The sequence below is a fragment of the Notamacropus eugenii genome, chromosome 1 (genome assembly GCF_028372415.1).
Source record: "Notamacropus eugenii isolate mMacEug1 chromosome 1, mMacEug1.pri_v2, whole genome shotgun sequence".
Classification (NCBI taxonomy): domain Eukaryota; kingdom Metazoa; phylum Chordata; class Mammalia; order Diprotodontia; family Macropodidae; genus Notamacropus; species Notamacropus eugenii.
The window spans coordinates 99,420,867-99,492,955 of record NC_092872.1 but is presented as its reverse complement, the minus strand read 5'-3'; the positions used below and the strand labels follow the sequence as shown (position 1 = coordinate 99,492,955).

The 72,089-nt window shown below is 37.7% G+C and overlaps 1 pseudogene; it reads right to left on the bottom strand.

The window, feature by feature from the left end:
• Positions 1-49,687: 49,687 nt before the first annotated feature.
• On the bottom strand, positions 49,688-50,193 carry LOC140505122 (large ribosomal subunit protein uL11 pseudogene; annotated as a pseudogene).
• Positions 50,194-72,089: the final 21,896 nt, after the last annotated feature.

Genomic DNA, 72,089 nt, shown 5'->3' with positions numbered 1-72,089 from the left:
ATATATGTGGTCAGACTGCTCTGTAGGAGTCCTACTGGATAGCCACTAATAGGCTCAAACAACCATTATTTCAGCCACCATTTAAATGATTTCGAGATTAAATTCCAAAGGGAACAGCACTGAAATGCATAATCCTCACCTGCATAATATTACTCGGGAAATCACTGTCTCCATTTAAGAACTGTTCCTATTTAACAAAGATAAAAAAATGTGCCAGTTTTTAATTCTCCAGACAGGCATTGTTTAATGTATATGCATGTCCCCCCAAAAGAGGGAGACTTCACTGAAAGCAGTTTTTCAGCTTGTATAAAGTTTATAATGGAATGCTAATTCCCTTGACATTAATGCATGTTTATTTATAAGCAACCAAAATGATTGAAAATAAAAAGTGTCAAGTAATAAATTATGTGAAACAGACATATTGAAAAAGTGAAATGATATAAAACTGCATACAAAAATAATCACTGCTTTTTTTTTCTAAATGGATGCCTGATTGCTTTTATATTCTCCCTGAAGGTTTTCCTTCAGCCTTGAAAGATAAATTACACAAAAAGGACAAGGTTTCATTAATCTGAAGCCTGACATTTTTATAATAAAGTTTAAAAAAGTGTTTAAATAATGCTAAGGGCCAAGCAATGTGGTCAAAGTTAAAAGACAATGGAAAGTGAAGGCTGATATTCTGTCCTTAATTTTGCCAGGTGGAAGATAGGTTGGGCTCAGGAATTTTTAAAGATCATAAGGAAATTATTTATTATTCATTAATGTCAAAAAGTTTTAGAAAAAATAATTAGCCTAAATCATTCTCTACTGGAGAACAAACAACCTAATACGCTGAATTTAAAGGGAGAGATGGCCAATATAAAATACAAAGGACTTCTCTATAGGACATAATTTCTTGTAATGTTGAGATCAGTAACATTACCATATAAATATGCTGATGGCTGAGGTGGACCTATAAGGAAGGAATTTTTAAAACTGGGTCTTTCAGAGCTATAGGGGTGAGAAGTTAGGAGCATCAGAGCGGTGCCACCAGCCCTCTGTCAGATCATCTCCTTATGCCTGGACTGTGTATTTGCCTTTTGCTTTGTCTTCCTGCCTCAGGTCTTTCCCTACTCCAGTCCAACTTCCACTCAGCTACCAGTGATCTTCCTAAAGCACAAGTCTACCCATGTCACACCCCTATTCATAAACTGCAGGCAGTCTCAATCTCCTCTAGCATCAACTATAAAATCCTCGGCTTGCATTTCATAGCACAGCCCTCTCATTCCTTTACAATCTTCTTAGACCTTATTCCCTTCCATGTACCTCGTAATCCAATGATACCAGCTTGCTTGCTGTTTCTCACACAAGACACTCTATCTCTTGACTGTAGGAATTTTCATTGACTATCCCCGCATTCCTGGAATATTTTCCCTCCTCATCTCCATCTCCTGGATTGTCTGGTATCTTTCAAATCTCAGCTAAAATTCCTCCTAGGAGAATCCTTTCCTGATGTCCCTTATTTTCTTCTATTAACATCTCCAATTTGTCATACATACACATACATGTCTATATATGTATATGTACACATGCATATATGTGTATAGACACACACATGTATTTGTATGCATAGGCTGACCACATGAGAAAGCAATGTGTCATTCAAAACCCCAGCATCTTATCACTACCATGATGAGAACTAGTGAATTAAAGTGAGAAATAATAATCAAAGTGAGAAAAAAAGGTGTTCTTTATCTTCTCCTGAGGAATTCTCAGGGAAGACTCCAAAATGCAGACAACGCTATACAGCAAGCATCCATTCCTTGGATTAGGAGTACAAAGCAACTACTCTCTTGCTATTTCAGAGCTCGAAGAACTGAAGGAGAACGAGATGATGCAAGAAATGTATTTAAAAAAAAAGAAAATTACCTAATTCACTTCCTTTACACTGTTTAAATGTTTGATATAAGTAGATATGTGTTACTGGCATGTCTAGCAATGGTTACACATAAAAGAAGGGATCCAGGTAATGATTTGAAGGTAATACTTATTACCTCCTAGAAGCCATGCTGAACCAAGAAATAGCTAAGGAAGAGAAGTTAAGGATATTATAAATGACTTTTTAAAATTTTCTTCATTTAGAATGTAATAACCACAGGCTTTTTTATTCTATCTTCTTACCTCCAATGAAAAATTCAACACTACAAATCAAATGATCGCAGAAGAATTACATTGGCTTGCTAGTACATGCTTGACTTTGAGGGATACTAATTAATTTCTCCTCTAACAACATTAAGACTTTTTTATGAATGAATGAAAAAAGTATGTAAGTGTTTACTATGTGCAGAGCATACAAATATGTAAAGTGATACAAAGAGAAAAACAAAGCAGTTCATGCTCTGAATGAGCTCCCATTCCAATAGGGGTAGACACCATATATAGGAAGTTGCATCTACTAGTCATCTGGAAAGGCCCAATGGTTCTTGGAAACCAGCATCAAAGCAAATGCATTTTCTTTTATTTTTTTAAAAATTATTTTGAATTTAAATAAACGTAGACCAAAAAACAAAGAAACAAAAAAACCCTAACATTTCCATGTACACAGCACAACATAAAAAGAGGATTCAGTATAAAACCATGAATTTCCATTTCACACTGTAATGTTTTTACAAACCATGTCATACATACTACACATTATTTTTGAAGACACTGGGCTTTTCTGTGTTTCCTTCAGTTTTCTTTTGTTCTCTTCTGTGAACTTCTTTTTTCTCCCACCTTCCCCATTATTAGCCCCACCAAGGCTGCCATTAGACAAAACAAACACACATGCATATGCAAACATACACATGCACACACGTGTGCATGTATGTGTGTGCAAGTCTATGTGTGTGTAAAACTATATTATACATGCTTCTATTTATCAATTCTTTCTCTGAATGTGGATAGCATCTCCCTTCATAAGTCGTTTGTAGTTGGTTTGAGTATTTATAGTACTCAAAATGACTTTGTAAAAGTTGTTCTTAGAACAATATTGGTTAGTCTGCACAATGTTTTCTTGTCCTACTTATTTCACTCTTCATTATTTCTTGCAAGTCTTTCCATATTTTTTCTCTAAAATCAACCAGTTCATCATTTCTCATAGCACAATAAAAAGTATTCCATCACAATCATGTACTACAACTTGTTTAACCATTCCCAAACTGATAAGCATCTCCTCAATTTCCAGTTCTTGCCACCACAATGAGAGCTGTTATAAATGTTTTAGGACTTCTAAGTTCTTTTCCTTTTCCTCCAATCAGTTTGGGAAACAAACTTAATAGTGGTATGTCAGGGTCAGAGGGTATATACAGTTTTATAACTCTTTGCACATAATTCTGGATTGCTCTCCAAAATAGTTGGACCAGTTCATGGTTCCACATCCCCTCCAACATTTGTCCCTTTCACTTTCTAACGTTTTAGCTAATCTGATAATGGGAAGACAATATTTCAAAGTTGTTTTAATTCGTATTTCTCTAATCAATAGCAACATATATATATTTGATTTATTCATAGAAAAATGCCTATTCAAAATCTTTAATCATTTATCAGTTGAGGAATGACTTGTATTCTTATAAATTTGACAAAGTTCTTTATATATTTGAAATATAAATATAAAACCTTTGAGTAACTGTACATATTTTCTCCCAATTTTCTATTTTCCTTCTGATCTTGTCTGCATTGGTTTTATTTGTACAAAATCTCTTTAATTTAGTGTAATAAATATCCATTTTACACTTCACAGTGCTCTCTATCTCTAGTTTGTTCATAATTGTCCTCCTGTACATGTCTGATAGGTAATGTTTCATTTTCTTCTAATTTTCTTATATCTCCATTTATATCTAGGTCTTGTATCTATTTTAACCTTCACTTGGTAAATGGTGTAAGATACTGGTGTATGTCCAATTTCTGCCAGACTGCTTTCCAGCTTTCCCAACAACTTTTTACAAAATGAGGAATCCTTATCCCAAAAGTGTAAAACTTTACATTCGTCAAACACAAGATTATTATAATCATTTGCTTTGGTGCATTATGTTTACTCTGTTCTACTGACCTATATTTCTATTTCTTAGTCAGTATGAGATAGTTTTAATAACTACTGACTTATAGCATAATTAAAATCTGATACTGCTAAATCTCCTTCCATTACATTTTTTTTTCACAAATTCCTTTGATGTTCTTGACCTTTTGTTCTTCCAGATTAATTTTGTTGTTATTTCTTCCTAGCTCAATAAAATATTTCTTTTGGTAATGTAATTGGAATGACATTGGATAAATAGATCAGTTTAGGTAAAATTGTCATTTTTATTATATTGGCTCTACTTACCCATGAACAATTAATATTTCTCTAATTATTTAAATCTGACTTCATTTGTATAGAAAGTGTTTTATAATTATGTTCATATACCTGGGTTTGTTTTCATAGGTGTGTTCCCAGGTATTTTATCCTGTCTACAATTGTTTTAAATTGGGTATCTTTTACTATCTTTTTTTGTAGAGTTTTGTTAATGATAAATAGAAATGCTGATGACTTATGTGGGCTTATTTTATATCCTGCTACTTTGCTAGAATTACTGTTTCCACTAACTTTTTAGTTGAATCTTGAGGATTTTCCAAATATGTTATCATATCATCTACAAAAAGAAAGAGTATTATTACCTCATTGCTCATTCTGATTCTTTCAATTTCTTTTTCTTTCCTTATTGTTATTGCTAGCCTTTGTTATATGGTTTATAATATTGGTGAAAATGGACATCCTTGTTTCACTCCTGACTTTTTTGGAAAGGATTCTAATTTATCTCCATTACAAACAATATTTGATGAGGGTTTTAGGTAGATGCTTTTTGTCATTTTAAAGAATGATCCATTTATACATATACTTTTAAGTATTTTTCAGAGGAATGAGTATTATATTTTATCAAAAACTTTTTCTGCATCTTTTCACATATGCATTTTTATACTTTTGTTATTGACATCATCAATTATGTTAATAGTTTTCTTCATGTCCAACCATACTTGCATTCCTGGTATAAATTTCACTTGATTAGAATGTATAATCTTTGTATTATATTTTGATAGTCTCCTAGCTAGTAGTATATTTAGGATTTTTGCATCCATATTGATTAATGAAATTGGTCTTAAATTTTCTTTTTCAGTTTTTCACTTCCTGGTTTTGGTATTTGTATATTTGGTTCACAAAAGTAATTTTGCCTTCTTTGCCTATTATTTCAAATAATTTATTTGGTATTGAAATTAGTTGATCTTTAAATGTTTGGTAATTTTTTTCTCCCTTAGGAAGGGCATTTATGGCCTGTTCAATTTCTTATTCTACAATATGTTTATTTTGATATTCTATTTCCTCTTCTGTTAATCTAGGCAGTGTATATTTTTGTAAATATTTTTTCCATTTCACTTAAATTATTAAATTTCTTGGCATATAATTGGGTGAAGTAACTCCTTATAATTACTTTGATTTCATCTCCATTGCTGGTATATTCACCCTTTTCATTTATTTGTGTTGTGAATGGAATTTGGTAGGATTTCTTCTTTGTTTTTCCAAATAGTTTACATAGTATAGGAATTAGTTGTTATTTAAATGTTTGGTAGAATTTTCTCTGATCATAGGGATTTTTTCTTAGGAACATTATCAATGAATTGTTCAATTTCTCTTTCCAGGATGAGATTTTTTAAAAACTCTATCTCATCTGTTAATTTGATTAATTTATATTTTGTAAATATTTATTCATTTCATTTAGTTTGTCAGGCTTATTGGCATATAATCGGGCAAAATAGCTTCTAATAACTCCTTTAATTTCCCCTTTATTGATGGTGAAATCATCCTTCTTATTTTTGATATTGTACTTTGATTTTCTTCTTTTTCTTCTTTTCTTTAAATTAAATAATTTATTTTTAGTTTACAACATGCTGTTAAACTTTTGAGTTTTAAATTTTCTCCCCTTCTCTTCTCTCCTCCCTGTCCAAGACAGTGTGCAATACGATATAGGTTCTACATATACAATTATATTAAACGTATTTTGATGCTAGTCATGTTTTTTTTAAATCAAATTAACCAATGGTTTAACCACTTTATTGTACTTTTTTTTTCATAAAACCAGCCCCAGTTTTGTTTAATAGTTCAATGGTTTTCCTGCTTTCAGTTTTGTTAATATCTCTTTTGATTTTCAGGATTTCCAATTAGGTGCTTAACTTGCTATTTTTAACTTGTACCTTTTCTCATTCTTTTAGTTGCATGATCAATTCATTGATCTGCACTTTCTTTATTATAATGATATAAGATTTTTTATATGTAAATTTTCCCCTATGTACTGCTTTGGCTGCATCCCATAAATTTTGGCATGTTGTCCTATTAATGTCATTCTCATTAATGAAATTATTTATTGTTTCTATGATTTGTTCTTTGACTCACTCATTATTTAGTATTAGATTATTTAGTTTCTAACTAAATTCATTTTTCCCCTTTTTATTAATTAATTTAGTTTTAGTTTTCAACATTCACTTCCACAAGATTTTGAGTTCCAAATTTTTTCCCCTCCTCCTACCTCCTCCCACTCCAAGATGGCATGCATGCTGATTACTTCTTTCCCCAATCTGTCCTCCCTTCTATCAGTACCTCTCCTTCACTTATTCCCATCCCTTCTATTTTCTTGTAGGGAAAGATAGATTTCTATACTCTATTGCCTGTGTATCTTCCTTTCCAGAAAAACTACTTTTAACATTCATTTTTAAAACTTTGAGTTCCAAATCCTCTCCCTTCCTCCCTCCCCACCCACCCTCATTGAGAAGTCAAGCAATTCAATAAAGGTTATACATGTATAACATGCAAAACACTACCATAATATTCATGTTATGAAAGACTGTATTTCCCTCCATTCTAATTCCCCCTTCTAGTTTATTCTGTTCTCTCCTTGATCCTATCTCACCTCAAAAGTGTTTGCATTTGATTACCCCCTCCCAAAAATTACCCTCCTTTCTATCATCACACATTCACATATCTCCTTCCCCCTACTTTCCTGTAGTGTAAGATAGATTTCCATATCCACTTGAATGTGTGTTATTTCCTCCTTAAGCCAAATCCAATTAAAATAAGGTTCACTCATTCCCTCTCACCTCCCCCCTCTTCCCCTCCACTGTAAAAGCCTTTTCTTGCCTGTTTTATGTGAGATAATTTACTTCATTCTACATTTTTCTCCTTTTCCAAGTACATTCCTCTCTCACCCCAAATGTTTCATGAGTTACAAATATCATCTTTCCATGTAGGAATGTAAACAGTTCCACTTTAATAAGTCCTTTATGACTTCTCTTTCCTGTTTATCTTTTCATGCTTCTCTTGATTCTTATATTTCAAAGTCACATTTTCTATTCAGCTTTGTTCTTTTTATCAAGAATGCTTGAAAATTCTATTTCATTGAATAACCATTTTTTCCCCTGAAGGATTATACTCAGTTTTGCTGGATAGATGATTCTTGATTTTAATTCTAGCTCCTTTGACCTCTGAAATATCATATTCCAAGCACTCTGACATCAATTAATGTAGAAGCTGCTAAATCTTATGTTATCCTGATTGTGTTTCCACAATACTTGAATTGTCTTTTTTTTTTTGGCTACTTGTAATAGTTTCTCTTTGACCTGGGAACTCTGCAATTTGGCTACAGTATTCCTAAAAGTTTTCTTTTTGGGATCTCTTTCAGGAGGTAATTGGTAGATTCTTCCTTTTTTATAAAAATAAATTATTTTAGTTTTCAACATTCAGTTCCACAAAATTTTGAGTTCCAATTTTTCTCCCCATCTCTCCCCTCCACCCACTCCAAGGGATCATACATTCTGATTACCCCTTTCCCCAATCTTTTCTGCCATCTATTGCACCCTTCCCTTCTCTAGTCCCTCTATTTTCCCCTCTATTTTCTGATAGGACAAAATAGATTTTTATAGCCCATTGCTTGTATGTCTTATTTCCCACTTGCATGTTAAAACAATTTTTAGCATTCAATTTTTAAAACTTTGAGTTCCAAATTATGTCCCTTCCTCCCTCCCTTCCCTTCCCCACTGAGAAGACATGCAATTCAATATAGGTTATACATTTGTAGTACTGTGAAACATTTTCATAACAGTCATGATGCAAAAGACTAACTATATTTCTCTCCATCCTATCCTGCCCCCCATTATTCTATTCTCTCGTTTGATCCTGTCTTTCCTCAAAAGTATTTACTTCTAATTACCACCTCCTCCCATTTACACTCCCTTCTACCACTCCCTTGCTTATCTTCCCTACTTTCTTGTAGTGTAAGATGGATTTTCATACCAAATTGAGTGTGCATGCTATTCACTCCTTAAGCCAAATCTCATGAGAGTAAGGTTCACTCTTTCCCTCCCACCTCCTGTCTCTTCCCCTCCATTGAAAAAACTTTTTCTTGCCTCTTTTTTTGTGGGAGATAATTTACCCCATTATATTTCTCCCTTTCTCCTTCTACAAATGTATTTGTCTTTCATCCCTTAATTTTATTTTTTTTAGATATGATCATTTCATATTCAACTCTTCCTGTGCCTTCTTTCTCTATGTATATTATCCCTCTAACTCCCTAATACTGAGAAAAGTCTCAAGGGTTACAAATATTATCTTTCTATGTAGGAATGTAAACAATTCAACTTTAGAAAGTCCCTTATGATTTTTCTTTCCTGTTTACCTTTTCATGCTTCTCTTGATTCTTGTGTTTGAAGGTCAAATTTATTATTCAGTTCTGGTCTTTTCATCATGAATGCTTGAAAGTCTTCTATTTAGTTGAATGACCATTTTTCCCCTGAAGTATTATACTCAGTTTTGCTGGGTAGGTGATTTTTGGTTTTAATCTTAGTTCCTTTGACTTCTGGAATATCATATTCCAAGCACTCTGATCCCTTAATGTAGAACCAGCTATATCTTCTGTTATCCTGATTGTGTTTCCACAACATTTGAATTGTTTCTTTCTGGCTTCTTACAACATTTTCTCCCTTGATCTGGGAACTTTGGAATTTGGCTACAGTATTCCTGGGAATTTCTCTTTTGGGAACTCTTTCATGAGGTGATCAATGGATTCTTTCAATATCTGTTTTATCTTCTGGTTCTAGAATATCAAGACAATTTTCCTTGATGATTTCTTAAAAGATGATGTCTAAGCTCTTTTTTTATCATGGCTTTCATGTAGTCCAATAATTTTAAAATTGTCTCTCCTAGATCTATTTTTAGGTCACTTGTTTTTTCATTGAAATATTTCATGTTGTCTGCTTTTTTTTTCATTCCTTTGGTTTTGATTTCTAATTTCTTGATTTTTCATAAAGTAGTTAGCTTCCATACTCTCCATTCTAATTTTTAAGGAATTACTTTCTTCAGTGAGCTTTTGGACCTCCTTTTCTGTTTGAATAATTCTGCTTTTTAAGGCATTCTTCTCCTCATTCCCTTTTTGGATGTCTTTTGCCATGTGAGTTAGTCTTCTTTTTAAGTTGTTTTCTTCAGCATTTTTGGGTCCTCTTTAGCAAGGAGGTAACTTATTTTGCATGATTTTCTTCCATCACGCTCATTTCTCTTTCCAATTTTTGCTCTACTTCTCTTACTTGATTTTCAGAATCTTTTTTGAGTTCTTCCATGGTCTGAGACCAATTCATATTTTTCTTGCAGGTTTTGGATGTAGGAACTCTGACTTTGTTATTTCCTTCTGTTTGTATATTTTGGTCTTCCTTATCACCATAGTAAGATTCTATAGTCTGATTCTTTTTCCAATTTTGGTTCATTTCCCCAGCCATTTACTTGATTTTTGAACTTTATGTCAGGGTAGTTCTCTGCTTCCAGTAGGTATAGGGAGTATACTATCAGGCTCTCAATCCCTCCCAATATGTGAGCCTTGAGTTCCAGAAACAGTGACTGCCTCTACTCCTGCTGCAACTATCACAGGTCCCTCCATCCCCTCCACCACCTCAGGGCAGGGCTGGACCACTCTATTCTCTCACACAGATCCTAGAGGTTTTTTATACTGACCTTTCAATTTGTCTTCAGTGTTTTGGAGTTGTGAAGTCTGGAAACTGCCAAAGATGCCAGAGATACAGTTCCCTCTGAGGCCTGCTTAAGACCTGTGTGTGCCAGCACAGGCCATGCTGGGACTGTGTTCTGCTTTCAGCAAGGCACAACAGATGCTTCCCATCAACCTTCCAGGCTGTCTTGTGCTGGAGATTTGTTTCACTTCATCATTTCATAATTTATTTAGAGTCATTTTTTGCAGATACTTGGCTGGGCTTGGAGAGAGAGCTCTAGCAAGTCTCTGCTTCTACTCTGCCATCTTGGCTCTGCCTACTGGATTCTTCCAGTTTCCACTTTACCTCTGGTTCTAACATAACAGGGCTTTTAAAAAATATAATTTCTTGAAAGGAGATGTCTAGGTTCTGTTTTTGATCATGACGTTCAGGTAGTCCAATGATATTTAAATTGTCTTTCTTGCATCTATTTTTCCACATCAGTTGTTTTTTTTCCAATAAGATATTTTACACTGTGTTCTATTCTTTCATTCTTTTTATTCTGTTTTATAGTTATTTGATTTCTTATAAAGTCTTTAGCTTCCATTTGTTCCATTCTCATTTCTAAGGAATTATTTTCTTCAGTGAAGCTTTCGGACTTCCTTTTCAATTTGGCTCCACTTTTTAAGGCATTCTTTTCTTCATTAGCTTTTTGGACTTCTTTAACCATTTGGGTTAGTCTATTTTTTAAGGTATTATTTTCTTCAGTATTTTTTTGCATCTCCTTTACCAAACTACTGACTCATTTTTCATCATTTTCTTGCATCAATTTCATTTCTCTTTACAATTTTACTTCTACTTCTATTACTTGATTTTCAAAATCCTTTTTGAGATTTTCCATGATCTGAAGCCAAAAATCATTTTTTTCTCAGAGACTTTGGATGTAGCAACTTTGATTTTGTTTTCTTCTTCTCATTGTATGTTTTGATCTTCCTTGTCACCAAATCAAGGTACTAATGTCAGAGTTTTGTCTAGCTGTTTGCCAATTACTTTACTTTTTAACACTTTGTAATGGTAGGGCTTTATTTCCAGTGTGGGGGGTGTACTACACCAAGTTTCAGGGGTTTTGTGCAGCTCTTTTCAAAGGTAGTTCTAGGAATCTGTAAGTTTTCAGTTCTTCCAAGGTGGTATTTTCTTAACATAAGTGTTTACTCCTCTCCTGACTTGTGCTCTGCTTAGTGAGCAACCACAACCATTCTTTTCTACCCTGGAACTGTGAGGAGAGTTCCCTCTCCACTGCTATCATGAATCTGCTACTCTTGTGCTCCTCCTCACCCTGAGAGTGCTACCCAGGACTGTGACACAGATCCAAATATGGGCAAAGCAAGAGAATCCTGCCTCAGTGCCAGTGAAGATCAATTTTATCTCTTTCTGGTCATTTGTTCTATTTTTTCTATGGGCTGAGAGCTCTGGAAGGAACCACTTGAACCACCACTGCCACCCTAGGGCTGTGCTCAGGCCAGGCTATTCTATACTCCTCTCTCACCCAGACAGACCTTTCCAACTGACCTTCTAAGTTGTCTTTGGTATTTGGGGGTTAAGAAGTCTGGAAACCATCTCAGCTACAAGTGATTCAGTACCCTGAGACCTGCTCCAAGTTTGCTTAGTCTGGTCTGCACTCTTCTCCCCATATAGCACAACAGACCTTTTTACTCCACCATCCAGGTTGTCTTGGGCTGGAAATTTGTTTCACTCTGTCTCTTTATGGATTCTGTTGCTCTAGAATTTGTTTAGCATCATTTCTACTGTTATTTGGAAGGGTTTGAGGGAGAGCTCAAACAAGTCTCTGTTTTTACTCTGCCATCTTGGCTCCACCCCTTAACCCACTCATTCTTTAAGATTAGATTATTTAGTCTCCAATTAGTTTTTAATCTGTTTTCATGGTCCCTTATTGAATATAGTTTTATTGCATTGTTTTCTGAAAAAGATGCATTTAATATTTCTGCTTTCCTGCATTTAACTATAAAGTTTTTGTGCCCTAACATGTAGTCAATTTTTCTAAAGGTGCCACATAGCACTAAAAAATAAGTATATTCCTTTTTATTCCCATTCATTTCTTCCCAGATATTTATCATATTGAATTTATCTAAGATTCTATTCACTTCCTTAACCTCTTTCTTTTTTTGGTTACATATATCTAATTCCAAGAAGGAAAATTAAACTATTCCACTAATATAATACACTATCTTTTCCACCTGTAATTCATTTAACTTTTCCTGTAAAAATTTAGATGCTATAGCATTTGGTGTCCATAGGCTTTGTATTGATATTGTTTTATTTTCTGTGGTACCTTTTATCATAACATAGTTTCCTGTTTATACCTTCTAATTAAATCTTTTTTAGCTTTAACTTTGTCCAAGATCATGATTGCTATTCCAGGATTTTGTTTTTTTAACTTCAGCTGAAGCATAATAAACTCATATCTAATCATTTTTAAAATCTTTTTTGTATCTCTTATTTTAAATGTGTTTCTTATAAACAACATATTGTTGAATTCTGATTTTTAATCCATTCTGCTATCCATTTTCACATTTTATGGGTGAGTTCATCCCATTTACATTAAAAATCATAATTATTGTGTATTTCTCTCCATCTTATTTTTCCTAATTATTCCATCTCACTCTCTCTTTTTACTCTATCCCTTAAAAGGGTGGGTAGATTAAGGAGTAAGAGGGTAAAGGGAAAGAATAAAGGAGGAATTCTGAAAAAAGGTGCAAATTGGGGAGGTAGTGATTAGAAGTGAATCAGACATGTGAACCTCTCCGTTATCCTTTCCCCCACCCTCCCACTTTTTGATCTATACACCATTATAAAAGACCCTCCCTTTACCCTCCTATTTCTTTATAGCTTTAGATGATTTTATATCCTTCTAGATATATATGCTATTCCTCTTTTGACTCAGTGAGAATAAGCTTCTACCAGTATCAGTCCTCTACCTCTACCTGCTTCCACATTTCTTTCATTCATGCCTCATTTTGTATGAGATAATTATTCCATTTTACTTCTCCCTATTCAATTTTCTTAGAATCATCTCATCATGCTCAACTCAACTCCAAACGCTCTATGTATGCCCTTTCAAACTACCCAAGTAATGATAGCATTCTTAAGAGTACGGAAACATTTTCCCATATAAGGGGTAAATAATTTGATCTTATTGAATTCCTTATAATTGGTCTTTAATGTTTGCTTTTGTTTCTCCTTGAACTCACATGTGAAATTTTCCATTGAGTTCTGGAAGTCTTTCAATTCCCTAAATATCCATTTTTCTTCATTCAGGATTATACTAGGCTTTGATAGGTAAGCTATTCTTGGTTGTAAACCTTACTTGTTGGCTCTTTGAAATATAATTTCCAAGACCTTTGACCTTTTAATGCAGAAGCTGCTAGGTCTTGTGTTATGTTGACTGTAGCTCCACAGAATTTAATTGTTTTTTTTTTCTTATCTGTTGTTTGTAGCATTTTCTCCTTATCATGGGATCTTCAAAACTTGACTATAATGTTCCTGTGAGTTTTCATCTTGGGATCTCTTTCACATGGTGATCCATGGGATTTTTTTCTATTTCTGTATCATACTCATTCTAAAACTTCAGGACAATTTTTCCTAATGATTTCTTTAAAAAAAAAAACCATACCATTCAGGTAGTCCAACAATTCTTGTATTTTCTCTCCTCTATTTGTTCTCTTAATCACTGGTTTTATTAATGAGATATTTCACATTCTCTTATTTTTTTCATCCTTTTGATTTTGTTGTATTATTTCTTGGTGTGTTATAACATCAATGGCTTTCCCCTGCCCTACTCCAGTTTTTAAGGAGCTATTTTTTTCTTTAAGTTTTTGGATCTCTTTTTTCAATGAGTTGATTTTCTTTTCTTAATTTTCTTGATTTTCTTACATTGCTCTTAATTTTTTTCCTAATTTTCCCTCAGCCTTTCTTATTTCATTTTTAAAGTACTTTTTAAGCTTTTCCAAGAACTCTTTTTGGGCAATGATTAGACATTTTTCTTTGAAGTAGAAATTTTTTTTTTTTTTTTTACCTTAGCTATCTTCTTCTGAGTATGGATTCAGATCTTCTCTATCCCTGTAGTAACTATCTGTGGTCAGCTTCTTTCTCCTTTGCTTACTCAACATTTTGTTATATTTTTATCAGCTTGTTATTTTAGTCAGGTTCTAGTCCTGAGGGATGGGCGATGATGCCTCAGGTCTCAAGTTTTTTGTACTATTGTTTTCTGAGCTCTATTTGGAGGTCTGCCTTTGTTCATTCTTCTCTACTGAGCTATGGCTAGGGTCCCCAGCCACACTGTCACCACAAATGTTCTTTGTCCCTGCAGTTCCTTCTGTGGCTGCAAACTTCAACTCTCCCCTATGCCCTGGAAATGAAACTAGGAACCAATTTCCTACAAGTGTCCACAACCAGCAGTCCTATCTCTCTGCTACTGCACTCACCAGGCATGTGCTCACTCCTCCTCACCCTAAGCCTCAGCCTGGGACCACCTCTGGTCATTACACCTGGACCTGGCATCCCATACCAGAAGAAGCTTCTTCAGTCTTCCCTACTCAGCCATCCAACCCCCACACTATCTGTGAGAGGAAAGTTTCTGAGGCCAAGGCTACCTCCAGATCCATCTGCTCCCCAGGCCTGGTTGTTTGTGGATTCCATCAGAGTCTATCTGCATGAGTTTGCACTTCAATAGGGCCAAATCTCTGCCCCCGGAAGTCTTATCTTTCCTAAGGTCCATTCAAGTAGTCTTAGGAAAGCAATTGCTTTACCCCAAGCTTTAATTATTTCTTCTGCTTAAAGTTCATTTTCAGCTGAAGATATTTTATCTTCCTTGTGGGAAAATTTTGGAGAGCCTGGTGTTTCCTTTCTTATTCTGCCATCTTCCCAGACTACTCTGCAGATGCATTTTCTTCAAGGATATTTCCATAAATAAAAAATCATTCTGACTTCTGACAATGAACCACTTGACTATGCTAAGGACTTTGGTGATAAGAATTCTCTTTTTCGGGTGGGAGCTTCCACATCTGAATACACGTCTCCAATGGCCAGGCTGCAAGTAGGGCCTCAGCAATTGAGACTGTATAACTGCAAATAAACTAATTGGTCAGATATGAGGACTTTATTCATCTTATACCAAAGAAATATGCCATAAGATAGCACATCTGCATTGCCTAAGCATGTGGAGAGAACAGCTTATATGAGATTCTTTACTTCTTCACAGGAATATCCCCTCCATAAAATGCCACATTAACAGCTTTTCTTTTTCTAACCCATTAAAAAGAAACATAGAGTTACTGAACAGGCAGGCATTCATTCTGTATCTTCAGCTTATTCCTAAGTTCTGTAAATATATAACCTTTCCCCTTTGTAGAAATGGAGAGCTGATTTCTCTGTTATTGTACACATGGTTCTTCCTCTGGCTAGAAATGCTGCTGCTTTCATGACTGCAGGAAATAAATGGAATAAAATCAAAGCTTTTATGGACAAGGTATCCTGGACACCAAGAATGAACTGTTTTGAGTTCTGGAATTTCTTTCTGACCCTTGAGAAACCGAGGATTTTCAGAGACCAATTATTATGGACTGCAATGACACAAGAGAACAAAGCTTTGTTCTCTGAGAAACTGAAGCCAAGGTGTTTTGTCTATTCTCCCCCTTCTTGCTACGATTCTCCACATTCCAAAGTAAAAATCCAAGGGAGAAAATTATAATCTTCCATTAGAAAAACAATCTTTTAATAAAAAGGAAATGCCTTTTAAAAATATGCAAACATAAAAAAACTAAAACAAAGCAAGACTCCTTCCCTTAAGAATAATTAATGGTGATCATCTATCTTTGGAAATTCATATGGAGGGAAAAGGGAGTACATATTCACAAAAAAAAAAAAAAGCCTGCACTCATCATCATTTGGAGAATTTGCAGCTGCTTAATTTTTCCTTTCCCAAAATGCAAACAGATATGCTAAGAAGCACTTTCTCACCTTGAATTCTGTGAAAATCTTATATCTAAATATTTAAAGCAAAATTCCCCACAGTCATAGTGTTTGTATCCATTAGTTTATTTCTCCTCAATTACGTTTTCTCTTTATATCCTCTTGGAAAATGATACTGGTACTGGGAGAGTAGAGAAGGGGTTAGCTATAGCTAGTTAGGATCTGATGGCCTGGCATTTTCAGAAACCTGGTAGAGACAGCCCCAGAGGAATCAAAATATAAGTGATTTTTGCTAAATGAAGCCCTTTGAAAAAAGCTTAGATTGAAAAATGAAGAGAACAAAAGTGGCTCTTCCTATTCCCACACCTCCATCCCTTATCTCATCCTCAAAGGCCATTGTAGCCCTATTGTAATCGCCTCACTTTTTTGGCCAAGCTTGACTAATGGCATTCATTTAAAGAAGCTAAGAATAGGACCTCCCTCAGCTTCCTAACTTTCCCATGAGGAAAATTGATTTTTTGACTTGTAATAATAATCACCTGTGACATTTATTGAGCACTTTGAGATTTGTATAGGTAATCTCGTTTTATCAAATCAACAACACTGTATTGGTAGGTGCTATTACCCCATTTTATAGAACAGAAAAATCAGATAAAAGAGTGGATAAGTGATTAGTCCAGGGTCACAAGGCAAGTAAGTGTCTAAGGCAAGATTCAAATCCAGATGTAACTAATTCCAAATCCAACATTAATTCACTACATTATGCTGTCTCCTCTGTCTGATAACACATGGTTATATACATGTACATATGTACACATGTAATACACATGGACATATGTGTATGTTTATAACTATCTATATATCTATATCCATGTTTATATCCATATATTTATGTCATGGTGACATAGATATATAGAGAGTCATAAAGGCCTGTAGGCGGCATGGTGGATAGAGCCCTGGACCTGGAAGAAAGAACTTAGATATGAGTTTGAATCTAGCTTCATTGTCTTACTAGCAGCACAACTTTGACCAAGTCATTTAACCATTGTAGGTGTCCATTGTCTTATCTGTAAACTGAGGAAAATAACCACACTTACCTCCCTCCCAAAGTTGCTGTGTAGATCAAATGAGATAATATTTTTAAAATACTTTGGGAAACTTGAAGTGAGTGCTATAAAGTGCTGGCTATCATCATCGTCATCATCAGTTCATACATATAAGGGCTATTAATGAAAGACTTTAAAAACTTGTGTCAAAAGTTCTACAAAGAAAATAACTAATAAATGACATATGCACCGACACCTACTAAGGGAAAATGAATATTTTCTTTTTCATTCTACTAGGCATCTTAATTTGAGAATCACTGTTACTACCTTAGAGACTCATGTGATATGAACAAAACCTAAAACTCAGTGCTTCTGTACATCTTTCCTAGTCTGTCTAGAGTTTCACAGAGCCAGATTGCCCTGTTGAGTATTTCTTTTATCAGTCCAAAGCATAAAAAGAGTGGACAAGAGAAATAGATCCATATAATTCAATCAACTTTAATAAGAGCTCCGCATGTGCTGACAAATAGAGGAATACAAATCATATCCTGAAGTGGTCAGAATTTCCAGTCTAATTATCTGTTTAGATCATAAATACCATCTCCCTCAAATCTAGATTAAAAACAAAAAAAAGTCAATATTTACTTCCCAGTAACTGTATGGCATTGTAGAATCCAAAATGGAGGTGACACAAGGAGGAAAAAAGTGAATTTGTTAGTAAACTGCTACCAATGTTTTGTATTATAAGTATTTAAACCCCGTAAGCCATCTCTCTTTTTTACCTCTTACATCTGTTCTGATTTTTCAGTTTTCTCACAAATGTATACATTCTTACCAATCCATTTATCCTTGACAGAAGAAAATTAGCCGAAACAGTTTATTAAACTAGTTGGATTTACCTTATATTTGTATAAAGTGAATATGAAGGAAATGGATTATTTTTATCTTATTTGTCTTAGTATGGAGCATAAGTTCTAGCATATCATGGAATTTACTGACTAAAATCAAAATTCCCATCTTCCTCCCCTCCCCCATGGAAAGAAAAGAAAAACATTTATAAACCAGGTAAAAAATGGAAATTTTCTAATTAGAGCTATCCCTCAACAAATGGCAATCAAATATAATACCATCTTGGCATTCAAATCTCTCAAATTCTGAAATTACTATCTTTAAATTTCAGTCTCTCTTTTTCTACCCTCTGTTTCCCCACATATTTGTTCCCCATTGTGATGACCTTCTCTCTCTTAATCCCCATATAAGACCATAGCATTATAGATATGGGTCTGGAATGGACTTCAAAGGTTATCTAGCCTAAGCCCCTCATATTACAAACTGGAGCCCAGAGAGGAAAGGTGACTTGCTTAGCAGCGCACAATACTGAGATTTGAACCTAAATTCCAAAACTAGTCTTCTTGCCACAGAATCACACTGCATTCCTATTCTGCCAGGGTACAGAGGTAATAATAGCCTCATTTCCACAACTAACCAGGCTTAATCTTGTCATAAGCTATTGCAGTAATGGCTTCTCCTCTATCCCTGACACTCTTGTGTTCCTGGGGCAGGTAGGTGGTTCAGTGAAGAGAGTTTTGGTCTTGAGTCAGAAAGATCTGAATTCAAACAAATTCTTAGATGCTTACTAGCTATGTGACCTTGGGCAGATCACTTCACCTCTGTCTGACTTAGTTATTTCATCTTTAAAATGGGAAAAATAATAACACCTACCCACCTACAGGATTGGTATAAGAATATAATGAGATCATATTTGTAAAGCTCTTTGCAAAACTTAAAGCACCATACAAATGCTAGATATAATCATGAACTTTCACCATTCTAACCCACAACCACAAGTAACTACTATCATTTGTTTATTACTATTCCCAAAGTAGTACGCTACTCTGAGAAATCATGAATTCTGTATTGGCTAAGAACATTCAAATTTTAGACTATTAAACTTGAATTGAACTCTCATTGCTGCAGAATACAGTTTTGTTGTTCAGTCATTTTTCAGTCAGATCTGACTTTCTGCCACTCCATTTGGGGTTTCCTTGGCAAAGATACTGGAGTAGTTCCCCAGCTCATTTTACAAATATGGAAACCGAGGAAAACAGGGTTAAATGGCTTGCCCAGGGTCACCCAGTTAGTAAGTGAATGAGGCTAGATTTGAACTCTAGGAGATGAGTCTTCCTGATTCCAGGCCCCACATCCTACTCACTATGCCACTTAGCTGCCCAATGAATACTTTTACAGATATCTTATTAACTCCCTATCCAATTGTCCAAAAAGGTCATTCCAAACCTTCTCTGATCTTATCAGATCTTTAGTCTTTTCTCCCAACTCCAGCCTAAGCTTCTCCTTCTTTACTTTCACTAAACAACATCACTAGTTACTTCAAAGCAAAGATCAATGCCATCCACTATAAACTTTCTCTGTTCTCCCCCCTCCATTCTTGTACACAGATGTGTTCATTAATTTTTTTCTCCTCCAGTCTTAAGGGAAGAAATAAGCTCTGTACCTTGCCAATACTAACCCTTCATTTTATGTCTTTAATTCCTGTTTCTGTCATTTTACTCTTACTATTGGTTTTGGAATCAGAAAACTAGTGTTCAGCTTTCAGCTATGAATGTTGATCATTTATTTAGCTTCTTTGTCTCAAGTTACTCATCTAAAATGGAAATGATATTGTTTCTCTTCTTCCTTTCACTGCCAAAGCTCTAGAAAGAGCAGTCTATACTCATTGCCACCATTTCCTCACTAGCCATTCACAACTCAACTCTTATAAATAGGCTTCTATCCCCACCTCTCTGCTGAAATAGCATTCTCCAAATTCACTAATGACCTATTAATTGCGAGATCTGATGGTATTATTTCCCCTGCCTTTTCTGCACAATTTTTAATTGAACTTGCCCCCTCCTTTGAGATTATCTCTTTTTACTTGGATCCCTTTACTTTGCTTTCCTTCTTTTTGAAATTTTTTTTGTGGGTTGGAGCCAAGATGGCAAAGTAACAGCAGACACTTTCTAGACCACTACCCCCAAGACCAGCCAAATACCTATAAAAATGGCTCTAAACAAATTCTGGAGCTAGAGAACCCACAGAATGATGGATTGAAGCAAATATCCAGCCCAAGACAGCCTGGAAGGTAGTTGGGAAGTGTCTATTGTGCCACGCAGGGGCAGGACACAGTCCAGTGTGGGCCACTCCAGCACAGACAGGACCTGAGCAGGCCTTGGGGAGACTGAATCTCTCACACCTGTGGCAGTTTCCAGATTTCAGAACCCTAAAACGCTGAGGACAAATTGGAAGGTCAGTGGAAAAAGCCTGTGGGAACAGTGTGGGACAGTGATATAACCCCAGCCCCAGGCTGGCACAGGGGCAAGGGAGCAGAGGAACCTTCAACAGCCACAGCAGCAGCAACAGCAGAGACAGTGACTGTTTCTGGAACTCTAGGCCCACAGATTGTGGGGGAATCGAGCAGCTGACAGTATACCCCCCACTCCACTGGAAGCAGAGATCTGCCTTACCACAGAGCTCAAAAGTCATGTAAATGGCTTGAGAAATGAGCAAAAACAAACAAACAAAAAAAGAATCAGACTATGGAATCTTACTTTGGTGACAAGGAAGACCAAAACATTCAAACAGAATATAACAAAGTCAAACCTCCTCCATCTAAGGTCTCTAAGAAAAATATGAATTGGTCTCAGGCCACAAAAGAGTTCAAAAAGGATTTCGAAAATCATGTAAGAGAAATAGAGCAAAAATTGGGAAGAGAAATGAGAGTGATGCAAGAAAGTTAAAAAAAACAAGTCAGCTGGTTGCTAAAGGAGATTTAAAAAAAAACCTGAAGAAAATAATACTGTAAAAAAATAGACTAACCCAAATGACAAAACAGATTTAAAAGTCAACAAAGAAGAATGCCCTATAAAGCAGAATTGGCCAGATGGAAAAGGAGGTGCAAAAGCTCATTGAAGAAAATAATTTCTTAAAGATTAGAATGGAGCAGATGGAAGCTAATGACTTTATGAAAAATCAAGAAGTCATCAAATAAAACCAAAGGAATGAAAAAACAGCAGACAATGTGAAATATCTCATTGGAAAAACAACTGACCTGGAAAATAGATCCCGGAGAGATAATTTAAAAATTATGGGACTACTTGAAAGCCATGATCAAAAAAAGAGCCTAGTCATCATCTTTCAAGAAATTATCAAGGAAAATTGCACTGTTATTCTAGAACTAGAGGGTAAAATAAATATTGAAAGAAGACACCAATCACCTCCTGAAAGAGATGCCAAAGGAAAAACTCCTAGAAATATTGTAGCCAAATTCCAGAGCTCCCAGGTTAAGACGAAAATATTGCAAGTAGTCAGAAAGAAACAATTTGAATATCATGAAAATACAATCAGGATAGCACAAGATCTAGCAGCTTCTACATTAAGGGATCATAGGGCTTGGAACACGATATTCCAGAAGTCAAAGAAATTAGGATTAAAACCAAGAATCACCTACCCAGCAAAACTGAGTATAATACTTCAGGGGAAAAAATGGTCATTCAATGAAACAGAGGACTTTCAAGCATTCTTGATGAAAAGACCAGAGCTGAACAGAAAATTTGACTTTCAAACACAAAAATCAAGAGAAACATGAAAAGGTAAACAGTAAAGAGAAATCATAAGGGACTTACTAAAGTTGAACTGTTTATATTCCTACGTGGAAAGATAATATTTATAACTCCTGAGACTTTTCTCAGTACTAGGGTAGTTGGAGGGATTATATCCATATAGACAGAGGGCACAAAGTGAATTGAATAGGAAGAAATGATATCTAAAAAAATAAAATTAGGACTGAGAGAGGAATATATTGGGAGGAGAAAGGGAAAAATTGAATGGGGCAAATTATCTTTCACAAAAGAAGCAAAAAAAAGTTTTTTCAATGGAAGGGAAGAGAAGGAAGGTGAGAGGGAAAAATGAAGCTTACTCTCATAGCATTTGGCTTAGAGAGAATAACATGCATATTCAATTTGCTACGAAAATCTATGATAGAAGGGAGGGCAAATGAGAGGACGGTGTAATTAGAAGTAAATACTTTTGAGGAGGGATAGGGTCAAAAGAGAGAATACAATAAATAAGGGGCAAGATAGGATGGAGGGAAATATAGTTAGTCTTTCACAACATGACTTTTATGAAAGTCTTTTGCATAGCTACACATGTATAACATATATTGAATTGCTTGCCTTCTCAGTGGGGATGGGTGAGGAAGGAAGAAGGGAGAGAAGCTCGAACTCAAAGTTTTAAAAACAAATATTAGAATTGTTTTTACATGCAGCTGGGAAATAGGATATACAGGCAATGGGGTATAGAAATCTATCTTGGCCTACACAAAAATAGAGGGGATAGGGATAAGGGAAGGGAGGGTTGTGATAGAAGGGAAGGCAGATTGGGAGAAAAGGTAATCTTGGGGTGGGCAGAGGGGAGAGATGGGGAGAAAATTTGGAACCCAAATTGAAATGATAGTTGAAAAATAAAAATAAAAAAATAAATTAGAATTTTTTTTAAAAAAAGAAAAAAATTTTTAATGGAGACAAATGTATTTTCTCTGAATCTCATCTGTTCTACCTCCACCAAATCCAATGGCAAAAAGAAAAAAAAAAAAACAAATTCATAGTGACAAATATGCAAAGTCATGTAAAACAAGTTCCTTTATTGGAATTCATCATTCCTCCGTCAGACAGTAGATGACATGCTTCATCATTGGTCTTCTGGGAAAGTGGATAGCCATTGCATTGATCAGAGTGCTTTCACAGTTGTTTTTATAGTGTTGTTGTCATTGCATAAATTGTTCCCCTGGTTCTGCTTATTTTATCCTTAACTAGTTTAAGTCTTCATACCTGTTCCTTTATATAATATTGATGTTATAGTACAAATTACTTTCCTGATCCTGTTCACTTCCCTCTGTGTTAGTTCACACAAGTCTTTCCATGTCTCACTGTTACATGTTATGCTACTTTCTTGCTGTTCTCCTCTCTCCTTTGTTATAGTCTTCTTTTTCTACCTTTTAAATTTTTATGTCCACCCAAGATGTTGTTCTTGACTCTATTTTCTTCTCCTTTAATACTATTGAATATAGTTAAATTCTATTCAAAAAACATTTCTTAAGTTCCCACAAAAGTCAAAGCACTGGCATTATAAATAAAAAAGGAGTGAAACCTGTTGTCAAAGAATTTACATTTTACTAGGGACATTTTACTCTTACAAAGATGGCTATAACGTAAAGTAATTTGAGGAGAGTGTATTAAGAATTTGAAGGATCAAGAGAAGTTTCATAGAGGAGGTGACATCTCTTAAGTTGAGCCTTGAATGAAGAAAAGGATTCTGAAAAGAAAAGATTAAGAAGGAGTATATTCTTAGAGTGGAGTTTTTCTAATATACAGGCAAGAAGGTAAGAGATAGAGTGCTGAGCATGAAGATCACCTTGCAATCCAGTTTGACTGGAATTAGAGTTTATGAAAGGGAGTAATGTGAAATAAGATTGGAGAGGAGACAAGAATCAGATTATAGAGATTTGTAAATGACAGGCTGAAGAGTTGGTATATTTTCTGGGACACAAGAGGGAATCAATGAAGATTTTTACCTCCATTGCCACATGTGTCATGAGGAAATTAAATTGATGTTGCATTTTGGTGGTTGTATGGACAATTGATCAATGAGGGGAAAGATGGAGGGAAGAAGTCTGGTTAGAAGGCAAATAGTGGAGTCTAGAGGTAATCAGAGCCCCAAATAGGTGCTTGACAGCATGAAGAGAGAGAAATGGATGGTTGTGAGAGATATTATATGAACAGAATTAATAAGACTTGGCAGTTGATTGGATATCGAAGTGAATGGGGAAAACAAAAAATAAGAATGATGAAAATAACAGAGGATAATTCAACAAATTAAGAAAATTTGGAGTACAGTAGAAAGAATACTAGGTATGGAATCAAAGGTTCTGGGTTCAAATCCTGTGTAACATTGGATAAATCACTGAAACTCTCTGGTTATCATTTTTCCCACATTAAAATGAGAGGGTTAGATGAGTAGGGGCTTCTAAGTTGCCTTCCAACTTCAAATCCATGATCCTCTGGAGGTTGAGTATAGGAGGGGAGAGTTTGTTGTTGCTCAGGCATTTCAATCATGTCTGACTTTTTATGACTCTATTTGTGGTTTTCTTGGCAAAGATATGGGAGTGGTTTGACATTTCTTTTTCCAGTTCATTTCACTGATGAGGAAATTGAGGCAAATAGAGTTAAATTATTTGCCCAAGTCACATAATTAGAAAGTGTCTGAGTCCAGATTTGAACACAGGTCTTCCAGACTACAGGCCTAGTGCTCTATCCATTGTGCCACCTAGTTTCTGCAGGAAGGAAGATGCTGGGTTCCATTTTGGCCAGGTTGAATTTTTTGTTATTGTTGTCGTTCATCTTTCATTCTTCAAGAGAACCAATGACATCAGCAGCATGATGTCTTGACTGACAAGTAAATTGGATTTAAATGAGGCAGAACTGTGCAGTGGTACCAGTCTCACTCTCTCCTCTAAAGTCTTTGGAGTCCAGCGGCAAGACATAGGTCAAGACAACTGGCAATGGCCCCAGATGCAGTGAGAGACCTTGACCTTTTCAATCTAAGGTTTTTCCCAGGTCTCAGTTTGTCTGAGGCAATACTTATTCAGTAGTTAAAGGCTAGGTAAGAACTGAAGAAAAAGGTGTTGAGTCTGAGATGGCAATGAACATCCATGTGGAAATATCTAGAAGCTAGGTGGAAATTTGGAACTGGTGGTCAGCACAGAGATTAAGGCTATTATATGTAAATTTGGGAGTCATCAATAGAGAGATAATATTTGAATTGATGGGAGCGGATAAGATCATTGAGAGTAGGAAAGGGAAATAGAGATGGTGGACACCTATTCTCAAGTAGTAGAAGTTGGATCATGGTCCAGTGAAGGAGGCTGAAAAAGATCAGATAAACACGTAGAAAGGGAAACAGAAAAGAGCAGAACTATAGAAGCCAATGAAAGAAAGATTATCTAGGGGGAACAGCTGGCCAACAATTTTAAAAACTACAGAAAGGTCAAGGAGAATGAGAACTAATAAAAGGTGATCATATTTAGCAGTTAAGAAGAGCTCATTGGTAACTCATGATAGAAGAATTAGAAGACAGGGGTGTGATAGGAAATGAGACTGAGGTGTGAAAAAGGGAGTACAAATGACTTTGGGATTTTGGAAGTGAAAGGGAGGGGGAAAAGGATGGCTTGAAGGCATGAAACGGCAGAGTCAAGTGAGTGTTTTTTTAAAAGATGGACATGACCTGAATTTGTACATGCTTGTACACAGCAGGACAGGAGAAAGTTAGAGCAAAGTCATTGCAGCACCACAATGACAGCCTAATTAAGATAAGATGAAATTAATTTGTGGTAAACAAGTCATCATAATAGGTAGAGTGTCAAGGAAAGAAAGACAACCAGTATTTATTAAGTGCTTATTACATTTACAAACATTTATTAAGAGTTTATTATTTATTACAGCGCCAGGTGCTGTGCTAAGCAATGGTTATAATAATTAAATAAAAAACATAAGCCCTGACCTCAAGAAGCTTCCATTCTAAGGGGAAAAAAAGCACACAAAAGAGAACTGAGGAAGCGAGGCAAAGAAAGAAACGATTTGGGACATGGAGTTAAGAAAGGAAAAAGTCCAGAAAATCATAAGCATAACCAGGAAAGGAACAAAGGTCAGTCAGTTTGATCATGACCCATGAGGAAATTACCAGTAAAAGAAAGAGACCTGAAGGATGTTCCAAGATTGACAAGGTCCCTGGAATCAAAGGATGAAAGCTTTAGGTCAAGAAAGTCGCAGATACTAAAGAAAACTGAGAAATGGTGGCAAAGTCCAAAAAGATAGAAGTAGAGGCAAGAGAGAAAGGAAGACTGACTGTCCTGAGCCTTCCCCAAAATGGAACCCTTGGGGGCAACTCAGCAGTGAAGAAGAGGGCAGACATGGTAGAAGAATGCTCCAGGGTAAAGAGATTGCAGGGACAATGGATAGATGTTTCAAGGTGAGGAGACCACAGGGGCTGAGGAAGGTTCAGACTGAGATGGTAGTTGAGTCATGATGGCCAATTGAAACAAATAAATGGAAGGATTGGAGGTTATGGTTAAGGAGGGGACTTCTGTGGCTGAAATATAATATAGGCAGGATCACTCCTGTTGTTGACTGAAGTTGTGTGAAAATGTTAAGAGCTGAATTGGGTACAAGGTTCTGTGCCAGCTACCACAGAAGATGCAAAGAAAAAGGTTCACTCCTTGCTTCCCAGAATTTTACAATCTAGTCTAGAAGACAAGATTCAATGCATTTCAACTCGGATCAAGAAACGTTTCTTAAGGGCCATCCATAGGGATGGAAAAATCTGTGATAGGCATTGAGGATACAAAGATGAATAATTGAAAGATGTCCCTTCCCTCACAGTGTCTGTAGTCTAATGGATGGTGAAAGAACTTAGTCCACCTAGAAATATGTTAGAAGTTAAAGAGAATAATGTAACGGAAAAAATCTAGACAAATTGCTATTAGAAATTGTAGAGAGGAAAGATCGCTTTGAATGAATGAAAAGATATTTATTAAGTGACACCTATGTGTCAATCACTGCGCTAAGTACTGGGAAAACAAATGGGAAAGTGAGGGCACCCCCTTCAGTCAAGGAATTTGTTGTTGTTGTTGCTGTGTTTGTCCTTCATTTTGGAAGAAGACCATGCCATCAGAGAAATGATGACATGACTTGCACTTGACTTTGTTTTGAGTGAGGGAGGGCTGTGCAGGTCACCAGCCTCACTTTCTCCTCCTGAGCCATCTGGATCCAATGACCAAATATTCATCAGAATGACTGGAGATGACCCTGGATGCAATGGGAGACCTAGGCCCTTTAGGCTAAGGCCTTTACAGATACTCACTTAGAGTGAGGTAAGCCCATTCAGTGAACAGGCCTCTCTACAAAGTAGTCAGGGGAATGACCCTTTTAATAGAAAAGAAATGAATAAATACATGAATCATGCTGGGAGGGGTAGGAGCCTCAGGGTTGTTGTTTGGAAGAGAAATTGTTACTATTAACATTCACTGTAAGTCAGAAGGGTCCAAAACCAGCCACTGAGTGGAGGTTGGGCAAGGGCCCTTAGTTGTTTAATTCATGGGCTTCACAGTGCACAGGATCTAAGGTTTTAGGGAAGGAAAGAAAGGAAGGAAGGAAGGAAGGAAGGAAGGAAGGAAGGAAGGAAGGAAGGAAGGAAGGAAGGAAGGAAGGAAGGAAGGAAGGAAGGAAGGAAAAGAGGGAAGGAAAGGAAAGGACAGGGCAGGACAGGGAAGGGAAGGGAAGGGAAGGGAAGGAAAGGAAAGGAAAGGAAAGGAAAGGAAAGGAAAGGAAAGGAAAGGACAAGGAAAGGAAAGGACAAGGAAAGGAAAGGACAAGGAAAGGAAAGGACAAGGAAGGGAAGGGCAGGACAGGGAAGGGAAGGGAAGGGAAGGGAAGGGACAGACTCAAGGAAGTTATAGTCTAATGAAGGAAATGTTTTTCTTTCCTGTTTTGAAGAAGATCAATCACATATCTAGACTTGCTGTGAATTGGATTTACCTGAGGTAGTTGCACAAAGTTGTCAGTGTCACTCTCTGTTCCAGAGACACCAAAGTCCAATGGTAAGGCAAAAGTCAGCATAACTGGCAATGGATGGCAGTGGTGGTAGTCATGGTTGTCCTTAGTTCTGGAAGAGGATCAAAATGGCACCACTATGCTAGAGTCAAGTTTCAATGTGTCCGACTGTGGCTGATCAGACCAATATAAGCTCAGAATGCTCTATTACAGGTCAGGCATAAATAGCCCCTGTGAACGTTTGGGGTGGATACTTTAAATTTGAGCATTATGCAAATGATGCATTTTTTTTTTTTGAGTTGTTTCAGTTCTGCTTTGCTCATAGAGCACAGTACATTCTTTGATGGAGGCACACCATGCTGAATGGTCCTATGCCAAAGTCACATAATCGTAAGTACTTAAGGAGACCTTGAGAGTGTCCTTGTATTGCATCTTCTGACCACCATGTGAACACTTGCCCTGTGTGAGTTCTCCATAAAATAGTCTTTTTGGCAAGTGTACCTTCTGTATTTGAACAACATGGCCAGCCCAATAGAGTTGGGCTTTCTGAACTCTCTGAAGCAGTTTGAATGCTTGGCAGTTTAGTTCAAGAAGGGACCTCAATGTAACCTTCAGAATCTTCTTAAGACAATTCAAATGGAAGTGATTCTGTTACCTAGCATAACACTATCATACTGTTCAGGTTTCACAGGCATACAACAATGAGGTCAGCACAACAGCTCTATAGACCTTCAGTCTAATACCCCCTCTCTCTCATACTCTCCTTTAAAGTCTCTCAAACACTAAACTAGCTCTGGCATCAACCTTATTATCAATATCTATATTCCTGGAAAGTATATTACCAAAGTAAATAAACTTACCCACAGTGTTCAAAACTTCTTAATTTGCTGTAACTGATGGTTCCATGTATGGATGCTGTGGTGGTGGCTGATGGGGCACTGGTGTTTTCTTGATGTTAATTGTTAGGCCAAAATTAGCACAAGCAGCAGAGAATTGATCCATGCTTTGTTGTTTCTCATCTTCAGAGGCTGCATAGAGTACACAATCATTTGCAAACATGCACCCACACTCCCTCCACTTTGGTCTTTCGGCAATGGATGGCAGGAGGTAGTGGATGACCGTGGCATCCTCAATGCGTAAACAGGCTCTAAGTACTCCATAGTGCCTGCTTCAGCATCTTTCATAGGCTGTGGAACAAGTTATTCTCATCCACCCATTCTGTCAGGGAAAGTCTTTACAAACACAGGGTAGACATCCTCCTAACTCACAGACAGGTTTGAGGCCTGTTGGTTACCCTGAACTTGGTTTAACCTGTCTGCTGAGATGGTTTTACCAGTGTGTGGCTACAGTGAATGCTGTAGCTTCTTAAAGCCACAGGAGAGAGTGCAGCAAATGGAAGAAATAAGGCATATTGGAGAGTGGTGGTTATTTTGGAGGGCTGTTTTGGTTTGGAAAGTTAAACCTTAGTGAGTAGAATTACTGGGCTCTATATTGACATATGCCAGTAAAAATGGCTGTATTTACTTGACTATTGTTCCAGAACTGGAAAGAGGGGGAAGGGAAGGTCAGAGGATACAACAAAGGTATGCTGGTAAGGTATCCAAAGAATATGGATCCAGACATAGCTGGAAATAGTCTAGATCAGGGGTGGGGAACCTGCAGCCTTGAGACTACATCAGGCCCTCTAAGTCCTCAAATGTGGCCCTTTGAGTGAATCCAAACTTCACAGAACAAATTCCAAAGAATCCCACCCCTGGTCTTTACATAGGGTACCACACAAGGCATTCACCAATCAGGGTAGCCAGGTCCCAAGGTAGAAATTATGGACCAGAGAGGGTTAAGTCTTTCATGGTATGGTCGCTGGTTTTGTCAGTAAGGTGAATGGTGAGATGGCGTCTAGCCCTTTTCAGTCAAAGAAATCAAGGAAGGCTTCATGGAGGAGGTGACATTTGAGCTAGATCTTAAAATACTTAGATAGAAATTTGAAGGTAATTGGCTGTACGCATGAGGATCATCCTGCCCAAAAGTAGAGGGGCAGGAAAGGCTAGATGCAGTTGGGAACCACTGATTGGGATTAAACATAGAGTGAATGAAGGACAATATTATAAAACAAGACTAAAAAGATGGGTCAGAGTCAGATTATAGAAGACCTTGAATGACAGGCTAAAGAATTTTATAGTTCTATTTATAGTTAATGGGGAGACTTCCAAAGACTCTAAGAAAAAAAGTTACCTTTGCGTAGGTGTATTTGGCCTATGGTGTGAAGGAAGGATTAAAGAGGAGAGAGAATAGAAAGCAGAAAAACAAGCTGGGAAGTGATCTTGTGACCTAAATTACAGTAGGAACCATATGAGCTGAAAATAACATATTCTGCTTTTAATGAAGTCAGTCATTGCGTACACAGATGTTGAGTGCCAATGTGCTATAGAATCAGGAGACAGAAAGACCACATGGAACTAAGATGATCAGACTGATATCACAGAAAAAAAATACTGGCTTTGAAATCAGAAAACCTGGATTCAAATCCTTCATTTAGCCCTCTCTGTCCTACTTGTGTGATCTATATGTCACTTAGCCTCCCTGGGTCTCCATTTCCTCATCTGCAAAATGAGTATGTTAGACTAGAGGTGAATTTTCGGGTTTCTTTCATCCCTCCATTTCTATAATGGTTTATAATGATCCATTCAAATCCCTTGTTCCCTTCTGAAGCCCCTCCCTGTCCTTTAAAGAATGAGTAGAATGGCAGTAGCTAGAAAGGTGGGACAGAGCCTTCCAGGTAAGAGTTAAGCATAAACAAAAATGTGTACATACAAAGAATTCAGCCTTTGTGAAGGGCCAGGAGCAGGACAGTCTGGCTGGAACAGTACAGCCTTGATCAGATAAACCTGAGACTCAACCACAGAAAGAAGACAGAAATAAGGAAACTCCCCCACTCTCTCATCCCTTGCTTCCCTCCCCAGCCACTCACCCTGGGAGCTTGTGCACTTGATCAAGCTTTTGGAAGGGTGTGAGAAAGATGCAACCAGCTGGTGGGGTAGCAGGTCCAGCGCTCAGCATGTAACACATTAACTGCCCATATGGCTAGTTCTGTCTATAAATAGTATTGGCACCCACCATGATCAAGAGAAGCCTCTTCACTACAATTTAGAGGGCACTGAGGGAGATCTGGCCAACTGGCTTTTGTGCCTGGGAGACTTTACTGGACACTTTTTATACTTAAAACTCTCAAGGTTGCCTGGGACAACAGAAAAGTCTGCTGCTGGGAGTGTTAGGGGAACTCAGAGGAGTCAGCTACAGAAAGCTAAAGAATTCTGTCCTAATGGTTGCTAGCCAGCCAGCATAACTCCCATCCTACTGTGGCAGAGATGAAGAGATAAGCCTACCTGCCTATTTTTACTCCCATAGTGATGAAAGACTTTATTTTCCCTTTACAATATATTTTGTAATGATAGCCTTATTTTCAAATTTTCCAGTGGCTTTCTTCAGAGTTTTAATGCTGCTCATGTCTTCTTTCTTTCTTCCAATCATAGTTTAATTCTTGTAGAATTTTCCCTTGAAATCTAGAGTTAGACTTTTTGTTTGATTTGAGTTGCTGAATGCAGCTTTCCCTTTGTTCTTTAGGAAAAAGCAAAAAACAAACCTAACAAAGGTCCAACCTGCTATCACAGGTACACCGATTTAGAGCTAGAAGGGATATTAGAGGTCATTCATTAAGTCCAATGCTCTTATTTCATAGATGAGGAAACAGATGTGAAGAGAGCTGCCCATGACTACACAGCCAGTGAAAGAGCTGAAATCTGAACGCAGGTCTTCTGACTCTCAATCCCATATACTTTCCATTGTACTACACAGAACTAAGTTGCTTAGCTCAGAAACCGGGGTCAAGTTAACTTCATAGAGACCAGGCACACCCTTGTGATGCCAGGCCGTTATGCCTAGGACCAATAGGCCATTGCTCAGACCTCTCTCCATATGGAAAATGGATTTATCAATATAAATATATATCAATATATTATATATACATACATGCATATACACACACACACATTGAGTAACCTGACAGATTAAAGAGGGACAGAAATGGAGAGAGATAGAGACAGAGAAATATACAACTATATACATGGGGTAAACTAGAGAGATAGGAATAGACAGAAAGATTAGATAGACAGATTGATGATAGGTGGATAGGTAGATGGATGGATAGATATACAGCTATAAACAGGGGGTGAGCTGATAGAGAGATGAGGATAAGAAGATACACAGATTGACAGATAGACAGACAGACAGACAGACAGACAGATAGATAGATAGATAGATTAGATGGACAGACAGATGGATCAATTCAGTGTGATGAGAATGATACATTAGAAAGAGCATTGACTGATGTCAGAGAACTCTGGTATACACACATGTACAGGCAGCCAAGAGGACCAACACATGCATATGCACATATGTGTCTGTGGCCGGGAGGTTTTTCTTAACGTTAGACCTTTCTTTAATAAACTCTTCCTTCTTTTCTCTATCACCTTGGACTGCTTGCTGTTTACTGTAGACAACAATGTATGTTCCACTTCTATACCTTTGCAAAGGTGGTCCTCAGATTCTGGGATATTCTCCCTCCTTGCTTCTACTTGTAGAACCTCTAGTTTGCTTCAAAGTGGTGCACTAGGTCTTTCTTTCTATGTGCATATACATATACACATATACATACATGTATTGTGTATGAGCACATGCGTTACTATTTGGGAAATGACAAACAGGCTTCTTGGGACTCTGACCTTGACTCCATTTTTACATTGTTGAACTATAAGGAATGCCTTCTTATACTTTTTCCCTATCAAAAGAGGGGGTGCTGATTAATCCAGTGAAGGACCAGAAAAAGCTGAGCCAAGTAATTAATGCTTTGGTTTTCAAGTCAAGAATTCTCATTTCTTTTACAGACTTTGCAATTTTCCCAACTCTTTTTTTTCATTCATGAGACAGAAAGGGCCAGTGAATGCATACCGGGGGTGAATCACTACATGTTGTTGAGAGGAATATGGATAAAAATGTGATGATCATTGAACAGAAGTTTGTGATCTATGTACACAAATAACCCCAATGAATAGCTATGGTCCTGTGAACACAGGAAAGAGAAATCCTTTCATGTCATCTTCATGCTCTGGGCCATTCTCTTAACTCAAAGGAAGTCACACTGTCATCTTAACCTTTGGCAACCAAACCTGAGCATTCTTCTGGATGAGGGTTATTTAGTCTGTTACCTGAAAACTAAGGCTAGGAATACTGTGCCCTCAACAATCTGAGATAACTAAGAGTTGCTATGTCTCCTTAGTCACTTCTAACTTCCAAATGTTACCTTTGCCTTATTTTGAATAATATCCAAAGATTTAAGTAATTCAAAAGAGAGTATGTAGTTAAGCCTCTAGGAAATAGGTCAAGAGGCCAGGGATTGAACAGAAATCTCAGACTCAGTCCACAAAACTCCCAAGTGCTGCTTGAACTAGATTAAAATGTAATTGGGAAATGTTTAAGGAAATAAAAATATCATATAATGTCGTGTTAATTTACGATTTTCTAAGTCAGTATGCTGCCAGCAGAGATCCATTTCTATATGAGGAAGGCTGAAACCAATAGTTAGGGGAAAAACACCAGGAATTGGGATCATAGGTCTTGAATTTGACTATCAGTGATGTAATTTACTATCTGTATGACTTTGGGCAATTCATTTCATCTTTCAGGACTCAGTTCCCTCATTTGTAAAACAAAGAAGCTAAAATAGATAATCCCTTAGGTCTTTTCCCGAATCTCATCCATTAATCTATCAAATTATACCATGAAGCAAATGGACAATATCTTATTCTATTGACAAAAAATATTTCTAAAATGCTTGTAATTATTCATGGTCATCTGTAAAGGGTAGCTAGGTGACACAGTGGATAAAGTATCTATCCTGTCGTATGCATGTATGTATGTATGTATGTATGTATGTATGTATGTATGTATCTATCTATCTATCTATCTATCTATCTATCTATCTATCTATCTATCTATCTATCTAGTGCAGCTAGATGGTTCAGTGGATAAAGTACAGGGTCTGGAATCAGGAAGGTCTGACTTCAGATCTGACCTCAGACACTTATTAGCTGTGGGAGCCTGGGCAAGTCATTTAACTTTGTTTGCCTCAGTTTCCTCATCTGTAAAATGAGCTGGAGAAGGAAATTGCAGACCACTTCTCAGCTTGACTTTTAAGGCTCACCACAATATGCCTTCCACTTAATGTTTCAGTCTTATTTTTTATTACTCGCTTTTACACCCTCGTCCTTCTTTCCATTCACACTGAACTGCTTTCTGCTCAATATACAGAATAATTCACCGCCCACCTTTTTATCTTTGCAAAGGTGTTCCCAAGGTCTGGAGAATACTCCCTCTTCTCTACTCATAGAATCTCGAACATTCTGCAAAACACAGCTCCAGTATCTCTTCCTGCTCTAGGCCTTTCCTGATATCCTGCACTTCAGCTGACAGTCAACTCTTCATCTGTGACAATGTTCTATACACTTTGTTTAAAGTAACTGTGTCCTTGTTGCATCTAGGCAGCACTGGATAGAATACTAGACCTGGAATTAGGAAGAATCATCTTTCTGAGTTTAAATCTAGCCTCAGACATGTAATAGTTATATGACCCTGGACAAGTCACTTAGCCCTGTTGGCCTCAGTTTCCTCATCCGTAAAATGAGCTAGAGAAGGAAATGGAAAACTACTCCAGTAACTTTGCCAAGAAAACCCCAAATGGGGGCACAAAGAGTTGGACAAGATGGAAAAAAAATGACACAACAGCAACAAATCCTTAGTGTGCTAACCTTTTTTCTCTAGGCCTCCCAGTAGAATGACAAAGCCTTGAGGGTAGAGGCTATTTTTCCTTGTCTTTGATCTCCACCCCCTAGTTCAGTACCTTATACATAGCAGGTGCAAATGTCTCCTGAAGCTGAACTTGCTGCATTTGACCTGCTCAGGAGAGGTTCTAAATGATTTTCATGACTACCCCTTAGAGAAAAAAAAAAGAGAGAAAGCTAAAATTGCTATGCAACATGGAACATTTCCTTATACTAAGGAAACAGGCTGCTATACCATCTTTAGAAAAAAAAAAAAAAACCAGGAAAAGACTGCTGAACAGAAGTCTTTGTAGGTGCCCCACCCACCCAAAAGCAAACTTGAAAAGTTTCTCCATTTCTGCTTTCCACTGTGTAGTCATGTCTATTAAAAGCCGCTTGTAAATAGCTAACTTTATCTCTGGCATGCCGTAGATTAGGCATATTTGTTTTCCAGGGAAGATTATAAATAGTGGGGGGGAAAAACAGAATGTATTTTGCAAATGAGCCCAGATGGAAAACTAACAGATGGCCATGTACTGTATTTTGTATGCTCAGTCCTACATTTAAATTAAAAATTTTCATAATGATGATTAAGGTCTGTAGCAACACTAGTTTTCCTGTGGTAGCATCATATATCATGTATCAGAGATATCGAATGGAACATTTTCATGAAAAGGTTGCAGACTTTATACAAATCCTTCTACTTGAAGTTTCCACACTGAAGAGGAAGCAAAAATTAAAGCTCATTCAGGAAGGTGGAAATGAGACTGGGGAAACTTTTTTTGCCCAAGTAGATTTTATAGAATAGAGATATCTGCTGCCATCTGGCTTACCCCCCTTAGAAAAACTCATGATCAGTTATTTCTTTGGAAGATAGTGGGAGGGTGAAGAGAGGGATAGGGTATGTTAAAAAGAACCTTAATCACACTGGACATTTTGGTAATTGATTCTGAATAAATTCAGAGACATATATGCATCCTCTAATTTGGCAGCTCTCTATTATCCATGAGAAGATTGCCCAGTTGGAAAATTATTCCACCTCATTGCTTCTCATCTTTTTCATGTGACCATTTTGGTGGTTGACAATACTTCTACTAGAGATCAGAAGATGAGTTAATGTAAATCAATCCATAATGATGATGAGTGTTTATATAGTGCTATAAGGTTTTCAAAGTGCTTTACAAGTGTTCTTTGACCCTCATGACCCTAGGAGGTAGGTGCTTTTTTACAAATGAGGAAACTGAGGCAGAAAAAAGTTAGGTGAATTGCCCTGAATCACACAGCCTACTGTTTGAGGCAGGGGTTGAACTCAGGTCTTCTTGACTCCAGATCCAATAGCCTATCCACTGAGCCACTTAGTTGTTTCTATTCAAGCAACAAGTGTTTATTAAGTTCCTAGTATGCACTGGGCACTGTACTAGAAACCGAATCTATTTTAACACAACCTCGATAGATCTGTTAAAATATTTGATAGCTCATAGAGTCATCAATTTAGAATTAGAAGGAATTTAGAATTCATCTAATTCAACTCCATTTATTGAATGAGGAAACTGAGGCTAGAGAGATGTAGCAATTTATCTTATCTCATTCCCTATATCTCAAAACCCTTTCACATAATTCCCCAGTTTCTTCCTTTCCTCTAGTCTCTGACTATGAAGTGACCCTTTTCCTTGTGAAGGCTAACCTTTTTCCATGTGCTGTTGATCCTGTCTTGTCTTCTCTAGCAGATTGTGATCTCAATGATCTCTCCTTTCTCATTCTCAAATCTTTAAGCTTTAATCTCTCTCGTTCTAATTCCTTAAAACATGCCCAAGGCTCTTCAGCTCTAACACACACACACACACACACACACACACACACACACACACACACACACACACACACACATTCACTAGACGTTATTATCCTCTCATGCTATTGCTGAATATTTCTCCTCTCTCAAATTCTTTGAAAAAGCAGTTGATTCTTACTGCGTACATCTCCTCTTCTCTCATGTAATATAGCATCTGATTCATCACTGACAGCGTTTTCCTTAAAATTATCAAAGATCTTTTAATTGCCAAATCTGATGGTCTTACCTCAATACTCATTCTTCATTGTTTTTGTCACTGTCAAACTCTGTTCCTGAATACTATATCCTCTCTGGGTTTTTATGAACCTTCTCTCTCTCTGTCTCTGTCTCTCTGTCTCTGTCTCTCTGTCTTTGTCTCTGTCTGTCTCTCTCCCTCTGATGTTTCTCCATCTCCTTTGCTAAGTTGGCTCAATCAGTATTATGCACTGTAACTGGGTATTATTCAAGAGTTGGTAAACCTTCCAAACATCCCTTCTATCAGAGATGCTAACATCCTCCCAGTCTCCTGGGTCTATTCTGGGCTCCCCAATGTCCCTCAGTTCAAAAGGTCAATCTGTTGCTAAATCTTACCGTTCCTACCTCCGTCGCATCTCTTGGTTCTGACTTTGACCTCATAGGGTTCTTCTCTTTCTTTAGGACTCAGTTAAAGCATGACCCTTCCATATGAAGCTTTCTTGACTCCCCTCAACTGCTAGTGTCCTCTCTCCCTACCATCATTCTTACCCCTTTGTATTTTTGTATTCTCTCTTTCTCCATTCAGAATAGACTTATTTATGTACTTGTATTCCTGTCTTTTTCAAGGCAGCTTCCCAGTCCTTTCTTTTTTTGTTCTAGAAAGTGTTCTGGACCATCTTGACTACTAGTTATTCACTGATCATATTTTGTCCTCACCTCTCTTCATGCCTTTGCCCAAACCTGCTCCGATATGTGAATATGCCTCCCCTCCCACATTTCTCTCTTAAAATTCATCTCCTTCAAATTCCACCTCAAATACCTCCTACTCTTTGGAGATATCCTTGTTTTCTTTAGCAAAAATAAATCTTTTCTTAGATAGGTAGCATTAGGGAAAAGAGGTATGGATTTGGGATGAGAAGGAGCTGGAGCTGGGAACTAGAACCCACACTCAGTAGCTATATGACTCAACCAATCATGCAATCTGTTCTTAGCAGTGTCTGGTACATAGTAGGCACTTAATAAATGCTTGTTCATTGATTGGTGCAACCTTTATAAAACAGTTTCCTTATTTATCAAATGGGGATTATGATATTTGAACTAGCTGCATTATAGAGTTTTTGTGAACAAAACTCATTGCCAGCTTTTGTAATAGGAGAGAGGATGGAGACCCTAGTCCGTGCACCAGAGAAGAAGGCTATCTATGCCAATACATGTGGACACCTTCTTGCAACTTAAGAGTTTTGGATGTCTTCTACAGCGCTGAGAGTTTTATTTACACAGGATAACCACAGTCAATATATGTCAAAAGACCTTAGAGTCATAGAACCACAGGTCTGGAGCAAAGAGGGATCTCGGAGGTCATGTGGTCCAACCTCTTCATTTTACATATGAGAAAATGAGGCATGGTAAGGAAAAGGAATTTGTCCAGGGTTACTAGCTATTAAAATTCAGTGGTGGGACTTGAACCCAGGGCTTCCTGGCTCCAAGGCCGGCTCTACCCACTATCCCATGCTGGCCTTTTCTAAATATTTCTAAGTAAAAATCTTCAGAAATATTTTGTGTATGTGAGTTTTGATTACAGCTCAGTTTTCTCATGATATTGTCAAATTTTTTTTTCCTCTGCACCTGTCATATTCTTCCTCCAATCGCTATGGGCTCATCTTAGTCCTCTGAGTTAATTAAAAGTTCCTTAATTTTAAATAAGGGGCCAGGTTATTGTTCATCTTTGAAATTTCTCTGGCTTTTGGCAGTGTTCTGCACGTAGTAGGTGCTCCATAAAAGCTGGTTGAATTTATTTGAACATTTGGATGAGAATTTCCTTTTTGTGACATTCAACAGCAGCAGCCTGGAATTGGTCAAGGGGCATTAGAGACATCTGCTGGTTTATGAGCACTCAGAATGTTAATTGGTGAGGGGTGAACCTTCAAAGGTCTGAATCTCAGTTTAGGTTCAAGGGTTTATTTAAAATAGCAACAGCTCTTAAGTCTGCAAATTGGAGCCTGACATACAAAGTTTCCAGAGGGATTTCAGAGACTTTTTGATTTTCAAGAAATGGGGAGTAGTATTAGAACAGTTTTACATCTAGTATTGTAACATATAGGGCAACTAGGTGGTATGGTGGCACAGTGGCACAGTAGACAGAGTATCAGGCCCAAAGTCAGGAAGATTTGTCTCCCTGAGTTCAAATCTGGCCTTATACACTTTCCAGCTGTGTGATCCTGGGCAAGTCACTTAACCCTGATTGCCTCAGTTTCCTCATCTTTAAAACGAGCTGGAGAAGGAAGTGGCAAACGACTCCCATATCTTTGCCAAGAAAATCCCAAATGGGGTCATGAAGAGCTGAACACAACTAAATAACAACTCAACAATAATCGTTGTAGCACTTTCATTGTTACCTGCTCACTTGGCATTAGGAAATGGGGCTTATGAAAATGAACCAGACTGCAGAGGGGAAGGTCATTTATGGACAAAATGAACCCAACTTTTTTGAATATCAAATATATTCCAGTTTTTTAAAAAAAAATTGTAGCTGCAACCCAGAGTGGAGATTCACCCATCTCATTTCAAGTTATTGCCAGGTTCTCAGATTCAAAATGAAAGGGCTATAACAGCAGTGACACATAGAAGAAGTCAAACTGGCAGATATGTTCCCTGAATACTTTAAAATATCATATGTGCACATAAACAGAAAAACGAATACATTTGATGCCAGAAAATATCCTAGGAGATACTGCTGAACACGTAACAGCATCACTAATTATTGGTAGGACTTTTGGCAAACAGTCAAAATCCCAGGAAAGCCGAATTTTTTCAGTAAACATATTTTTGCACATTTGCCTTTTCCCACAAAAATAACCCTTTCGCAGATGCATATATTTTCACTTGCTCAGGCTTGCACTGACGGAGCATCACCCACTCCTCCCTGGAAAAGGTTTATGCAGAGTTATTCCCTGACTCACAGAGCCCTCCAAAGCTGGGGATCCAACAGCATATGTTTAGCATTGCAGCCCCAGCTTGCTGATCAAACAACAGGCAATCTCATCTCAGCTTTCAAGGCAGGTGAATTTGACTGTAAATCATGGTTCTGCACAGAGGTTTGTATTTTCTGTTCTTAATTACATCTGTGCAAATCTTCATTTGTTTATGGTTGCCTAATGCATTGTGTGGACTATTTGCATTCCCAGATGGCACATTTCCATGGCTAGCGCTTATCCCAGAAAGAGCTGGTTGAGTCATTAATTCAAATATTAAGGGCAAAGAGGAAGAGAGAGAGAGAGAGAGAGAGAGAGAGAGAGAGAGAGAGAGAGAGAGAGAGAGAGAGAGAGAGAGAGAATGTATGATCTTTGTTAACAGTACTTGAATTCTCCACTTTATTTACGAAAAACTATTGTAGACAAAGCACTAACAAACCCATGTTCTAGGTTCATAGGATCATAGAGAGCTTGAAAGAAAAAGAACCTTAGAGGTCATTTAATCCAAACCTTTCATTATTATTATTTTTTATCAATAAGAAAATTGAGACCCATAGAGGTTCAATGTCACACAGAATACAAGCAGCAGGGATGGGATTTGTTATCTGTTTATTTTAAAATTTATTAATTGTGGAGCTTTAGTCCCCCCAAAATAGAAAATTTAAAAAAATGGAAATTTGTTCTTAACCACTTTCAATATGTAACCTCTACTAAATCCATATTAGAAACTGATCTGGGAAAGTTAAAGGTTCTATATTCTACCCTGCAAATCACAAGAGATTTGTTTTAAAACAAATTCCACACCTGATTAGATGGAATACTGGCTATAAGAAAAGACTTCCAGAATCCTCTGAGGCAGCTAGGTGGTGCTGTGGATAGAACAATGGGCCTGGAGTCAGGGAGACCTGAGTTCAAATCAAGCCTCAGGCACTTATTGACATGTGACCCTGGTTAAGTCACTTAATCTCCGTTTGCCTTAGTTTCCTTGAATGTAAAATTGGGATCATAATAGCACCTAATTCCCAGGGTTGCTGTGAAAATCAAGTAATTAGGAAGCACTTAGCTCAGGACCTGGCACATAGTAAGCTCTATAGTAATTTGAGCTATTGTTTTTATTATCCTGGGCTCATCTCTGTGGTCATACAAGCCAAGAACAAGTTATTTCAACAAGTTCCATAAGACACAATTAAAGTTTCCCTCAGGAAATTACTCTATATGTTTGAGTTTACTCAATTTTATTCAATTCAACAAACATTTATTACTAAATGCGTTGCTCTTTCTGGCTAAAGATTAAAAAATTAAAAGTCCCTAACCTTGAGAAGCTCACATTTCTACATTTGAAAGATGTTGTTATTTAGTTGTGAACAGTTGCATGTTAATGACTGTATTAGATATACATTAGCAAGATAACAAATGGATAACAAACTGATTGGGACAGCCTGATCAGATTGTTTTTCAAAATATCTAAGTCTCAGGGAATCATTCTTTACCATAATAGACCTAGTTTTATTTTGTTGATACTCGTATCAAAGTAAATTTTAAATATGGTCTGTTGTAATGAAAGAAAAATATTGGTTAAATTGTTGGAGTGAATGTAAGCACAGTGTAGATACAACTACTGAGAGGCACTTGCATAGTAGATGACTGGGGGGGGTGGGGTGGGAGAGTGGCCTTGGAATGAGGAAGATATGGTTTCAGGTCTTGCCCCAGTAGACATATTCTAGCTGTATGACCCTAGGCAAGTCCTCTGACTTCTCAGTGTTTCTAGGCAATTTTTTAGGATTACAGGTTACACACAGATGAGTTGTCCTTTCTCAATGTAGACAACCTCCGTACCACATATCCCTTTGCCTAATAAAATCATTGGTCCAAGTAATAAATGAAAATTGTGCAGCATAATCACCACATTTCATTTTATCCTCATTTGTCACTCCTGAAGATCTAAGATTTAGACTTTTTTCACTCCATCCCTTAAAATCAGTGAATCTATTATTTGCAAAATGCCTACTATGTGCAAAGCACTTTACTAGCTATTCTGAGAATACAAAAAAATTCGAAAATACCATCCCCACTTCTAGAAATTTACTATTTGGTCACAGTGATAATATATTTGCATCTTAAATGTTATCCACTTTTCAGATATTTTTAGATATTTAGTATAACAGCAGAAGCAGAAAGCTAAAGCAGTAAAGGCTTAAGTGCAAAATAATTATATACATAATGTATGTACTAGGCAGAGACATGCAATACAATTCTAGTCTAGCTAGCAGAAGAAGCTAAGAATAGGATTGAAACAGTAGAACTCTTGGTTCTATGGGTGGTTGGTGGCCAAGTACCGCCTCATTTGTATTTATCTTGGCTTGTTCGGATACAGAACATTAATGATTGCCAACTAAGCTCTGGTGTACTTTTGTGACCTTTAGACCATGAAAGACTATAATTCAATAATTTATAGTAATCTCATGAATGTGACTAGTCTCTCCACCAGTCCACATAGCAGCCCTCCATGCCTTCTCATCCTGTCCATTTCTTGTCTGTTTCTGAAAATCCTCTAGAGAAGATTGATACAATAGATGGTGCCCTTCTTCCAGTTCTTTTTTTAAATAAAATTTTATTTTCTCCCTAATTACATGTTAAAACCACTTCTAACATTTAAAAAAAAGTTTTTTTTTAATTCTATACATTTCTCCCTTCCCTCCCCCCAATCCTGAGACAGTAAGCAATTTGATATAGTTTATACATGTGCAATCTTATTAATTATTTTGTACAAGATGACTTGAACAAAAAAGAATGAAAGAAAGGGAGAGAGGGAAGGAGGAAGGAAGGAAGGAAAGAAGGAAGGAAGGAAGGAAGGCAGTGAAAAATAACATGCTTTGTCAGTTTTCACACAGTATTAGTTCTCTCTCCTTGACGACATCTTTTATGCCACGTCTTAGGGACAAGGCGTTAATTGACAGGATGCCGTGTTCTACCCATGGACAGTATGTGTTTTTCATTGATCTTTGAGTCATCTGGTCAAGATGACTTTAAATCGAAAAGGGAAAAGAAATGAGAAAACTGCCCATACGTTTCTACCAAGCCTGAGAATAGAAGGTACAATATAGTAACAAAGGTAATGATAATATCTAGCACTTCTATAGTAATTTAAAGTTTACCAAGCATTTTACAAATATCATCTGCTTTGTTCCTCACAACAGCCCTGGGAGGTAGGTGTTATTATCGTCCTCATTTTACAGGTGAAGAGACCGAAGCAAACAAAGGTTAAGTGACTTCTAAGTACATAGCTAGTGTTGTGGGCTGAACTGGAACTCAATTCTTTCTGAATCCAGTCCCATGGCTCTCTCCACTGCTCCTAGTAGAACAAAACAGGAGACATCCATTTTTTTTAAATGACCTTGGGTGCCTATGTCTAAATACACAAGGCATGAGTAATAAACAAGACCTATAGAGCCTAAGACAAGTAGGAAAATTTGACTTCATAGAAGTCACGGATTGGGACACAAGCCTGCATTTGGGCTCTTAAAAATTGTACCTTATTCAAAAACAATAGAATGATTAAAGAGGCATTGCAATTGGACGATTAAGCATGGAGACATGTGTAGTTAATTGCAACTTATAACATCAATACAAGCAACTCAATTTGCTTAGTGGCTTTTCCTTCTTAAATAAATAAATTTTAATGGCTAAACTATCACAAAACCATTTCAGTCCCTCTTTGTAAGGCTTCAAGAGAATTCTTAGTTCATTCATCATCTTTTCACTTTTCCTCTTGTAATCATGATGGGAGAGGGGATCCTCCATTTTCCTAATTTGCTTTGCATCATTTTGCAGCATATACATATGGAAGCTAAGGCCATATGGGCTGTCTAAATTTATAGATGGGGCTTGCAGTTTACATGAATAGATATGATCTGAGACCTGGCCTTCCACTGCAGAGAGGAGAGCCAAGGACTGCTATGCTTGTATCAGCATGATAGGTGTGAAGAAAGTACAGGGATGCCCTGGGAAGGCGGAAGCAGTTGAGCACTCAGAAGTATCTAAAATGCGTGGGGAATCTGTGGCCTTGAGGCTGTATGTAGACTTCTAGGTCCTTGAGTGAGATCTTTTGACTGAGTCCAAGTTTTACAGAACAATTTGTTTTATTAAGGGAATTTGTCCTATGAAGTTTGGATTCAAAGAGCCACACTTGAGGACTGAGAGGGCCACATGTGACCTGGAGGCTACAGGTTCTTTTCAACCTCAGCATATTCTCTATCAGTTTCTCTCTTCCCACATACATAATAGCATGCTAAGTTCTTTAAGTTGTGCTGAAAGCTGGGTAATATCATAAAGAACTTTCTAAGTTTCTTTGTGTTCTTATTAGACTTGATCTCATTATAGTATGCCATTAAATTAATATATTAAAATGTATTGAATCATTCCCTTAATGTAGAACAATTGGGTTGTTTTCAGTTATTATTATTACCTATAATAGTGCTATGGAAATCTTTGAACAGATAGCACTCTTTTGTATTTTTGATAACACTTTCAACAATTGGTCTAAATTGTGGTGTTTTTCTACTTACTACCTGTGTCACCTTGGACATGTCAATTTACCATCTGGGCTCAGTTTACTCACTTTTTAAATGAAGAATTTAGCCTTTTCCAGTTCTACATTCACAACTTTATACTAAGTTCTTAAATTAATCTAAATGGTTTGTGCACAGATGGGGAAAATACAAGGCATGTTCAGGAGAAGCCCAATCTTGCTAACATAGAGGGTTAACGTGGGAAACTATTCAGATATGGGATTGTAAGTAGGAACAAAAATGTGAAAATCCTAGGAATTTCATAAATTGACATTATTTTGATAGTTGAACAGGCCAAGATGTAGATGAAAATCAATTCCAATTTTCAGAATTTCAGAATGGGAAGATACCTCAGAGACCACCTAGTCGTACCTGAATATGAATGCCCTTGATAATGTTACCAACTTCTGATCATGTAACCTTTTCTTAAAGACAGGCAGAATCTACTACAATTCCAAGAAACCTATTTTGGTTTTGGTTAGCTCTAAAGGTTAAAACAGACATTTTCGCTTTTATCATCTGTTTACTCTTAGCTTGTCCCTTTGGAGCAAGGAAAAATAAAGCTAATCCCTCCTCCAACTGACAGTATGCCAAATAATTTAATATGGCTGTTACGTCCCCACTACATCTTCTTGCTAAACTTCCCATGTTCTTTCACCAACCCTCATATGACAGAAAATCAAGCCTATTTGCCTTTCTACTTGCCTTCCTGTAAACATTTTCTAACTTATAAGCAATATTCCTAAAATGTGATGCTCAGAAGTGAACACAATGCCTAGAAGTGGTGTAATCATGGTAGACAGGCATTTTATATTGTTTTGGCACAACTGTCTAAGAAAACTTCCTTAGCTTTGGGCCATCCATGCACTTCCACTCAATACATTTCCTTAACTAATCTTAATTAAATAATCTCCCCCACCCAACCTCCCAAAATGCTTGTACACTGTTTCCTAAATCATAAGATTGCTATTTCATAGCTGGACTTAAAAGGACATTATTTATTGGGGGTTTTGCTGCTTTCTTTTTAATTAGTGATTTATTTTACATTCTTGAATTCTGCTATCTAAATAAACAGAATATCAACAATCAAATTTTGGATGGCTGTACTAACTTCTCAATGCAAGCTGGGCAACGATGCCCATGATGCCAGTCTCCTTGGCAAAGTGTCTTGAGAGCCAGATTGGCTAGTAGTGGGGAGGCTACTTGTCATTTTCCCAGCATGCTTCCCCATTCTCTTACCCTTCCACCCCACAAAGCAGTGTAAGTACAAAGAGAGTCTTGGCTAGATCTTTCCATAGCCCCTCAAGCAAACATTCAATTGGGCTTTATGCTTAGTTTGAATTTGTTAATAGACAAATGATGTGGAGATACACCATTAAGTAATAATCGATATTTATTTTTGAAATGTTGAAATTTTGAAATTTATATTTTGAAAATTATTGATCAATTTCCTGGTATGGAAAGAGTATTGAGAATTAGAAGGCAATGTAAGAAGAGAAGGCATAAAACATGAATTAATCAATGAGATTCTGGACTAAACCATAGTCAGAAAGGGAGGCAATATGAAAAGGGAATGAAAAGCAAGTGCTCCACCAAACGTACAAACAGTCCTTCCACAAAGTTCTGCTCGGTTCTGCATGGTGGAATGGAGGTGACCCTGAGTGCACCAATATTGCAAGCAGACCATAAACTCTTCAGTGAGGGTGACAAAGTAGCAACAAAGCAGACAGAGGGTGCTAAGACATTAACTTCACTGCGGATGCTCTAAATAATGAGGTGCTTATGGAGAGACTGATCAGGAATTATACGACAGGAGGAAATGAGCCATATAAATATTGACATTCTTGCTATATGAAACCAGATGGCTTCTGTTGAAGAGAAATGGAAGCATGGTTCACAAGCTCTCCTTGGAGAAGCAAACAGAGCAGTGGAGCTGGTTTTAACCTGATTCTCCAGACTTTCAGGACTATACCTTCTCAAATCCAATCTTTCCTTAGTGCTTGAGGCCCTCTGCCCTTAGAACATCCCTCTGCCATTCCAGGTCCCCTTCTCCCACTGGTGAGTTCTTCCTGCCACCTCCATATTGGACAAAGGCCCAGGCCAGACATGCTTCAATCCATGTTGGCTGCCTTTCTGATTCTCTGGACTTGACCACTGTGACTACATGAGGATATCTTATCTTCTCCTCCTATTTCACTTCCATTTTATATATTGTCTTTCTGCCTTTAGAATGTCCTCCTCCTCCTCCTCCTCATCATCATCATCATCATCACCCACCATCATCACTCACATTTATATGGTGTCCTCTATGTGCTGGGAATGGTGCTAAGTGCTTTTTAAATACTATCTCATTCAATTCTCCCAACAATCCTAGGAGGTAAATGACATTATTATCTCCATTTTACACTTGAGGAAACTGAGACAAACAGTGGTTAAGTAATTTGCCCAGGGTCATATAGCTAGTAAGAGTCTGAGACTGGATTTGAACTCAGGTCTTCTGGACTCTGGGCCCAGCTCTCTCCCTCTATTGCGCCACCTAGCTCCCTTGAGAGCAATGGGTTTCTTTCTCTTTTGCTTTGTATTTTTCTTTACATTTCTAGCCCTTGGCACCTAGGAAGTGCTTAATAAATTGTTGCCTCCCTGCCTTTTGAGGGGGCACTTGTTCATTTCCTATTTCAGTGCTGATGATAAGTATTTGACAAATAAAAGTAACTTCAGCTTCTACATAAACATATATTACAGAGTCTGAGGAAACAGAGAAATTTTACAAAGAATCTGATACCTCCATCAGATTAAATTAACATGCACTTTAATACTTGGTGACTGCAATGCAAAAATGGACATAGGGATATAATATGCTGGAAATTATGTCTCAGGAGCAAGAGATGAAAAAGCTAAAAATTTAGTAGAATCAATATAAGCATCACTCCTCTACATAATGCATAGTTTTTTCTCAAGAAGAGAGATGGAAAGTACTCGAATACGGTTAGCACTAAATAATAGCACCCAAAATGAAATGGCCTCATCTTAACAGATAAGAAGCAAACGGCGATAGATGTGATAGTCATTTCTTAATTAGCTTATCTGACTTAATTAGCTATCTGTGTATGGACATATCATTGTAAACAACAAAGTCTAACAAATTACAAGAAAGAGTACAAATGAAAACATAGGGTTTATATTTGACCCATTGAAATAAGTAGAAGAGGGTGAGGAGGGAAGGGAGGATGGAGACAAGGAAGGAGAGAGGGGGGACAGGAGGAAGAGAGGGGGAGAGAAAGAGAGAGAGACAGAGAGAGACAGAGACAGAGAGAGAGAGAGACAGAGAGACAGAGAAAGAGAGAGAGAGAGAGAGAGAGAAGATGGTGCTAGAGGAAGGAAATAAATAAGAGAAGAGAGTGGATTATCATTTGCTAAAGTAGTTTAACCAATGTAAACCAATCACTACAACAGTGAGACCAAAAGAACCCAAAAGCCATCTTTCTCAATAAACATTTAATCTCCTTGCCCAGAAATAAGCTTGATAACCAAAAGATAACCTTTAGTATTTAAAAGATAAACTCATTCTCAAAATTTAGTGAAGGAGGGTGACAGTAGATTATAAAAGACTGCAGATTTGGGTTCAAAGTCTAACTCTGCCACTTATCTGTGTGATCTTAGGCATGCCACTTAACTTTTCTGGATCTCACTTTTTTCATCTGTAAAAGGAGGAAGCTGGACTAGTTGACTTTTAAATTCCTTTCCAGCTGAAAATTTATGATCCTATGATGTTATAAAGCAGTGAGAAAAACTGGAGAGAAAAAAAATAAATTTACAGAATCTTAGCAAGAGACCCCATTAAAGGAGATCATCACAAGATTATTTCATGATGAAACTGCAGTGTATGGGGTGTTCAGGGAAGATGAGCACCTCTGGTATGAGGACTTGCTGAACCATGTTCAGGGCTGCTCACCCATCTTTGGTGTCTGCCTTCCCCCAACTCTCTTCTGTGGCTCCAAGAAACTGTAGCATGCACAGCAACCACATCCCAGTAAAATATCTGGGCAGACCAGCTAAACTAGATTGTGGGGAACCAACAAGTGAGTCAATGGGATGTTTAACCCAAACATGTGAAGATTTCCACTGGTGAATATATAGATGAGAACAATGTCCCAATGGCCACAAAAGAGGCTGAAGCAGGTACTATGGAACTCTTAGAGCTCTGTCAGACATGGAAGACACCAAGGTCTTCATTATCAGTCATCTTGACTTATATCAGGTCATTGGATCCAGATGGCTCTGGAGGAGAAGTGAGCCTGATGACTTGCACAGCTCTCCTTCACTCAAAACAAGTCAAGTGCAAGTCATGTCATCATTTCTCTAATGGATGGTCTTCTTTGGCAATGAAAGATGAACATATGACAGAAACAACAGCCCTGTTCTACCATTGGACTTCAAGGACTCTGGAAGAGAGAGTGAAGCTTTGTGCAACTCTGCCCCACTTACTTCTAATTCACCCCATCAAGATATACCCCATCTTCCGCTATTTTATCCCAACATTGTGATGTCCCCAAACCTCCTCAAAAATAAAAGATGAACAACATATTTTGGGCAGACACTGCAGGTCATCAATAAATTGGGTCCTGAACTGAACCTGGAATGTAATCAATAAGTTATAAAGACTACCCACTAAAGAATGGAGGAAGTACAATCTACATTAGTTGGAGTACTTAAACCAGTGAAACAATGGATCCTCTCAGGACTAAAGTAATCTAATATCTATCCTTTAGAATCCTATTATCTTAGTTATGAAGATAATAGTCATTTGAGTAAGTAAAATTTAGTTTATGTATGTGGACAGGAGCAACGCTATTTTAATGTTTTAAGCAATAGTGTCAAATTCAAATAGAAATAGATCTCTGAGACTGCATGCTGACTTAGAAAACCACAAATTAACATTATTTATTTTATGTATTTTTATTGATTTTGTTTTTTTGCTATTGAGGTTTTTTTTAGAATACAAAACTTTCATGCATTTTTTGACCATGCACAATTACCCTAGAATAAATATATACTATTTGTGAAAAAACCTTGAGCCAAAGGTTATTCCTTTAGAATCTCTTTTCAATTTCTTGATTCCTGAATCCCAGCTGTTACTGTCATTAACTAAACTGTCCTGAGTTTGTATTAAGGGAATCCTCGTCCCAATACCCCACATTTAAGGTTTTTAAGGCAAAGAGGCATGCTTTTTCCTATTAAGTCTGCAAAGATGACAAATTTTGCTCACCCTTGGGGCAATATTAGCTTGTCCAACTAGTCCTTCCCCTCAATTTACAGTCCTACTGCTAAGATGCTTCAACAATTTTCCTGCTTTTCTAACACTACCCTCCCTCCTCCAAACGAACTATAAAGTAGATGAAAGTTATTGCAGAACAAAAGAGCTAAAATTAAATTAACAGTTATTTCCCAGAATTCATGGTAGCTTCTGACACAAAAATTTTCTGGACTGAAAAATGAAGAGCGTCTGTTGTTGTCAAGTGTTGAATTTATTGCAATAGTCTCCTTTATGGCTTTTCACTTGCTGGGCATTCAACAGCACTGCTATTGATGTCATCAGTGACATCATGAGGATGTCTGCCATAAATTTTGCAGCCCACAAACGGGGCTGTTCCAAGAATCTCTTTAATGGTTCCAGAGAGATCTCTTGCCAAAGGTCACTACCTCATCTTAAAAGCAATGTTGACAAGCTCATTGAGACTGATGTTTCCATTGTGTTTTATATTTTCTGCTTTTTTCTGTTCTGAGGAGGTTCCTTTAGGGTTTTGATGATCAAGGCTGAGGCAGAAGGCACATCCTCAGTCTGGGCCAGTCTGTTCTGAATGGTAAGTCTCACTGTGATCCTTAGCCTTTTCCAGTCACCAGTTGCCTTGACAATGTCATCAACAACCTTTTTGGGAGACAAACCCAAGGGACCAATTTTTGGAGCCAGAGGTGAGGTCACAACAACTTCACTGCCAGTGCACCTTAAAAACATGACTTTAATTTCATTAGGGTCAAACCTGGGTGGCATGGCAGTGACAAAGGTGGGGAGTTGGGCTGTGGGGTGCCTGCTGGTGTAAGATGAACTTGGATTCCAGACAATGGAAAGAAGTTGCACCTTCAACCACCACAAGCAGGGATCCAAAAGCTATTGATTTTGTTAAACATTTCCCAACACCATTTTAATCTGATTGAGTTTTGTGACTGATTGTGGGTCAAGTTTGACACCTCTGATCTTAAGGAGAATATGTCTTACCAAGACAGGAAAAAGTAAAAAAAAATGTTTTATGATTTGTCTGCTACCAATGACTTAAGAATAGTAATGATGACGATTATCATGTTATTTTGCTTTTTAAATTATTTCTAGAACTTATATAGCACTTTAAAGTTTACGAAGTTCTTTACATAGGTTCTCTTACTTGATCCCCATGAAAATTCCAGAGTGTAAGTGCTATTATTACACACAGAAGTGAAAAGACTTGTCCAAGGTCACACAGTAATAAGATCACAATGTCATAATTTCAGAGCTATGAAATCTTAGATTTATGAACTTATTGATCCAAAACTCTCATTTTACAGATATGAGGAAACAGAGACTAAGAGTGATTAAGATTTCCCGGAGCCACACAGCTAGTAAGCACCTGAGCTGACTCCAACCCAGGCCTTCTTATCTCTGTCTATCCACTACATCCCACAGAAGAATGGTAAAACCTCAGAATATGATTAGTTAAGCTTATATCAGAAGCCATTCAAGAAGCCAAGATGACAGGCTAAGACAACTTCATTTCTGCTTTCATCAGTTCTACCAGCTTCTTCTGCACGTATTGCCAAAGGTGTGATTTCCCCCAAATAATTTGATTTTACCTGTAAGAGATCATCATGCTCTCTCGTACCTTTTCTGGAGTACATTAGTTAAGAAATGACCATGATGGATGGTCTTAACAACCTTGGGCAATTAACCCATTGAAGCTGAGAACTTCAACAAAGAAGTCTAGAAGAAAAAACTCCATTTTGTCGTCTGGTGCATTCCCTTTCCTTTGTTTTCTCCACTCATTTATTCATTCATTTATTTATCGGTAATATATACCTACGTTCATACAAATAAGAACTTAGTAACTGCTCATTGACTGATCCACACATATCATCATACACTTGTTTATCTATGGTGGTAGATCAAAGAGCCCTCAGAATCACCATACACATTTCTTGAAATGTTAGCAAGATTATATTCTTACCAGGAAGCTAAATGTTGGTAGTTATTCTGAAATGTAGCTAGCTAGTGTACTTTCCACAAGGGTATAAGTTTGCTACCAAACATTTAAGCTCTGTCTTATTGAATAAGTAAATGAACAAGCACTTAGTAAGTACCTAAGACGTTCCAGGCATCCAGTTGGCACTGGAAATACAAAGACAAAAATGAAATCATTCTTCCTTCAAGGAACTTAAGTTCTATCACCAAACAAACATGAGATCCAGACCTATAAGGGTAACCAGGGCTTCCCACGGAGACAAGGAAAGGGATACAAAATTTTAGCATATGCACTCATTCAATAGAGCAGAAGGAGGTAAAGGGAGTGGGAGTTGAGACACTATCACAGGAATGGACAAGAAGGCATTTAAGTTCTAGGTTACAGATAATGTAGTCCCTTTCATTCTCCCTTTAACTCTTACAGGAACATTTCTCTTCTCTCCCTCTCTGGAATATTCCATTCCCTCTATCCTTTCTCCAACAGGATTTCTTCTACAATATTCCTTCCAGAAAGGTAAAGGAAAAACCTGGGAGTTATCGCAAGTCAAGAGTGTGTAGTCAATAAGAAACTGGAGCTGAAGTCAGCAAGACCTTACTTCAAATCTTGCCTCAGAATTTTACTGGTTCTGTGATACTGGGCCAGTAACTTCATTTATCTGGACCTCCATTTCCTCATTTGTAAAGTGAGATGCTGACCTTGACCTCCATTTCCTCATTTGTAAAGTGAGATGCTGACCTTGGTCTTTTCCAACTCTAAGTTTCTATGGTACTTTCCTCCCACACTGTGTGAGAGAGATCCTCACCAAGGTCATTCAGGTAGAGTTGAAAGAGTAGAGTCCCAGATCTTAGAAGCAGAACCAAAGGACTTCCAAAGGTGTTTCTAACTTCAAGATACTTTCCCCTGAGTCACTATAGTAACTAATTATCCCATCTATTCAACTGCATTTGCCTTAATTACTTCTCATATTATTTTCACATCATGAATTACAAAAGTTAACTTTAGGGTGCATTTCAAAATGCTTACCCCATTCAATGCTGCTTGCCTCCAGGAATGGTTTCCCCTGAGCTAGAACTGCTCATTACAGCTCTGCTATGATCACTGAATCTTTGTTTCTTAAATGCCGCACAAAATTTGGTTTTGATGGTATTAGAAAAATAAAACATCTAAAGAAAAAGAGGATTTATTCAATGGAAGGCATGTTTTCATTACTTCCATATGTCTTTATAGAACCACTAAATCTCAAAGTTCAATGCTACCTCAGAACTCATAGGATCACAGACCCTATGTAAATAAGTGATAGAAGCAGAATTTGAACCTAGATTCTTTGGCTGCAAATTGATCACATACACTTCTATATACTATGCTGCCATATCTGAAGCACCATTCTTTTCTTCTCTAACTAGTTATCTGACTCACATTGGAAGTCTACGGTAATGAGGAACTCACTATTTTCAGAGGTAAGACATTCCAATTTTGGGACGTTCAGATTATTAAGAAGTTTTACCCATAATGTGCCAAAAATATGCCTTAAGAGTGTGATACTCTGTTCCAGCCTTTATTGTACTGCTAAACATGTCACTGCTGTCCAAAGCACTCACCCAGAGTCTCAAGACTATTGCCCTGTTGACCCAAACCTCTTTCTATGGATTCTCAAGCCATTTTATTATACTGGTTCTAATTCAATATTCCTCTACCTTTTTGCGTTCAGGGTAACTTGGTTTCTGTGAAAAGCAGCAGACAGACTTCTCCTCTCCCACAAGCGTCTCTGATGCATTTAGCATTCTTGGATCCCAAAATCAGGCTTGCATGACTCCAGAACTGCCCTCTCTTTTCCAAAAAGCCCTCTTAAGATGAGACTTAGTATCAGAGAGCTACTTCACAGGCCAAGGAAATGCCTTTCATGAGCAATAAATGGTAGAACAGGAGACATTTAGCAGAAACACAGAGCATCATCAGAGCTGTGGGTAATGATGGGGAAACTTCAATTTCCTGGAGAGTGATGCCAGCATGTCAATTTGTAGTTAAACTTTTGCTAAAGCAAGTTGCCTGAGACAGGGTGTTGTTGTTGGGTTAGTTTTTCCTTTTTTTAATTGGTGTTTTCCAGCTCTTTTGGTTTTCTTTTTTTTTTCACTGAGCATTTTTCTTTTCTTTTCTTTTTTTTTTTTTATATAAAGTGTTACCTCACTGGTAGACTATAGCATAGAAGTGACCCAGGGCTCTTTAAGATTATTCCCCTGGAGTTAGAGGGGATGCAATGGTGGGGTTTTGAGGGAAGGCACTCCAGGTGATGGAGTAGATGGAGCAGATACAGTGCCAGAGTTGGGAACACCTAAGTTCAAATTCTTCCTTTGATACTTATAACTTATGTAATGTTGAGGAAGTTAAATCTTTCTCAGCCTCATTTTCTCCATGTGTTAAAGAAAAAAAGGGAAGAAGGGACGTAGTAATAGTACCTCCTCATAGGATTGTTTTGAGGATCAAATTAGATAAAATTTGTGAAGTGTCTTGCTATATAAAGTCTTGGGAATTTTTTTTGTTATGAATCTTGTGAGTCAAGAAGCATACATTCTCTGAGTCTAGATTCTTTGAAAACATCAGCTGGTTTTGACAAGCTGCTTTGAGAAGAACAAGAATTCCATGCTCCACATTTCACGGTCTTGCATGTAGTCCTTGGGATGGTTGACACATCCCCTCACTCTGATCTAGGGACCCATCAAACCACAGTTGAAGCTACAAGCTACATTCCCAAATCCTTTCCCCTTGCCCTTTCTCCAATCCAGAAAGTCTTTTCTACTCATATTTCTTGACTGCAACAACAATCATTTATTAAGTGCAAATGATATGCCTGGCATGATACTAGGATCTGGAGATACAAAGACAAAATTCCTTTCTCTCAAAAAATTATATTTTATTGTGGGGAGAGTGGAGACAAGGGAAAAATATATTAAGAAAAATATAAAATATACTTTGGCACATATATGTGTGTGTGTGTTTATGTCCACAATTCTGGACCCATGATTTCATTGTATAGGGAAATCTTGTGGAAGAAATGCCCTATACTAATGCAAATCAGCAGCTGTTCTACAATTTATACTCTTAAGAAATTATTTAGGAACATTGGGAAGATGCCTAAATTACTTGTTTAGTATCACTCATCTACTATCTCTGGGGAGAAGCAAGTACTCCCTCATGACCAGTGACCTTTTTCTCTCTTTGTGTTTTCTCATTTAGTTACTGGCCATTGTAACAAACAACAACAATGATGATGATAACTTACATTTATACAATTCTTAAGATTGCAAAACATTTTACATAAATTCCCTCATTTATTATTAGGGAGGAGGAATCACTCCTTCACTCTGTGAACGCAAGTACTATAAGAATTACTATACCAGTTTTATAGATGAGTAAGCTGAAACTCAAGAGAGTCTAGCAGTTTGACCATGAGCATCTGAAAAAAGATTTTCATGTATAGCAATAACTAGGATGGGGCATCTGAGACCTTGACCCAGGCGCCAGATCTAAGAGAGCACTGCTTCCTACTCACTAGAGTAGGGGCATCATAGTCCTGACACAGCCCTGGTGAACTTCAGAGGAGGGGAACTTTATGATGTATACTTCAGAAGAAAACTAGGATATTTGAGGAAAAATAAATATACCTATTGCAGTGTCAGAGCCCTGAGAACAGGAATTGAAGTAGAGAAGTAGACCATAGTTTAAGTGTTGAATTCCTTGGTGCTTCAATTTACACATCTAGACAGATGGAGTAAACATTATGAAAGAGAAGATTTTGAATGAAGGTAGAAAGATGGTCTTGAAGTAGCAGTGAAAAACAAGGATTATGCTTCTTCTTGTCTGGATGTAGCTCAAGAGAAACTGTTTATGACACTAGAGAGGATAGACGGAAGGTGATTTCCATGAAAAGAAGAGGTGTAAGACGAAGGGAAGTTTGGAAGTATCAGGAGTTCTAGGGGAAAAATAGCATATGACTCATGGAGGAGAGGTTGAGGTAATTGAGGATGAGGGATGAAGAAGTGGTAGCAGGAGAAAAGAGCTTTCAACTATGTAGCTTTCAACACTAGACCACAGGGATTCTAGGAGAAGGAGAGGACAATTTGCCTGATACCATCACATTCAAATGAATTTGATCCAGGAGTTGACATGGCTAGTTACAACTCTACTGAATTCAGGTCTTCCTGACCACAAGTCCATACTCTGATACAGAGTGTAGATCCTGAAGTGGTATAGTGGATGGAATGTTGAACATGTGAGTTAGGAAGACCTGAGTTCAAATCCTACCTCAGATATTTGCTGTGTGACCATGTTTCTTTATCTGCAAAATGGGTACAATAATAGCACCAATGAGATTATGCATGTGTGTGTGTGTATATATATATATATATATATATATATACATATATATGTATGTATTTATGTATGAATATGCACATATATACATAGTATGTAGATATATGTATACATATACATAAAGTGCTTTGTAAAACAAAACCCCTTATTTAAAGGTTTTATTATTGATGTTATTATGATTATACTGAGACACCAGAGACCCTAGCCCCAAATAATATGAGCAATGAATTCAGGCCTTTTAGCATTAGTCTTATAATTTGTGGTGCTTCCATAGGCCCAGATACCCTCATTTTCTTTGTCTCTCAGTCCACCATCCTTGATAACAAATTCTCTAAACAAAAAGATCATTTTACAGACCTGGTGACTTTGTCTTTCTCTTGGAGTTCTATGATCAAATTCCCTATAAATTCCCCTTCAACTTGGACCACACTTTGGATGGAAATCTAGAAAAAGAGACCAGAGTTCCTAGGCACCTTCTTTCCATTTCTGATGAGGAATAATTCCAAATATTTTTCTTCCCCATCCTTTTTCATGTGCAGCAGGTTTGGGGATACTGAGATCAAAGGGAGATCCAACTACTTCATGTAAATTTAAACCATTTTGGGGCTGTTGAAGGCAAAATCATGACCCTACCAGGCAAACATTTTTCTCTGTCACCTCAAATCAGTGTTAAATCTACATATGACATTAGGAGATATTTAATTCACTTTTAAAACTCATTTCCCAAATGGACTTAAGAACTTCTATCTGATCCCTAAGATGTCTCCTGGACCTTTTAAGATATGTTTTCTGAGTCTATCTCTTAAGTGATTGAATTTTGTAAGAGAGAAAGGAAGTCATGCCACAGAAGGTTTGAATGGTTGAAGGCCCTCAAGAAGAAGCCTTATTTGTGATTCTACTCAGCTCTCACTTGCTGCTCATGTCCCATACAGCTGGCATTTTGGCTCCAGGCATTGTCTCTGGCTGTCCCCCAGACTGGAACACTCTGCCTCCTCTGTGCCAACAATTGACCTCCCTGGCTTTCTTTAAGGGCCAACTAAAATTCCACTTTGTACAGGAAACCTTCCACAGCCCTTCGTAATGCCAGCACGTTCCCTCTTTTCAGTATTTCCTATTTATCCCATATATAGTTTGATTTATATGCATGTGTATATTTATTTATTCATTCATACATTTGTTTTTCACTCATTCATTTATTCATTCATCTATCTGACTATCTATCTATCTTTCTGTCTGTCTGTCTGTCTATCTGTCTAGGTAGCTATCAAGCTATGTGTGTTTGCATGTTATCTCTCCAATTCGATTTAAGTTCCTTGAGGGCAGGGACTATACTTTGCTTCTTTTTGTATTCCCCAGCACTTAGCTCAATGCCTGACAAATAGTAGGTGCTTAAATGAATGTTTATTGATTGATTGATTGAACCAGGGGCTGCACTGTGCACCTCTCTTTGTACAGGCCCTTGATGCTCACTCTGCATTAACACTGTCATCATCAGGGGTGGGAAAAGCTGAAGCTTCAAGGTTACATGGGGCCCTTTAGGTCCTCAAGTGGAGCCCTTTGACTGAAGCTAAACTTCACAGATCAAATTCCCTTGATAAAAAGATTTGTTTTGTAAAACTTGGCCTCAGTCCAAAGGTTTCCCAGAAGGACCTAGAAGGCCACATGGGACCTCAAGGCTGCAGTTTCCCCATACCAGTATAGATCCAGAGGATGCATTCTTCTGCTTCATATGTCTTTCATGTTCTGATGTGTATTTATGCCATAATGGAGCAAAACAATTAGAGTTGTCAATCAATTAATCAAGGCTTCGAATCAATCAATTAATTAATTAATTAATGTTAGAACAGGGGACTTGGAGTTAGGAGCCTGAGAACAAATCTTGCCTCAGATACTTGCTAGATGTGTGAACATGGGCAAGTTGCTTACTCAGTTTCCTCTTCTGTAAAATGAGAGGATGTGATTCCTTGGCTTCTAAGGGATTATTTCAGTTCTAAACCTATAATCTTATGTGTCATGTTGGATGGTAGGGATATGAATATAAAACAACAATTCCTTCCTTCAGGGAGTTTATATTCATTCTTAGTGGCTAAGAGACTACTTCCCAGAGATCCTGTTTTGGAAGGAAGATGACACCTTTGTACTTCCTTATAACACAAGAGGTCAAGAGGAAGGCTAGGAACAAAGTGTGTACCAAAACCCTGTGTCTTCATGCTTTGCGTTTTGTATGCTTGTGAGGGCGCTGGCCTTAGGAGACTTGACTTAGAATCCCAACTCTGTCATTAACTAACCATGTCACCTTGGACAAATCATTCAACCTTTATGGGCTTTGGTTCCCTCATCTGTGAGTTGCAGGGGTTGAAATAGCTGTTCTTGGACACCCCTTCCAACACTAACATTCCCTAGGTCTAAGTGTTGTATTAATGAGACTGGCTACAAGGAATATCTTTCCTGTCTCTGTCGAGATGCCCTTCTCCTTGGTCACTTGGATAATAATAATGATAGTAATAATGCATAATATATAATAATGGATAGTAATAATGATGATACTAAGAAGAATAAAGTATATAGTGCTTTAAGATTTGTAAATCACTTTGTAAATATTATCTCCTTTTATCCTCACAATAACCTGGGGATTGGTGCTATTATTATCTCTACTTTGCCAGTGCAGAAACTGAGGCAGTGTAAATCACTTGGTGTGTTGATAATGCAGCTTTTTGTTTTAGTATAATGAAGTGCCTTTGATTGAATAATGTGATTAAAGATCATCTTCCCCACCCATTAATGAGCCTGGGAAGATTTGAAGGAAGGCCTACCCTTTTTGTTAATGAGACATTGGTTCTCAATGATTGTGATGCCCTTGGGCTCTAAAAAATGTATTAATAATCTGAGGTGAGATTTTATTTTGGGGCTTATTCTTTGGAAGTGTTTGTTTGGCCAGATGAGACTCTGGATAGCCACTAAGGATCTCCTGAGCTTTGAAAACCCATATGTTGGTGCTTCTCTCTTTGGTAGTTATGTATATATGTAATGATCAGATGACTGGATCTGTCTGTTGATCTGTGATGTATGTATTGCTTATGTCAGACAGTTCTGTATTTTCTCTGAGGTTCAGGGTGCTGACTTTTCCCCCAGGAACTAGGGGATACATACGCTTGATTAAAGTGATTATTGATTCCCCAAAAGTTGCCTTTCCTTTTAGAAAAGCAGATCAAAGAACCTATGATAGCAGGCCTTCTTGTGTATGTCAAGTTCCTTGCTTTTCCACGTGGTCACACAACTAATAAGTGCCTGAAGACAGATTTGCCCTCATTCATGTCTTCCTGATTCTTGGCCAAGTCGTCTCTCTATTGAGCCACCTAGCTGCTTCATATAACTTATACCTCTGGGAGTTCTGACTAAGTGTAAGATTTCAGTGGTTTTAGATTGAGTCATAGAATGATGTCAAAGATAGAGAAATGGCCACAGAGGCAAGAAAGCCTGAGTTCAAGTTCCCCTTTGACTTGTACTAATTGTGTATGACTCTGGACAAGTCACTTAACCTCTGATTTCCCAGGACACTTTTCCAAGACTATCCATTGCTGAGCTATACTGATCTACATTGATAGAGAAAACTTCTTCACTGGAGTTCCCCATACCTAGGAATTTATAAGACTGGTCCCCAAAGAGAAAAAAAGCAAATGATGAAGTATTGAAATTACCTTTCATTATGTGCTTATTTTCAGATTTTCTTTCCACTCCTAAATTAAAAGTCTAAGTTCAGTAATCCAAGGGAACTTTGGGGAGACAGAGCATTATACCTGAGAGAGTATTCACTACCTACAGGACAAGGATGGCATCTGAGGCATTGAAGAAAAAGGCAGAAATGTAGGAAAAGTGTAGTCAAGGTATGCGGGGGGGTGTCATTAGCAGAACTGTGGACACAGGAGAGGTCAGGATAAGATCACAGAATCACTACCAATCCAATTCTTAGGATTCTATACTTAAAGCTAGAGGGGATTGTAGAGACCATTTAGAACAAACCTCTTACTATAGGAGAAAACTAGATTCCAGAGAAGTTAATCTACTTGCCCAAAGTCACACAATTAGTAAGAGGCAAAGACGGAATTTGGACCACAGTTCTCATTGCTCTTTCTATAGTACCAAAATGCTCCTTCAGGACCACTTAATTCAAGGAGCATTTGTTCAACACCTACTATGTGTCAGGTACCTGACTGGTCTGGGTACTAGGGAGATAAGACCAAAAAAAAAAAAAAAAGATAATCCCTGCCCTCAAGGAACTAATAGTCTGCATTTTAGGGAAGCATGTTGAGAAAAGGGAATTAATTAAATAAGGTTGGATAGGTCATTTAGAGTAAGATATTGGAGGGTCTTAAAAATCAAGTTAGTTTGGATTTTATCCTGGAGGAAATAGACTGAGGCAATGCAGTATATCGCAGAATGAGTAGCAGTAGAGTTTGAGTCAGAAAGTCTGAGTTAAAGTCTTGACCCTGCTATTTTCCAGCTACATGACCTTGTGCAAGTCACTTCTGCTCTAAGGGCTTTAATTTTTCTCATCAATGCCATGTTGTCTGGTACTTTCTAGCAGCCCAGCCCTGTTGACTATGGCAGCAGCCCCGAGAGGTCATAGTGCTGTCTATAAATTGCATGGTGGCCAAAGTCTGTGATGCTAATGCTATAAGAATGACTAGTCACAGCCATTTCTCATTCCACTGCAGGCTGGAAGTTCAGGGCTTGACGTAAAGGAAGGGAAGGAGACACAAAGAAAAAGAGGAGAACCTAAAGAATGACCCATTCTCTTCAACTACTCAATCCCAGATAATTTAGTTGAACCATCAGAAATGTTGGGCAACTGAAATTTCTGACTCAGCTATCAATTCAGAGATCATAGCCGCTGATCTCAATTATTCCCCGTGTATAATTCAGACATCTGCTAGAATCTCTCTCTCTGCCAAAAACAGAGTAGTTAATAACTTCTTGACTTGCCTTAATGATAATTTCATCCTTCAACTTGTGGAGGAACCAACAAGGGGAAATTCTATACTGGAATTGATTCTTAATAACAGTGAGGAACTGGTTGCTAGGGTCAAAATGATGAGAACATTGTGGAGAAGTTAACCCTCCTTCCAATAGTTTGTGATAGAAGAGGGGAAAGCCATGTATGCATTGTGGATTGGGAAAGTAAATTTCTTTTTTTTCTTTTTGGAGGCAATAGAGGTCAAGCAACTTGCCCAAGGTCACAAGTTCCTGTGGTGGATTTGAACTCAGGTCCTCTTGACTCCAGGGCTGGTGCTCTAAAGAAACTAAATCTCAAAGACCTCAGAGAAAAGGTGGATAGGATCTCATGAACTAAAGATTTTTTTTCCCTTCACTGTGGTATATCCTTAAGTCTCTATTCCAGACTTTTCTCTTCTTAATCTTGCTTGTGAGTTCTTCAATTGCTGAAGATTTGTCATCTCTATGAAGGTGACTCCCAGATTCATATATTCAGCCCAAGTCTCTCCCCTGAGTTCCTATATCACTTCTTTCACTAAATGAGTATTGCCTCAGACAAGCTGACAACTTGGACAGACCTTGGCTTAGAAAGACCAAGGTCTCCCATTGCATCCTGGGTCATCTCCAGTTGTCCTGATCTATATCAGGCCACTGGAACCAGATAACTGGAGAAGAAAGTGAGGCTGTTGACTTTGCACAGTCTTCCCTCACTTAAATCCAATTCACTTGCAGATTAAGGCATCATCTTCCTGATGTCATGGTCCTCTTCAAAAAGGAAGGACAAATCACACAACCACAACCACAATATCACTACCATTTGCTTACTGAATATTTCTGATTGTTGCGTAAGCATTTCAACTCAAAATGTTCAAAACAAGACACTATTTTTCCTATAAAAGCCCATCATTCTTCCTAATTGCTTTATTTCCATGGAGGTCACCACCATCCTGAATGTCACTCAGTTTTAACAACCTAGGAATCATTTTAAACTTTTCCCTCTGGCCCACTATACCCCCTATCCAATCAGCTGAAAAGTCACATTGCTTCTACCTTTATAGCACTTCTTGCAGACCTTGATCCTATCTATCCATTTCTTTCCACTCATAAAGCAATGATTCTGGCTCAAGCCCTAATCAATGTGCTGCCAGAGATTTTTACTTACTGTCCTTGACCAGCTCCTATCCTCCTAAATCTATCCTGTACAAGCTGCCAAGAGATATTCCTAAAGCAAAGGCCTTATCCAGGCTCTTTCATTGTGTATTCCATACTCAACTTTCCTGATCGTTGAACCCCAACTCCAAGCATTAGGTCTCCTGGACCTTCCTGGACTCTGAACCAAATTATCAACCTTGCCAACCTGGCTTGGCAACTTATAATCAAAAATCATATTAGGGAAATCTAAACAATGTTTGTCTCTTCTGCCACTGCTACCATGTTGAAATGCATAGAGTGTTGGACTTGTAGTCAGCATTACCTGAATTTAAATCCTACAACTAACACTAGCTGTGTGACCAAGGGAGAGTCACCTAACCTCTCTTATACTGTTTTCTTAAATGGAAAATGGGGGAATTGAACCAGATGACCTTTGAGGTCCTTTCCAATTATAGCTCTATGATTCCTTGACCTCCCAAAGCCTTTTCCTAGCACATTTCTTTGTTTTCCTTCACATCCTTGTTTCTGCATGTCCCAGTCAATAAAAGTGTATTTTCTAAGTTGTTTTTAAAGAAGAAGAGAATATATATAGGACAAAGTAATTTGAAGTATATAGGAGGAAAAAATAAAGAAAACTAATTTTTTTTTAAAAGATTAAATAGATGAAAAAGATCTATTCTCTCAGATTAGGTGGTTGTATGATTTCTATATTACACATCATGTCTGATTCTTCAAGACTATAGCATGCCAATACTGTCCATGGAATTTTTTGGCAAATGTATTAGAGAGGTTTTCCACTTCCTTCTCCAAGATTAAGGCAAATAGAGGTTAAGTGGCTTGCATAAGGTCACACAGTTGTTAAGAATTCATGTCTTCCTGATTCTAGGTCCAGTACGCTATCCACTGAACCACCTAGCTACCTCCTATATTATCATATGTTGTTGTTCATTCATTTTCACTTATATCTCAGTCTTCATGAATATATTTAGATTTGTTTATTTGTTTTGGCAAAGATACTAGAGTGATTTGCCATTTCCTTCTCTAGCTCACTTGAAGAAACTGAAGCAAAGAAGGTTAAATGACTTGTTCACCGTCTACCAGATATGACTTAATGAAAATGAGCCTTTCTGACTCCAGGCTCAGCACTCTATCCACTGCACCACTTAGCTGACCATGCTATAATATACTATTGGTCCAATCCATTTGCTTTCATCATGGCCCCAGATCTTTACTTCCTTCAGAACACATTGACCTGGAATTTGGGATTCATCTCCTCGACTTTCTAGAGAGAGCTCATTCTTCACCTGAAGTTCACTCAGACAACCAAGAAGTCTTATGATGCATAATAATTTTGTGATGGTCTATGTCTATTTAATATTAGCATTAATAATAGTGGCCAGCATTTATATAGAATTTTAAAGTTTGCGAAAGGCTCTAATTACATCAATTTCCAACTATGTGAATAACAAAAAATTACAAACTGACAAATTAAAAAGTTATCACTTCATACTAGGAATTCAGACCAATCCACAAGCTACCCCCAAAATTCTCTGTATCTTCTTGCTTCCTCACAATAGGACATAATGGAAGCAGAGTGACAGAATGGAAAGTATACTGGCTTTGGAGTCAAAGATCTGAGCTTTGCCACTTATTTCCTGTATGATTTTTGGCTAAGACATTTAATCTCTGGACCTTACTTCCTCATCTATAAAATGAGGGATTGGACAATATAGTTTCTGCAACCACTTCCAGCTTCTAACCTATGACCTTTCATCCAAGTCTCTACTTCCAACTAGTTAAAGCAGGTATCTCAATTGTTTCCCAGTATCTCTCCCATCAGTTACTGGGTGGGACTAGTCAAATCACTTAGGATTCTCACTGACAAAGACTAGTCCTCAACACAATAATCCCATCTATTTTATCTTCAATAACTTCTAAAATATATATGCCAATAATTCTCCTAAATTATCTTCCAGGAGCAACAAGTCGTTGAGACCATAATACCTCACTGCAATCTCTACTGTCCACCTCCATGACTTGCTTTCAACAAGAGAATACATGAAGGGACTGGAGCAATGGCCAGCCTTCTGCAGCCTTATTTCTATAAACTAACTTGCCAGTTAGTTATCTGTAATTCATCTCTTAGACTTCGACAGGCACACCTCATCCTCTCTGGCAGAGAAAGGCAGACATCATGAATTATTTTTTCAAAGAATGCCTTCTTTGTATGATAAAAGTAGTGTGAGGGAGTCATTAGTCAAATTGGCATGTCTCTTTTTCTTTTCTTTCTTTCTTTCTTTTTTTTATTTTAATACTTAAATGGAAGATTTACCAGTCTTCACTGTGCTGGTATTTATGAATATAATTAGGGGGAAAACTGAAGCATGAGTAGCACTAGGCTAGTACAATTTTCTGCCCTTTTCTATTAATGAGTTAGATCACTGCCAAGGAGTTGGTCTTAGAAGCCACCTCAGTCAAAGGTCCAAAGGGTCAGAATCGGACTCATCTGAGCAGCAGGATTGGTGGGTGGGAGGATAAGGGGGTGAGCTTGGGCAGGCCTAGAGGCATGAGTTTTCAGTTCTATTGTTATTTAAGATCATAGGATCCTGAATTAGAGCTGGAAGGGACTTTAAAACTCATTAAGTCCAACCCTCATGTTTTAGAGATGAGAAAACTAAACCACAGATAGGTGTTATGATTTGCCCATGGTCATAGTGATACAGTTAGTTGTTAGGATCTAATGCATAGGATTAAAACCAAATCTTCCTCTCTTTAAATAAAGTACTCTATCCATTACAACATGCTGTTTCAAACCCCAGTTTTTCCTGTTGAAATTTTTAATAACTATGTATCTGACGCATTACTTGTTGATTAGCATTGCTGTGCTCTGGGAATTATGTTGAGATGAACTTCAATAAGCAGTATTCTGGATATCAAATAATAATTAGTATTTTAGAGCATATTTATATAACCTATTGAGATTTATAAAACACTTTACATGCATTATCTTACACAGACCTCACAACTATTCTTTGTGCTAGCTGCTATTGTTCAGTCATTTTCAGTTGAATCTGACTTTTCATGACCCCATTTGGGATTTTCTTGGCACTGGAGTGGTTTGTCATTGCTTTCTCCAGCTCATTTTACAGATGAGGAAACTGAGGCAAGCAAGGTTAAGTGATTTTCCCAGGGTCACCCAGCTAGTGAGTATCTGAGGCCAGATTTGCACTCAAGAATATGAATATTCTTGACTTTAGACTTGGTACTATATCCACTGTGCTACCTAGCAATCTGTTAAGTACTAGAAAGAACCATTACTTTCATTTTACAATTCAGCACCACACCAAAGGCAACTCAAGGCATTTAGTCCAACTGTCTCATTTGATTGTGGAAGAAACTGAGCTTCAAGGTTTATGTGAATTGACCAAGGTCACTTAGGTAGCCTACCCAGAATTTGAACCCACATCTTTTCCAAATCAAAGGTTCTTTACATTATGAAAGTCATGAATGTGCTGTTAAGGGACAGCTAGGTGGCACAGTGGATAAAATGCTGGGTCTGGAGTCAAGAAGACTCGTCTTCCTGAGTTCAAATCTTATCTCAGACACTTCCTAGCTGTGTGACCCTAGGGAAGTCACTTAACCCTGGTTGTCTCAGTTTCCTCATCTGCAAGATGAGCTGGAAAAGGAAATGGCAAACCACTCCAGTATCTTTGCCAAGAAAACCCCAAATAAAGTCACTGAAACTACTGAAAGCAACAGTAACAATACTGTTGAAGAGGGCAATCAGCTCTACCAAGGTAAGAAACTCAACAACACAGAGCCTATATGTGTAGAGAGAAGAGATGCAACTGTCAATGATGCAGTCGCCATAATGCAGATGCTCACCCTCCACCAAACCTCAGTTTGATCAGGCTTTTCAAATTAATCAGTCCTTGTAGTCCAAAGAGAAGGAAATATGGAAGCTGTGCTTGGGAAATGGACCAATTAATGTGGACACCTGATGCAACACTATCTTTTCAGAAGGTATAGGAAAAAGGACCAAGAAGTCAACAAAAAGTTTTGGAATAAGTTGAACTTCAAAGCAGAAAAATGATGAAGAATAGGAAAAAACCGCAGCACAATGAAAAGACATTAATATGTAATAGAAATGGGAATGAAGATGCCCAAAGTAAAAGAAAGCAAGTCATTATATTCTATAAGTCCCCTCCCCCAAATAATGGATCAGCAACAAGAAGGATAGAATAATTTGAAAGAAAAATGGAAAATTTTTTGAAAAGATAAAAATGAGACAAATCAGAGTTCTCTAAGGAGGACTCAATAAGACAAGTAAAGAATATAAATAATTTAGAAAACATGACAGATAATCTTTTCATGACAGTAAAAACTTTGAAAAAGGGAGTGGCAGATATGAATCTCAAAAATACATATCTGGAGAAAAAATGGTAAAACAGAGTTAAAGAACTCTAACACATGTACACAAAAATCCATGACCTTAGGGACAGGTTGCACAGAAATAATTTGAGGATCATAATTCTCCCAGGGGAATATATAAAATTAAAAGTCTGAATATAATACAGTAAATAATATAAAAACTTCCTCAAAAATATTAAAATCAGAAGAGTACATCATGTGATTTGATAAACTCAAAGTTAACCAACTAACAACGCCAAGCTTCAATCACCAAAAAATTCTACTGTGAGATGTCTATTTCAACGACAAACAACAAATTTTGCAAGGAGTCAAGAGAAAGACCTTTGGCTTTCAAGGAAAGTCAAATGAAACAATGCAGAAATACTCTTTGTCTTTAAAAAACACACCCAAAAAGAAATTATAATATGTTTCAAAAAAGCAAATAAGACTGAGATACATTCAAATATAGTATACACTACAAAGCTAAGGTTGCCCATCTTCATCTTCATCATCATCGTCGTTGTCATCATCATGAACAATAAAACAGAAGGATATTCAGCAAGAAGGGGGCATCCAAACGATTCCTCCAAAATAAAGAACCTATCAGGGTCGAGACCATGAATGGAAGACTGAATTTCAAAATACACTAGATGAGGAAAAAAGGAACAAAAAGTAATAATTCTTGGAAAATGACATCATAAGTGAATGTTACTCAAGTTAGGTAGATACATGGGGCTAATAATGTAAAGGATTCTAAATTCTTATGTTATGTGGGCTGGGAAAAGTCAGAGTAAAAAAACAGATAAAAAGATAGATGATAGATGGATAGGTAGATAGAAAGGTAGATAGATAGATAGATAGATAGATAGATAGATAGATAGATAGATAGATAGATAGATAGAAGGGTTAAGAGCATGAAGAATCATCAGAATCTATCTAACCTCTTCAATTTACATAAGAAGGAACTGAGGCTCACTGAGAGGAAGTGACTTGTCCAAAGTCACACATATAGTAACTATCAGAGGTGGGATCTCAATCTAGGTGTTGTCTTACCCTAGGAGTTCTCCCAGACTGGGTCCTCCTTTTTGAGTATTCCTGATGAGGTTTAGGGGTGCTGCTGATCCCAAAATACTGACACACTGGGTCCTGCTCAAACGAATTCAATTCAAGCCTTCTTAAAGCCAAAGAAAACAAAGCTTATTAAAGATTCTCCTTACTGGGTTGACTCTTAAGGAATCTAAGCATTTGTAATGCTTGTATTAACAAGCAGGTCAGATAGAATCCCAACCAGACAGAGTCTGAGCTCGATTGAATCTGAGTGCCTTCATGGAGGCAAGATGGACCTTAAACACAGAAAAGACTGTAGGAGGGATCTAGGGGTGGTCTGATAGTCTAGGGTGATGGGAGAAGGGGTGTAGGGAGGATCTTGAGGAGAAGTCCAAGGAGGGGGTGACTGGTCAAGTGTTGGAAACAGCTGGAGGCAATCAGGAGATATCAGACAATGGAAGGCCTGGGCCAGAAGCAGGTGTTGCCAGGTAGTCTGGGGTCCCAGGAATGGTCTCCATAGATCAAACCCAGGGAGGATCCTGATGGGAGTGACTGCTAATAGGATCTAAGGGAGGAATTTCAAAAGAATGCTAAATAGAAGACAGGGAATATCTGGCCTGGGAGAAATGGAAGGGGAATCCAAGGAGTTCCTCCTCCCAAAGACCAGACTTTCTGGGGGGACCTTCCGATTAATGGGACAAAAACCATCCTGATTCAAAGGGAAAAGATCTAAGGGAAAAGATCTTGGCTTGGGCTTGTACCCCATCATTCCCATAGGAACAATGACACTCTCTCCTTTTTCTGTCACATAGTCAGACCTCCCTTTTCTCCATGCTTGCCCCAACTTCTTGAACCCAGATGCTCAGAATCTCTTCTAACCTTGGTTCCAAGATAGCTCCTCCCATTTCTATAAACTGCTTAAAGTATAATTTAATCTCAGGCTCAGTGACTTTCATGAATCAAGGAGGTATTCAGGTCATTATCACACTCTGTCCTGATTGTTTAATTTAATTTTTTTTAAATGTTTTCTTCTACTCAAGACACTATAGACAAATGGGATAGTATCAACCTCACTCTTTTATAGACACCATGGCAAAAGATGACAAAAGCAAACAAGAAAAACCTTGCCTTCATGAAGATTACATTCAGATAGGAGAAGGAATCTCATGTGGGGAGCCAGAGTTAGAAGGGGCGATGTTCCCAAAGCATACTTGAATAGCTCCGAGCAAGTGAGGAACTGTGATGGTGAATTGTATCTGGGGAAAATCAAGTGAAAGTTTACCTAACAGGCCCCAAAGCCCCTAGTGGTGGGGTCCAAGTTCTGTTGGAAGGAGGAAAAAGAGGGGTCAAAGTGGCTGGTAGCATCATGAGAATGATCCCCAGTCACTTAAAATAATAGACAGGACTCATGACTTCACTGGAATGGGCAACTCCCGGAGAGGAAACACCTTCCAGTGCAGATAGGCACCTTTTTTTTTTTTTTTTTTTTTTTTTTTTTTTGGCATTTATAGGTTTACAGAGTTGCCTTGAGATACTTAGAGATTAGGTGATTTTGCCCATTGTCACATGATCATTATACATCAAAGGTCAGACTTGAACTCAGGTCTTCCTGACTCCAGAGCCAGCTCTCTATTTCTCATCCCATTAACATCTCTAAAATAATATTCAAAAGAATAAGCTCTAATTAATTTATGATGGTGAGTAGAACTGAGAAGCTGGTTCTTGGGCATCTATTTGTTTCTTCGTGGCCATATTGTTTTAGATCTATCATTACTTTTAATCACAGCATCAGGATAATTCCTAATGGTCTTCCCCATGCCCACCCCCCTTCATTCTTGCTTCAGGGGCCTCTTCATCTTAGAATCAAATGAGATAATGCATACAAAGTGCTTGGTAATGATGAAACACCATGTAAATGTCAGCTGTTGTTACTAAGAGCTACATGTGACCGTAGGGCCATCAGCTGGGTATCCCTGGTTGAGAAGACTTGGAGCAGCCTTCTCTCCTTTGTTCCTCTTGCTGTAAGAAAGACGGAAAGGGTGAATACCCTCATTCCAGGAAGACTAATTAATTCACCCTTACCAATAAGTGCCCCTTTCAAGCCAGGCAGCTGACACTTCACCCTCTTCCCTGGGTGATTGCTATTTAATTTCCTTTCTCCACACATAACTCAGCTTCCAGCTTCCAGATAGCTGTCCTTAGGGGTTCCAATCAAGGAAACTTCTGTCCAAAATTCTTATGGGATATAGCTACTAATAAAGACTTTCAGAGCCCTTTGAAGAACCAGTTCAGCCTCAGCAAATATAAAACTATGTTCTTCTTCTGGGTAACTCATGTCTGGATAAGCAAAATGAGTTAGTTTCAGAAGTCAGCTTTCCTAAGGATTTAATATTTGAAAACAATAAGAAATTTATTGCATCTGCTCCTCTGAGCTAGTTTTCCTTCATGCTCATCCCCTATTCATAATAACTCACACATGTCTATGTAACCCAGAGTTAAAGCCTGGACATTTGTGTAAGATTTTTCTCATTGGCTAGTGCTTTAAAACTGACCAAAGTTTATACCTTCCCAACAGCCCTGTGAGTATGGCAATAAAAAATATTTGTCACCCCCATTTTATAAAAGAGGAAACTGAGGTTTAGAGAGGTCAATTGACTCCTCCATGATCATACAACTAATAGGTATCAGAGCCAGAATCCAAACTCAGGGGTCCTGACTCAAACTCCTTATAAATTGCAGGTGATTTTCCCAACTCATTCTCCCATTTAACTCATAGACTAAGACACTAAGAGTTTTAAGGCTCAGAACTGAAAGACACCTTATCATTTTTTCTATATCAATCTCTTTGTTTAATAGAGATTGTGTCTTGCCTAGAATCATGAAGAATTTGAACCCAGGTTTCATGATTCCCAAATTCCATTATTCAAAGTCCAAGAATACAAGCCCCTGGAACATAAGCACTCTCAGTTTTTGTTTTTGTGGGGGTTTTTTTATTTGTATCCTTAATTCTTACTACAGTGTCTATCACATAGTAGGCACTTTATATATGCTTTCTGATTGATTGATTCTATGACCTTATTAAGTTTATTGTAATTATGGGGTGGGGGGGGGGTTTAATATTTCTCTAGGTAAACCATCTACCTAGTTGAAAGGCACTCTCAGAACAGTCACTTGAGTCAGCTCTCCAGCAGGCAGAGGACCTAAAAAAGCAATGTCTACCTAATTTCTTGAATTATAACATTCTATCCTGTCTTGACAGTGTAGTACACTGAGGAATTGGATTCAGAAGACCAGAGTTCACACCCTGGTGTGATTATTTACCACCTAGGTCATCTTGGGCTCCCTCCATCTCTAAAACTATGATCTTGTGACTATGATTTCTCCGTCTTGATCAGACCTGGAATACAGCTATACTATGTCCTTCTAGAACTGGTAAGATTCTCCAGTGGCAGAAAAAAAATCAAGGCCAAGACTTTTTGATTTATAATGATAATAAACACAGGAAGGGAAGTGGGAAAGGGCAGGGCAAATATGGAAAGAGATATTTACTGGGAGAATTATTTATCAAACAGGAGTAGATATTTTCTACATTTATAGAATCAAGTAATAGACATGACCTTCAATCCTAAATATCTCTAGTGGAATTGTGTGAAAATTTAATAATGTATACGAGAATGGTTTTCTCCTTTTGGTGGGAGATATGCAAGTCAATTCAAATCAGTAAAAGATTTATCTTCTAAACATCGTAACCATTGTGCTTCCTCTAATGAAAGTTCCTTTGGAACAAGAAAAAAAAGCAGCATCAGCTAACACAACGATGGCAGTTGACAGTGTGTACTGAATTCCACACCTATTAGTCTGCTTTCTATATAGAGAAGGAGCATCTCTGGTAGGAGGGCTTGTCGAGCCTTTTTCCAAGGCTGTTCATCCACCTCTGGTTTCCACCTGTCACTCAACTTTCAACTGTGGCTCCAAGAAGCTGCAATATATACAGCACCCACATCACGGTAAAAACCATCTCAGAAGACATGTTAAACCCAGGTTGAGGGGAACTGGCAGACTTCAAAACCACTGGTGAGCTACCCCAACTATGTGAAGATTACTCCTGGTAGAACAGGCAAATGAAAATAATTTGTTCTAATAGCCATGTTGGCATCTGAAGTAGGCTCTGTGGAGTGTTTAGAGCTTGGTCAGACATCAAAGACACCAAAGTCATCCCCAGTCATCACCAGTCACCTTAACTTTCATATTGCCACTGGATTTTGATGACTCAGGAAGAGAGAGAGAGAGAGGTGGAGGACTTTGTGTGACTCTGTTTCACTTATATCCCATTCAAGTACAAGTCAAGTTATCACTCAGTGATGTCACTGGTCCTCTTTGAAGACAAACAACTGCAATGTTAAGGTAATTTGAAGATCTTCCCTACCCCTTAATAGGCCCATGTGACCTGCTTTGAGCTCTGGCCCATTCCATATCTTGAGTCATTGAAGGCCATGGTGGGAGGAGCTTGCTGAATGGGTTCAGCAGGAAGAGAGAGTAAGGTGGAGCTGAGGGAGGCAGCAGTCAGAGCAGAGCAGCTAGCCTGAGTGAGAGAGGGGCATTTTGCCTAAGGGAGGTTGCTTGTGGGGAGGCCTGACAGTGTGGAGGCTTAGGTAACGTGTACAAACTTTCTTGTTATTATGGTGGAATTTGCTATCTGGTATCTGAA